The sequence below is a fragment of the Topomyia yanbarensis genome, chromosome 3, assembly GCF_030247195.1.
Source record: "Topomyia yanbarensis strain Yona2022 chromosome 3, ASM3024719v1, whole genome shotgun sequence".
In the NCBI taxonomy this organism is placed as follows: Eukaryota; Metazoa; Arthropoda; class Insecta; order Diptera; family Culicidae; genus Topomyia; species Topomyia yanbarensis.
The window spans coordinates 116,523,205-116,585,007 of record NC_080672.1 but is presented as its reverse complement, the minus strand read 5'-3'; the positions used below and the strand labels follow the sequence as shown (position 1 = coordinate 116,585,007).

Below are 61,803 nucleotides of genomic sequence, written 5' to 3'. Positions count from 1 at the left end.
GGTTCGAATTTGTAAAATGTAGAGCTTGCCTATTTTTCATCTCCGTCTGTTTTATACTGCTGTGATGTTTATGCATTCAAGACCGAAAATGTCCAATGCATAACATTTACAGCAGAAAAACGAGAGGCAGACAGAAAAATGATGTGAAATTTTCTATGAATCAAATTTCTAAGTGGCATACTATTGTAATTTTGATGTTCGGCGAATGAATTTCAATAGATTTCACATGATATTTATGTATGACAGATAATTTTTATGTGCTGCTACAAATTGCAAAAACTCATGTGTAAAATCAATAGATTCAATATAGCGATTTTTCTCGGTGTATTTTTTTGACTGTTACTGTTATGAAATGAAAGAGTTTGTATATGCCGCACAAAGAAATGAAAACTTATTTAAATTTAGTACACTCAAAAAAATTATCACTTACTTATCATATACAAAAACATATAAATACTTTCCACAATACTTTTAACGTAAATATTACATGTTTCACACCTAATAGATGTTATTTTCAATGAAATTAAAATCATCGTCAACTGCACCTATATGTTAAGTTAAATTCAGATGCTTTCCATCGGAACGTCACATACTTTGTAGATGAAATCCGTATTATTTTTATATGAGTTTCAGTCGATTTTTAGTTGCATTTCATATAGCATTCAAATGCTTTTCTTATGTGTTTAAGTAGAAGGGAGAATGTAGAATAAATTTTATTTATTTGAAATGCATATATTTACTTGAACTACTTATAATGGTATAACAATTTCGAAATAGAATCGCTGCATATTGTTTCCATCATCGATTCCAATTTTGTTGATGAAATCAGCGAAATTTTCTACAGTTTCCGTTCATTTCAATAAAACTGGCAGTTTATTTATTCACAGATTCTGACATGTAATTACGTTTTAATGGTATTGTTCTTAACCCATTATTGCCCAACCTACTATATATAGTAGGTGCTAAGAATAACTCCTATTACTCAATTAATAACGCAGAACAGGCATTATCAACGAGTTAATATTGTTCATATACTCTTGCAGAATATGTTTAGAGAAGTTAGAGTTGTTAAATCGATGTTTATGTTTTGTTTTTAATCAATTTTCCCTTAAGGGGTTACACATTTTTGTTAGGATGAAAAAAATCGAATTTTTGCAAATTAGATATTCTGAAACTACATACGCTGAGGAAAATTTTCTCAAAGTTTCATTAAGATCGGAATACTACAACTTGAGTTACAGCTATTCATAGACCGCTACCCATTGACCACTCGTAGGCGGTGCGTAGTGTTTGATACGCTCGACCGTTGACTCGCTGCACCGACAGTAAAACTCGATTATTTCGGAGTTGTATTTTGTTGAAAAGTTCATCCGCGGCGATCACGATATCTCAGGAACCGATTAACCGATCAATCTTAAATTTTCACTGGTTGTTCCTTATCATTTCAGCTGCTTTGAGTACAAAAATAATTTTACTGGAATGACCACATCATTTTTCTTCGATCAGAAAACACAATTTGTGATGCGCGTGAAAAATAAGTTGGGCAATAATGGGTTAATGTATATAATAGATTTATTTTTTATTTAAATACCTTCAGTAAATTATTGAAGAATCTCCGGCAGTAACTTGGATGTCTTGCGCTGGTAATACGCCATAATGAATCTGTTTACTTTTTTCACATCGTACATTCACATCATACTCACGTGCTTTACATATCACACTTGAAGTATGTGACAATCACATAGAATGTATGTATTGTATACTTGAGAGTCATTGGTACCTTATTTGAAAGTCATCATTGTAGGTATGAATCTAATATGGTTAGTAATTTTTAACATTTATTTGCTTTTTCACGTGAAATATATGTGATTTTTTGGCTCAGTGTACATGTCTAGACAATTTGTGTATTCTAATTAATGAAAATACACTAGCCAAGGATGACCAATGTTTTGCTGGCTAAGAGACATAAAAATGATTAGTCGCTATGAAACGACGATAGAGAATTTTTTTTTGCTTTTTTGTTGCTTTTTTCTTTTTGACCTGTCAACAGGTATATACCGGAATCAAAACAATGATGTTCCTACCACTGATGCCAGCGACAATCCTAATCTAGTGTTCTGTATCTACTGTCAAGAACGCATTCTGCTATAGTAATAGGGAAGGTCCGCTGTCATTTGACAGGTTGAGAAAAAGCAGAAAAACGTAAATAAAAACGCAACATATTTTGCAGTTTTTCATGAGCTTAAGGGGGGGGTAAGGGTTTTTAGCGTGAGAAAAAAACACTTTTTTAGCGATTTTTTTAGAACTTAGCGTGAAGCGAATTGATAAAATCTTTTGTACATGATAGTACATCATTTCAATAACATGCTGTAATTTTTCTACGCAAAAATATCTACAAACAACTCAGTGACAAAGCTTTTTGTACAACGTCTCTGGAAAATCATGATTTTTCACGAAAAAAATTGGCCTTTTTATGAGAAAACACCCCTTTAAATGAAAAATTATCTCAAAAACTCTTCGTAGGGGTTAAGTATTTTAAACATAGAATGTGTATGCAAAGTTTGAAAGAAATTGGTTAGGCAGTTTTTGAATGGCAGGTAACACCGCAAATCATGTTTTTTTCCAAAGACGTTGTAGAAAAAGCTTCGTCACCAAGTCGTTTGTCGATATTTTTGTATAGATGATTACAGCATGTTATTAAAATGATACACTCTAATGTACAAAAGTTTTGATAAATTTGCTTCACGCAAAGTTCTAAAAAAAATCGCTAGTGTTTTTTTCACGCTGAAACTCTTTTAAGTAGTCTTTGTCATGTTCAGTTCAATCTAAATTGATGCTTGAAATAGAAAATAGTCTGAATTCACTTGAGTAAAGCTGTCTGGAAAGCGCTATTCTGAAGAGTTTGTTGATGTAGATGGAGGGTAAATTCGCCGAATCTTTCTTTCTTTTTGTCTGACTTTCGCCATGTTACGTTTTAGATGTTTAATCTCAAATACGGATGGTAGTTGAAGCACAAAGGGGCAATTGAATTAAGCTTTAAATATGGTAAGAAGTGCGAAATTTATACCTCTAGTTGGTAACTGATCATGTCTTTATTAACACATGTAAAAAGAGTAAGATCAAATCGAACCGGTTCTAGTTGCAAGCCAAACTCTGGATTTGATTGATGTCGATGAAGCGCTGATGGAGAGGTAATGGATGTCATTGGAGATTGTCACGTCAGGAATAACCCACGGAAGCCACTTGGGACCATTGATGTTTCTGTTTTGCTTCAATGGTATGTATTTGGCCCTGAACATTCCTCGCCGGTCTTTCACAGATGATCGCAAAATATTTAGTTTCACCCAATTAATTGATGATTGCACATTTGCAGATTTCTTCAACAACAGCACGAAAATTTCGCTGATTGCGCTTTAGCAAGAACCATGTGTGTGTAAATTCGAATAAGTGCTCGGAGATCGAATTCTCACGAAAGCCATCCTGGTAAAGCTCTGTATGCTAGATCCTCAAAAAAAATTATGACTGCCGAAAAACCGTGGCGAATTTTGCCACTCTCTGTTCCAGTGAGAGGAGGAGACCGGAGCTTCCCTTTAGACTGTTCTGAGTTTTCACGCGCCTGATGTGGTCACCCTATAGCAATCTTAATCCGATACGCATCCACACAGATTACAGTTCCATTTCCAAATAAAACAACAGTTGAGATTAGATTATTAGACAACCGTGTTTTGGTTTTTTTTTCTCGATGTTTTCTATGATTAGGACATATGAGCCAAATATCAAAATTCACTGTTTGGGTAATTCTTTTATTAGCCGAATACAGTTCAGAGCAGTTAACGAAAGAGAAAAAATTTCTTTTATGTTTACTACCAGCAGTGGTCATTGGTACGTAACCGTTTGCCCGTAATTTCCCCTGAAAGTTCAACATAAATTTAGAAAATATTTCTGGACATTCTACTCGGCCTTAATGGGTTAACTACTTCTAAAGTACAAGCGGTACCACGCGTATTTTAATGCATGGTACCGTTCACTGTCTGAAAATATGGCGATTTTCATAGTTTCAATGAATTAACAATGGTTTATTTTGCTGAAATATATAAAAAAGGTATAATTGTTGTTTATTGCATTAAGTATTATTTATTTATTTATTTTTATAATGCTATCTTAATTCGTAATAATTATTAAGTATAAGTTCCAAAAATGACCAGTTATTACCAAAAAAATACTTATATAATAATATCCATTATTTTGCACAAAACATGAATTTCACATCAATATCCATAAATATGTATGAAAAAGTTCACTTTTCAGGTCAAATTAGTGATTTGCACAGAATTTTTCCAACTGTTGGTAATTAAAGAGTAAATAAAGAGTTGGGTGATTTCTCCATCAGAATGGCACCATTCATATGTTGGTTATTCAATATGGTCGTCAAATTTAACCTAAGGTAAATTCTCAATTTTAATATTATTTACCTTTGAATTGAGTAATTTCATGATTTTTCAATAAAATATACCAATAAATTACAAACAGTGATAATACAAAAAAATAGATGGAAACGATTAGGTTTGGGAGTATTAAGGCAATCATTGAGGATGTCTGATCTTCAAAATGAAAATTTATGATGCATATTGATGGACATTATGTAAAATTCATATTTTTACGTAAAATACTGTGTATTTTTATTTGAGTATTTATTTCGCAAAAATCCAAAAATGAATAAAAAATTATCATTATGAATAACTAAGCATGGGACAAGTTTAAATTAATAAAAGAATGGCGGGCACTGTCTAGGACATAACTGGAGTGTCGTGTCTAGCCCAGTGAAACCATAACGACTCCATCCGATAATCTGTCACATTTCGGTTAAAATAAAACAACCGATTCAAAAATAAAACATTTGCCGTTAACTGATCTCACAACTACTCAGCCATGATACGGGCACTATTGTTTGGCATAGAATAAATTTTTCGGGTGGGAGATACTTCATCCAATTGCCGCCGGTATCAGCACAGAGCTGAACATACTAAATACGAAGGCGATCGCATTCCAATCTCGACAAACATATGATTACGGCTTAAAAGCCAACTGTCAAAATTCTCTTTGAAAGGAAATCCTGGACAAACCGTTACTCACCAATCACAGATGTTGGTAGTAAACAAAAGAGAAAACTTTTCTCTTTCATTAACTCCTGTGAACTGTGTTTGTCCAATAACGGTTTGTCTGGAATTTCCTTTCAAAGAGAATTTTGACAGTTGGCTTTTAAGCCGTAATCATATGTTTGTCGAGTAATAAGCGATTTGTCACTCGGTGTTGATATGCAGTCCCCCACAGTAGTCCATCCGACGCGACGCGCTTGAACAGCACATTCGGGTGATTTCACGATTATTTAGTTCAAGATTTGTCGCTGCAAATCACAATCCAGCTTCCGTGTTTACAATGGCTTCTTACTTTGATTACGCTACTTTCTAATCATCTGAAATAAAAATAATGATTTCTGCTAGCAGCACGGGACGACACAAACCAATTCAAGCGCAACCCCACAGTTAGGCACAGCATACAAATATTTTGTTTTTTGCATATACAGTTTATTGAGGAGATGCTCCGATCGCTTCAAACAGCTCAATGCGAATGATAAGAGAAACAAACATGTAGCGAACTCATACCATATGTGTGAGATTGTTTGCAACATCATACAAACAAGGATCCCGTACAAGCCGTACGCCATGTAATAGTGTAAACTCTAGCATTATCAATGGCGTGAAGAACTCCACAGGATCGTTCAAAAGAATTATCTTAAAAAATGTACAAAAAAATTGTTCTATCAAAATTAGGTTAATTACGTGATTACTGTAATTTAAGAATGCTAAATGATCAGAATTTGGAATTAACTCATTCCCCGTGCGTGATGCCATATCGTTTTAGTTATTGGTGAAATCGGTTGACTATTTTGAAAATTTTAGCTTTAAAGATAAATAAAAGGTGCTCTAACACGTGTCAAAAATATGTATAACGTGTCATAATTGTGCATGGAATTTTTTTCATACATATAAAACATCACTTATAAGCTTTTGTTTATATATCCGGCACTGTTTGGTCTAGAAACAATTGGCGAGATGCATTTTGAAGGCAATTGGTCAAGGAAAGTTGAAAAAAAAAATTAGTTGAAGTGTTGTTAAATATACAAAATAACAACTAAAACTGTTTTATAGTAATGGCTTGCTTGAACATGTTCGAACAGGTTCTTGTACAGAATAAACAGAGCATAGATCAAGATTTTCGATGTATAATACATAATAATTCGTGCAACTTTCATGTCGTTATCATAAAAATGTTGAGAAAAAAACTACGCTTTTTCGTTTGTCTCTCGCGGGGAATAGGTTATTCGGTTGCTGTGTTGCTCGTTCGCTCAAATACAAATAAAGCATTAAATTATCAGCAGTAATTACTTCTAATGATCTGAAACAAGCCATAGTTAGCTACTACAGTAGATTTTATGTGCGCCTATGTTGATCAATACGGTCATATACCGAAGCGTCGAAATCAAAGGATGGCCATCGGTCATGGTCGTTAAAATGCAAAATATCAATGTGCAATAAGTAGGTAACCTGCTCAAGCATAAACTGTAACAAAGTAAACAGGTTAATGCGAAAGCTAGAGCAGTTTGTTTGGGGCTGAAACGAACAACACAACAAACCCCTCCTTAGCAGGCACTGCACGCGATTTTTTCCCGATGCACATGTGCCTCTTCAAACGATTTTGATTGTTTTTCTTTGTTATGTAAATTCTAACTTTAAACTTGAAAAGCAGCGCGATGACTATTGATGGTCTCCGAGATAATTATTCACATTTTGGGTATTCGTTTTTGATCCATTTGCATTGATCAGTTGAATAGATATAAGATATCTCGAAGAAACAACCATCAGATCTTTCAAATTATGTTATTGTGCCAGACACAGTGCAATAAACCATAAGTCTCATGTTCTACTAAATATTTGCTTTGTTTGATAGAAATATTAATCATTGTGAAAAAAATTCTACTAGTGTGAGTTTTTAGAAATCTTGGCCTTAGTTGGTTTATCAGAATTAAAAGTTCAGTGCTCTCACTGATGTCATATGTCGCTGACCTTATGACCAGTACCACACAATAGATCACAGAAGATTTGATTATCCTCCAGCGGATGCCTTGAAGGACAGAGATAGTACCAATGTAATTCAATCATCCCACTTACACGGTATCAAAGCCCGCTTTACGCATCCATTTGGCCTTTTTCTCAAATATGACATTCCAAACAAGGAAAAAGGGTAACTTAACCTTTCTGACCATTAAACTTACGTATTATTTTATGAGTTTGTTGCGGTTCCACGAAAGAGGTGGTCTCAATTTTTATTCCGATTGTTAACGTTGGGTTAGTACGGATTTTACCTTCAGAGGTTGATTGTGCACAAAATTAGTTCTATGTATGAATAAACCTTTCCACGTTTAACTACCACTGTCTGCGGTCTGCCATGTCGTGAGACGAATTGTAGGATTTCAACACACCATAGACTAACTGAGGTTCAATCATATCCTCATTCACAGTTACTCATAGGGGAATTATGGTTAAAACCGACACCTTAAGCTTAACACTTTTTCTAAGTTGCCACAAAACCAATAAAATTATAATTTTTATGCAGAATTCTTCTTCAGAAAATTCTTAACAAGACGTAATTTTTTCAGCGCTTCAAAAAATTAATTTCATTAAAAAATATTGGTTGTAAAACTTGGAAAACAAAGTTACTTTTTGTAAGCACTGCGGGTAAAACCGACACCCCATAGGGGTAAGATCGACACCCCCTTTAATTTATTTTCTCTCCACTTTATTAAAATCTTTATCTTTATTAAACATGAGATATATGCGTGATTAATAAAGTGTGAGTATGTATGATGCAAATATGTGCTTTTTATTGCTTCATCATATAGTGAGGGGAAGAAAGTTCGAAAGCGTAGTACTATAAATAAGAGTATTTTATGCTATAGGATTATTTATTGATATGAGTATTTCCAAATAACCCTTGCGCACATCATTGCAACCTCCAGTTTCATTTTATTTCATAAGAGAAGATTTTCAAGCGTTCTACGTTCTGCTAATTGGATTCATTCACTTATAAGTGACACACACAGACTTCTTAGTAAAACTATCTTTTTCAGATTTGATTTTTCGGACTCTGATCATCAACGATCTATTGGAGTATACATAATATCATTGTCTCATTGTGATAAAATTCGTCTATGACAAACCAAGAGAACACTATAAATTCGGTTTGATGACCTTTTTTCAGAAATAGCAAAAGCTTCGTTAGAATCAGATAAGCAAAAATTCCAATTTTTGATTTTTAAAGAGACTTACAAGAAATAAACACAATAAAAGTATTTCTGTGTGTTTCTGCTAACACTATAGTGTTCTAATAGGCTAATTGAAGTGTCACAAAGATCCCCAGTATTTTGAAATGAATCGCAACTATACACAACCATCTTAACAGGGTGTCGGTTTTACCCTAACCATAGGGTGTCGGTTTTACCCCAACAGTGCACATTTTTTTATAAAAGCAATTAAAAATATTGAATTTTTCAAACTCGTCTTCAATGCACCTAGTTGATCATAGGACAGGCCGATAATAATAGGTACTGAAAAATGGGGTGATTTGAAAAGCTTTCGTTCGGTTAAAACCTTAAAATCTACCAACGAAATTTTACATCCAGACGAGTATGAACGCTGCTGTCGAATGTTTTGTAAATTTTTATGACATTCGGCGCACTAACGTAAATCCAATTTTTCTTCAAACGCTCTAAATAAACGTACTAATAATATTGTATCATTATGAAATGAATAAAAATTTGATTTCTAGGAAAAGTTGTGGGGTGTCGGTTTTACCCACAGTGTCGGTTTTTCCCACAATTCCCCTATACGCTATGTGCCTATAGCAACGGGAATGAGGCTGGCGCCTGATTCGTTTTTGCAAGTGAGTGATTCATTGAATTAAATGGCTCACGCAGAAGCCTAACACATTAGACCAGTGGACAACAGTGTTCAGCATCATTAGTAGGTATCTATTTTGTTTGCTCTCCATTAGGGTGGCGGTTATTTTGTTGGAATGTTGTCCATCGTCGGTCTTCAAGGTTAAAACAAAATTCGTGTCAAAATGAATCATATTAACATGTGCTCTAAATCCATTGAGGTTTTATATGCGAGTTAATACATGTTTTTCAATGGTCGAAACATTTTGGAACCCGGTAAAGTTTGAGCACATGAGGCAGAGTTTCAAAAGTATATTTTCGGTTTCAAAAAAACTTTTTGAAAATAATGTTTATAAAATTTGGCTCAACATTTATTTTTTTGTGAAATCTTACACCATATGCATGAACTCAACCAAGTTTCGAATTTTTCCAGCGAATAAAATATTAGAAAAATACGTTTAGTTCTTCAATCGACTTGAAGCACGTGTTAATATGATACAATTTCATTCAAGTTTTGAACTGCACTGATTAATTTTATGACTGTCGATGGACAAAGTTTCAACATCAAAAAAGGAAGCACCACCCTACGCCCTGTAGAAGTGGATAGTAGACTACTCTTAGCATAACTAAATAGAAGGGAATAATTGTGCAAAATAGTTCATTAAGTTTTTCTCATATACTTGTAAAACTTATTCGTTCATATTTTTCATATGTTGAGTGTTTGTAAATTAACGTTTTCAGTTTTTTTACAACGTGACCGTAATCATTACCCTCGAGGATAGGAATTCCAATCAATTCCATGTGCAAATAGGTGCCAGCCATCTCCGAGGAAAATAATTGGCAAGTAACATTCACCTCCCGAGCTATAATTAAAAGGTTGAGCTTTATAAGAAAGGTTTCGTATACTCAAACCTCGACCAAAAAGGAAACTCAATTTTCGTAGGATCGTTGCGCCAGCCCGGTAATTGTCTTTTACGCTATGGATTGGCTGCGTAGTCCACGACAATAGAAACAAAAAAGGTGGGTGGGTAATGTCAGAGACATAACCGAAATTAAGTAGAGTACACTTAGGCTGTTAATTCAATTGATTCAATTTTGACTATCTTCTGCATAGTTCCATTAAAATTAGCTATATCGGTATTTCGGTTGAAAATTCCCATGAAAAGGAATTAGATTGGAATGAAAAATATTCAAACATCTGCACCATTCTTCAAGATTATAGAATGAATCTAGCAGAAGTTCAAGCCATGTGTTTTACTTACGATTAGGGACAATCCATAAACGACGTAACATTTTTGAGTGATTTTTAACACCCCCTTCCCCATCGTAGCATTTCATCACAAATCTTTAAATACCCCCCTGGTAATTACGTAGCTTGACGGTAATTCTCCCCCCCCCCCTTGTCACCGTAAAATTATTTAAAAATATAAAAACGATGTTAGTTATTCCCCTTTAAAAAAAAGCTACGTAGCATGACATGACCCCTTACCCTCCTGTCGTAACACATCATCTCATGTATGTATGTATGTGTGTATTACTACCACCTATTGTAGCAGGACCACCGCCCATAGCACTGAGCGGTCCTTTCAGTATAATTTGATCAAGCATTACCCACTGACCATAATCACAAGCCACTGTATGAAGGGCCAAAAAGGAGTTGGGTAGTAGGAAAGCAATTACGCTTACCTATACCATGGGGGCGTTTAAGAATCTCCTTATAATGACAAGCTCATATAAGTCAATCGCAATGCAAGCTGTTGTAGTGAAAGGTAGCTCCAATAGGTGGGGAGAAGAGTCCGCTCGATCTCTACGAAATGTTAACAACAGAGAGCTGGCTGCTCCACTCTCCCTGTCCAAATGGCTTCAAAAGGGTACTCTGATGGTCCCTCCCCAATTCATTTAACCGATATTTGAATGTATATATTTGATGTATTGTTTTATATAGGTTCCATATTATATTAGTATACTGCCATATAATCCCATCACCAAATAGTCGTGCAGCTTCATTACAAATAATTTACATGGTTATTAAAATACGCCTACGCACAAATATTTAATTATATTGCTATTTCCTTCGATTAGTCACCGTATCTCCACACTTGCTATAATATTCGTTGACATCCGATGCTGTAAATATGTATAACTTTAATAAACTAATCGTCACACATCATCACATAATACAAAACTCCCCCCTCCCCCATATAATGCTACGTCATTTATGGATGATCCCTTATGGAGTATTTTCATTAGGCATATAATGATCCCAAAATGTTTTCATTTAGCTGCATATTTTTAGAAATAGGCCAGTTTGAAGCGTAGCATGCACGAATAAAGGAACTAAGAATCAGGCCCCTCAATACCAGTTAAACGGCAGCGGACGAGCATTTGCTCGTTGAGTGTCAGCATTTGCTTCAAAAAGACTAAAGAGATTTTTGTAAACAAACTTGTTTCGCTCATTATTCCGCTGCGAGTAGAATTTAGCAATTTCAAATGTATTTTGCTTTGAAATTATAGCAAATTAAGAGAAATCAGCAAAACAAAAACTTGTTTACAAATCTCACTAGCCTTATTCAAAAGTTAATATGGAATTAATGGTTTGTCCAGAATTTCCTCTTAAAGTGAATTTTGACAGTATGCTTATTGGCCTTTCTCAAAAAACGCGTGAGGAATACACCATAAATATGGTTTTTTTATTTCGATTATAGAGGTTTTAACCTTTGGGCCATTCGCCTTTTTCGACGTTAAAAATTTCTTACTGCACTATGACTATGTGTATTTCTAAAATCTTTTTTTTTTATTTTCGATTATAGAGGTTTTAACCTTAAGATCATTCGCCTCTTCGGGCTAGAAAAATCTCTTATGAAAAATTTCTAACCCTATGTGCGGGGTCAGGAATCGAACCCAGGTGCGCTGCATACGAGGCAATCGATTTACCAACTACGCTACGCCCACCCCTTTTCTAAAATCTATCGATGTCAGGTTTTTGCGTCACTATTTTGAACGCCATTATTTATGGATGGATTTCCAAATGTTACCATCAAACGTCGTTGGCCAAACCATTCGAAATTACATAACTGAAATTATGTTTTATTGTTATATTGTCTTTGTATTTCAATATCATACTATTGAAAAAAAAAGAAAAATGAATAGACATCGGAAAAAGTGAAAACTTCCATACAATAGGGAGCACCTAGATGACTCAATGAAATACAGGGAGGTTATTTATAGAGATACCGCGTGTCCGTTTGTATCAGCCGTTGCTTGCTTTACGAACGAGCAACACCTGGACTATAAAGTGGCAGTGTTGTCGTGTAAAACTTTGCATGGACGAAATCATTCGCGTGTGAAAAACTTCAAACCGCATAACACAGTAAAGAGCACGCGATACACTTGGCACACAGCGAGGAAACGGGTGCGATAGGTTCCAGTCGTTTGCACACGATGATTTGCATAGTAGGTGGATATGATGGACTTGGATTGAGTTCAACGCTGCATGGTGCGACGTGTGTGTGTTGCTTGTGAATTTGCGTTGGGACTGGGACAAATTGATTTATTTTTATGCTTTTGTGCACGTTAGATTAACGAAACGCCAAATGTTTTAGGCGGTTTGTATGTACGCAGGGTAATGAGCCTATCTGCACACACGTTTTATATTTCGGATATACACGATTCATTTTTCATCATCAAGGCATCTGGCCTGTTTCTGTAGGTATGTCAAAAGCATGGAAAGACTCAATTGGATTTACATCTATTGCAATGCGGTGGTGAGTTGAAGACGTTGGCGGTGGCTTAAGTTAAGTTAGAGCAGTTTCAGTATTGATTTTTGTTTTAAAAAGGTTAAGGGAAGGTTCTCAATCAAAATTTTCAAAAATTTAATTTTTATCTTTGCATTTTTGGAAGGTAACGGGTCTGCAATAAAAAATGAGAATGATTTCAATACCTTTCTGTAATTGAATTAAAGAGCGTAATTTTTGTCTCTCCTAGAGAATTGCTCTCTGGACTCCCTAGAAATGGGTGGCATATTTCTTTTCGTTCGGGTGCTGTCAGTTCAACCGAAGATGGCGTCGAAACAGCAAGCACTCCACGAGCGTGTTGTACGGTTTTACGAAACGCGTGGTCATCGTGGAAAAAAGTTTACGGTAGGCCACTTTCAAGACGGAAATGTGGCCGTGAGTACAGTTTACCGGTTCTTGGCAACCCTGAGCGTGAGCGGAAAGCCGGTAGCGGCCGTCCGGCGAAGATAATGATGAAGAGGAAGAAAGAAGCGTTAAAAAAGCTGTTCGACAACAAGGGCAGAATGAGTTGCGTGGCGCCAGCCGAAAATATCACTGCTCCCATAACTTGATTCACCGAACCCTCAAGATAGAGGACATCATCTGTCGAATGAAGACTCGGTCCCCCGAGTACACGCAAGAGCAGATAGCGATCGTGAAAACGCAGTGCCGGTGAATGACCAAGAAATACCGCGGGACGTCGTTTGTGCTGGACGACGAAAGTTACTTTCCGCTCTCGAAGACCTACATTCCAGGAAATGACAGCTACTATTCCAGCAAGAAGTCGACCACATCCCCCGAAGTAAAATATAAGTTTAAATAAAAATTTGAAAAAAAAACTTATGCTGTACATCGCCATATCGGACAGAGGGATTTCAAAGCCGTGGTTCAAGCCGAGCGGTCTGGTCATCAATCAACAAGTGTATCAGGAGGAGTGTTTTGAAAAAATTCTTCTGCCGTTCTTAAAGGAGCATCATGCAGATGGGAAGTACGTTTTCTGGCCGGACAAGGCGTCTTCCCATTACGGCAAGAAGACGCTGGAGTATCTTGAACAGAAAAAGATACCCTACGTATCGAAAAAAGGAACCCGACCAACCTGCCCAGAGCCGTCCATTGAGGATTTTTTCAGCTCCCTCAGTAGGGCACAAAAATAATTGGCGGGCCAAGGATATGAAGCAGTTATCCACCAGAATCCGGAATTGTATCCGGAAGATGGACGTCAGTGCCGTCCAGCGCACTTGTGAGAGCATCGCGATTGAGTTGCGTCGTACGGCTGACCAGAGCCCCTTCTCTAATATCCATTGACGTCTCTTCGAAGAATAAACATTATGTTTTTAATAAAAAATACTAAATTCGTTGATTTTTTTGCTTTTAACTAAATACATGACTGACAAAATTATCATCCCGTTACTATATTGTGTTAAACGGGTTTTTCGATCCGCGCATCAAATAAATTTATGCAGGCCCTTTTTCAAAATAGCGTCCTGGCCGCCATGGCACGCTCTCGGTTAGAAACGCGCGCATCAGGTAGAAACCTTTTTATGGCATTATGCACATTCCCTGAATGCTTCGCGTTTTACTGTACATGTGTGCAGGTCATGAGAACGTATTTCACAGCTTGATCTGTAGAGGCATCGCAGAGTTACCAAACAACAACAGAAAACGGTGAAAACCGAAAAATTTGGGCAAAATAGTTAAAGTAACATTTAGTCCGCCATATTGGAATCGCAATGTTTAGTTTTTGGATTTTGATACATATCAACTAAAAATCGTGTCTATAAATACATAAAACCTGTTTTTCTAGATTTTGGCTGAAATATCATTTATTCTTTTAGTGGGAGTCTGTCATATCGGATCGGTATTTTGAATTTCGGAAAACTGACTTCAGATTTGTTATCAGCAATGCCCAAAACCCAGAATCCCATGTAATTCTTATAAAATAATGATTTTTTTATTTCGGTTATAGAGGTTTTAACCTTAAGGTCATTCGCCTCTTCAGGTTAGAAAAAATCTCGAATGAAAAATTTCTAACCCTATGTGCGGGGTCGGGATTCGAACCCAGGTGCGTTGCGTACAAGGCAATCGATTTACCAATACACTACGCCCACCCCACAAAATATTGATATTCTACCACGAATGATTCGTCAAAAATGTTCTCAAAACGCGTTTATCTTAAAACATGATTTTTCAAAATTGCATAGGAGAGACCGGGGCTGGTTGGTCGAGATTTGCTTTCGGGATTTCTGTACTCATTCTGGTTAGACTTTTTGATAAACATTTTGCGCTATCATGAAGATACAACCCTTGAGCACATATATGAATTTTCATTCATTGAAAAAAATCAGGGAAAAAGTTAATAACAATCAAACGCGGAGTGAAAAATCAACCATTCAACCCCAGGGCTGGGGTAGGTTTGCCGAGTTTGGTAAAATAAGTGAAACGCATCAAATGCATCAATGGAAAACGTTTATTAGTGAAAAATTACCATGTTGGCAGCACCCTCTCAGATTTTAATGAAACTTTCTGTACATGAGAACTTTGTCACAAAAAGTTACTTTGCATACTTTGTTTTTCCAAAAATGATCTAGATTGTCTTTTGAAAAGGGTCAAACTTTTCTTACAATTTTTTTTCCAAATGGCTATAGTCTAAAGATGACAAATCCTACAAAAAATGTTATAGGAGTGATTTTCACAAAATTAGTCAAATTTTTGAATGAAAAATTCTTCATCGACTTCTGCACTGCAAAAATCGATTTTAAAAATTGAAAGTCGATTTACAAAAAAAAACCATCTTTGATTTGGATGAAATTTTGTTCCAAGATAGGTAATTATTGTTCCCTACCTACCGTCAAACATTCAAGTTGGGAACTTTCAAGGAAAACAAGTTATTTGACAAATTTGGGCCGGGATTTTGCGCCGGATTTTTATCACGGAAAATTATCCGCCGTTATCTCTCCAAACTGTCAAAATTGTGCTCTCCAAACTGTCAAACTTCTGCTGCTTCTAAAAAATACCAGTCGTTTCAGAACAGCACAGATTTTTAAATGTAATAAAAACATCATTTTTCCCGTCGGAAACAATTCATGTTAAACTGTATCCGGCCAGATTTTTACTGTGGAGAATTTAAAGAACCCGCGACATTGTCCAGAATTGGGTTTACACTTCGGGAATGTTGATTTTCCCGCGTAGACTTTTTTCCGTCACGGAAAGTCGAAAATTCATCTCCAATTTCAAATGGCTGGGGAACAAAATCCCGTGATCAAATTCCCGAGGTGTACAGTAGCCTTAAACCATGAAAGACAACCGAGCCTAAGATCGGATAGCGGCTTGCTTATGTGTGCGTGTGAATATTGCGTTAAAATTCATATCGATTTGCAATTATATTCATCATCGTTCAGATGGAAGGAGCTCCGAAGGAGTCCAATGCGCTCGTCAACTCACCTGCAAGGGTATGTGTGTATGCACGAATCGTGGTAATTCGGGTTGAAGAAATATTTAGATGCGCGAGATTTATTGATGGCATCCAACGCTCAGATCGGGATAGCAAGACACCATACATTGCAATGTATGAGTGTGAGATTGTATTGAGATATACATATTGACAAGCGAAGAATTTTAGCTTCGTTCGGGATTCACTCGACTGCTTTCCGTGCGGATAGACGTGATAGTGGACAGCTCCCATCAACTATCTCTTAGATTAACCTAGAGCTACGAATTTTATTAGCAAACTGACTAGAATCTCCTCCAAAATCGAATAAATCCTCTACTAACGCGAATATGCGGATACACGATATGAGCGGCTCATTGTATCCGAATTATGTTCTGTGGAATCTTGTGCTACGAGACGATCTGGATGGCGTTCGAAAATCCATTAATGACAATAGATACGGTGCATCAATTTCTCCATTCACCAGTTTTCCAACGAACAATGCTTGTTGGAAGTAGGAAGTCGTTGCTACGCGTCTAGTCCACATAATCGACATCGATTAGGATACGAATGAAAATTCGAAGGATCACGCCATGGCAAGGTTTTCAACGATAAACTAATGAATCGATGCTGTATGCGTGCAACCCTCTAACGCTAAAAGTCTGATGTGGACACCAAACAATAGTGGTAGTTACGTTTGTCTTCACATCTCGCCCTGAGCAGAAGCAAAAATCGTCCCGCGCAAGTGAAACAGTCAATTCTACCTAAAAATCAATCGGTGCCTATCACACAAGCAGTCCATATAACAATAGCCTATACCTACTGTGCGATTTAGTGATGAGTGACGGTGCCCAGCAAAAAGCAACCCAGATATGGCCGAACTGTGTTGCTGTTGATTTTTCGAAATGCCCCGTAAGACCAGCCATTCGGGAAGTGGAACAGTTATTAAAAGTGCAGATGAAACTCAATCTGGCTGAAGTGAAAACCATACAAATGCATCATATCAAACAATGCGTGCTGATTTCGTTCAACAACATTAACCAAGCTGAGTCATTCGCCTCGCGAAACAACATGCAGCACACCGCCGAATGCGGCAATGTTAAATATAGCATTCCCGTATACATCGAGAACGGCGCTGTAGAAGTTCGTGTCCATGATTTGGCTACGCGTACCCCTGACGGCGCGATTAAAAAATGCTTGCAAAAATACGGAGAAGTAGACTCCGTTACACATGAGACTTGGAGGAATTTTTTCCCGGGCATCCCTAACGGTGTTCGTGTGGTGAGAATGCGTGTGACCAAGCCAATTCCCTCATACATAACCGTCACAGCGTTAGGAAGTGACGATGTTCTCATTCATCAAACATCACTAGTCACGTACCCAGGGCAAATTCCTACGTGCCAGTTCTGCACGAAGAAGCTGCACCTCGGAAAACCTTGCGTAGAAACTGTTAAGGAAAACTTAACCAATCCAACTGAAATCAGCCCAGAACCATCTTATGCTAAACCACTAACAGCTGCAAAACCAACATTTTCGGATCAAGCAACAACAACAACGAAACGAATGCCGAAAAATACGAACATACAATGACGACCGATAAGAGTAAGACACAAACTGGAACATCTGACCGCGAGCAGCAGGAAAGTAGTACGGATGAGGACATGGACATGAACGACAACGCAAAAGAAGACAAACGGATCGAACCTCAAATGGCAGTGGACAACACTGGCAATATTTCGCCCCCTAGAAAAAGGATCTCAACACGCAGCAGAAAGCTGCGTCTAAACGAGACAAAAAATTTAACATAGTTGTTTTTTTATTTATTGTAAAAAACGAACAATCGGCCTCGTTGAGCTACCGCATTTGGGCCTAAATAAATTTAATAATTATAAAAAAAAATAGTGGTAGTTTCCAATATAGGACGGACTAAATCGCAGTAATGTCCTTTCAGGCAATATGGATCGCTGAAATCCTTCGTAATCTTGGCGATGAATCCCAACTAACGAGTAGCTTTAGAAAGAACGGCTGAGCGATGTGCCTCAAATGATATCTTAGAATCCAATATATGACGCCTAGATTCTGAACTTGCTCGACTCTGGTCAGTGGAACACCGTCAATGCGGCAGTCATATACAATCGGTGCTGCAATACGATGGATTTTGCGGAAACTTACAATTACAACTAATTTGATGTTCTGACATCATAAAACGAACAAATCCAGTAGTGCTTGAAAACGTTCGCAGTCCTCGATCGAATGTACAACAAAAAAAACAGTGTTGTATCATTGAAAAACAGAATGAACAACATGGGACCGAGGTTACTACCTTGAGAAACTGCAGACACAGTGAAAAATGCAGTCGAAAGCAGGAGCCAACCTTTACACGCAATACTCGGCCAGTTAGATACGAGTTCAGCTAAGCAACCGATTGTACCGAAGCACTGAGGCACGATAGCTCAAAAGCTTTCGAGTCAGTGTAAATTGCGTCAATCTGGGATTTGTTTTCATGAAACTATGTGGATGGAATGAAATGTAATTACGAGTACTTTCCTGACTCATGGCGCTTACCATGATTTCAAATAACTTTGAAGTAGCAGACAGGTTAGTTATACCACGATAGTTCCTCACGTTTCGTCGATCTCCGTTTTTGAAGACAGGCAACATTATGGATTGTTTCCAAATGCCGGGGAATTTCACCTCGGCAAATGAACGGTTGAAAATACAGCACAGAGGTTCTGTTAAACCGGCAAAACAATAACGAAATATTACTACAGGAATACCATCAGGTCCAGGAGAGCACGAATTGTTCCTTTTTAATGCAGCCGACATGGTTGGTCTGGCGTTATTGTAAACGTTATTAGGTCAACCACACCAGCTGGGACATCCAAAGCGGCCGACGCAGCTTTCTGCATATAGGTGACATCAAGCGAAAAAACGGAAGCAAAATGATTCGCGAACAATTCACAAGACGTTGCAACAGGCGTAGATTCGGTATGGTCTAAATACACGGTAGACGGTACTGATTTAGATTTCAACTTGAAATTTATAAAACTCCAAAATTCTCTTGGGTTTCTTCTTAAAGTTGACTGGACGCGCAGAACAGAGTTTGGATTTTCTCGTTCTACTCTGGGCTCTTCGGTGCTTTCCGTGTATAAGCGGTGACGATTTGTATTTGTGCTCTTATCATATCCTCGTATGTAAATGCTATCTTTAAATTATAAGTATACGACCATGATCAGAAGGAATAAACCAACAGACTCTAATACGTTGAAATTTCGCTTCGTTCGGGATTCGTTTTTGCCTAAATTTTTCTCCACTAAGGAGAAATATAGCATAATGCACAATTAGGTTTCTCAGCAACTATTTAGTTTATGTGGCACCGTTACATTCTCATTTGTCTACCTCTGTATAAAAAGCCATGAAACATTTTAAGCTAGCTTCATCTCGATAATCTAAGCATCATCTACTAGTATATACTCCCCACAAAATTTGTTAGATTTTCAGCACAATAGTACAGATAATAATGCGGCATCACTACATAGATTTTTCCCAATCAAAAATTCCTCCCACAATAATTTTCGCGCGGTCGCAACTTTTTATTCGCTGTGGCGCTTAACTTAACGCAAGTCTAGAACGAAACGGAAAGTGTTTTGCTGATTAGCAACCAAAAGCAAATGCAGAGATTCCCACACTATCAGACAATGCCTTTCTTAAACGACAACAACGAACGGCCTCCCTAGCGCCAAGAACCGACCAGTCCAGATCGACATGCTCAACACGCGCGAAAACGATCGCTCGAGGCGTATCGCGTATGAAACCTATGGTCTATGCTGGCTCTATCATAACCCAACCATATTCTATTCGCGCCTTTTCCCTACTCGTTTTGTTTATTCGTGCGCGGGTGGTACAGAAGTGCATTGTCGATTCACGCTGATCGCTGGCGGAAGCTTGGCGCGAGTGCTCACGCTTTTGTTAGTATCTTTTAGCCCGTCGTCAGTTTCGGATAGCTTGCCAGATTTCTCCGTGTTGTCAACGCCTTACAACTTTAACAAATAGTGATTGTGCAGTAGACTATAAAGAACTTTTTTTAAAACTACCGGTTCAGTACGATTTAGAACGTGGAATTTATTCAGCTTCGTGCCTGAACGATTTGAAGTGTTATTACAAAATCAAAATCGTACAAATTGTGCAGTGACGTTTTTGCTTGTAAATTAGACTTTCGAATCTTATCGTAACGTATGCATAAATAGTTCACAAAAATCAATCGCCGGCCATTTCGTAACAGTGAAATATTGCAGTGTTATTCACATATCACAATAAGTAGTGTAATTGTCTTGCCTTTGAGTTTTTGTTGCTACTCCAAACATCAAACATATACTACGTGCTTTCGCACTTACACGTCTGACAAAACGGAACCCCAAAGGATAGCGTGTGTTTTTTCAGATATTTTATTTGCATTTTATTGAACGTGCCAGGAATTGCTGAGGCCAACCGCGTGGTTGTTATATCTGACATATATATGCAGTCAGTGGAAGTGACTAAATTAAAAAAAAAAATCAGTTACATGTCTGTGAATTCGTTTGCGGATAATTTTGGGATTTTTGAATAGTATTAACGCTTTACATGCCCAACTTTTTTCTGGTGCATACTTTAGGGTCGATAAACATAAAAAACTTATTTTGGTTAAAACACTTTCTCTGTGGTTAAAATAGTTGCTTTCTCGCAGTGTTGCAAGGAGTTAATTTTTCATCTTTCTATGCTCAATACAAATCTTCTAACCTATTCACAAAAGTCGAATTACATTCGTGATTCGCTGGTTGGTCTTTTTAATCTAGGCCGCTATTTAATTGAACCTCCGCTAGATGGTGTCTAGTGTCAAAATCTCCTGTAAAATTAACTTTCACAATCAATCTTACAATAATTAGAGATGTGAATAGATTCATTTACACTACTAACGTCTCCTTTCGAGAGATTCTGACATGTATCCGTCGGTCCAACTAGCGAAGCAAATTCGTTAGTTGGACAGAGGCCCAACCTGCGAATCACGACTTACATAGAAATTACATACAAAGTAATATAGAAAAAAACATTTTCATCATTATCTAAAACCATTGCTGGCTGCTCTGTTCCAACGGAATCCTGTCGAATAGCAATACGTTCAGTTTTCCAAATATATTTGTAACTGTCAGTGTTCAAAAGAAACGTAAATGTCCAAGTTTTAGTTTGCTATAAGTACTTGTCCCAACCAAGAGTTATTTTATTTGCATACTGTATGGTTGAGTAAATTTTGCAGGATTTACTGTGTTTAAAATTTGTATTGAAATTAGTATAGGAAACATTACTTTTTGTGTTTTCGCACGTTCTGATCGCTATTTCACTAAAATTGAGAAACCAAACCTATAAAAAGTACACGATGTGGTAAACAACTTTACCAAAACATTAACTAACTAGAATTTTTCATGCATATTTTAATACTAACATAAGACAGAAAGGTCAAATTAATTATTGAAATTGACTTAAGGGCCGTTCATATACCACGTGGACAAAAAACCTTCGTTTTTAATCCCCTCCTCCCCCTCCGTGGACAATTCCCGTACCCCTACTTCCCTCCCTACGATGTCCAAGTGGACTTTCTATTTTATTTATCTCCGAAAATGGTATAAAAATCGACACGAAATTGCTCATCGAAAAAAAAATTATGCAATAAAAGAAATAAAATCCTACTAACGTCGCTGGAGAAACCAATTTCGATTATACTGCGAAAATTACATAACGATCAAAAATTATTTCTTCGAGTTACCTTTCCGGACAGCTCAAAAAAGTGGTTTTGAGGAATAGCGGTTGAAGTTTTCAGTACACTTGAGGTATGCATAAGAGGCGTTGTGGAAGAATTGAAAATTTGAATATTTATATATTATTGTTTTAATATTCAATTTTTTGGTATATCATTTTTAACATCCTAAAGCACATTTAGGTCAAAAAATAAAAATTCGATTTTTTAAATTCTACAGTGGTGAGGAAAATCGCACAAACTTCAACCACAAAATACCATACACTACTTTATTCTCTTGTGAATTTTCCATGAAAATATCTCGTTTCTGAACAACATCATGATCTTTCGTATTTGCTTTTGGAAGATTCATCATAATAACATAAAATTGAAGTAACCTATTGCTTCTAGAATTGACTCGTAATTTCAAACATAATCTCTCAAATAAAATTAATAGTATTTGACCAAGTCACAGAAGATTTAATGAAATGATTCAGACAGATTTTTTTTATCGAATATTGTTTTGCACACTATGCTGTTCTAAGCACTTTGACTATATCAAAATTTTGCCCCCCTCAAATCGTCCACGTGGTATACGGATAGCCCCTTATTTTATCTTATTTCCTGAACGGCCCACTCAATTCGGTTCTATAGCAAAGTTGTTCAAAAGGAAATTGCCGTTTGGATGATAATAATTTTAGTTCGGTATGCTGTTACCACGTGGCGCTAGTGTACACAAGAATAAAATGCATTTTTAACTTTTCAATCAAATAATTCTGTTCTGACTATCTTGTAAGTTCGTTGCTTCAGATAAATTTATAACAAGATAATTGCCGTGCGGATAGTGATTACTTTAATTCGACACTCTATCACCATGGGGTGCTAGCGTTCATGTGAAATAATGAACTTTCGAACTACTTACACTACCCGTAATAAGTTTAGAATTGCTTCAATAAGTATTGCAACACCCATATTGAATATTGCAACAAGTCGAAAAGTTTAGCATCACCTAACTAGGAGAGGTTGAATTCATGGGGCTGTACCTCGAAATGCTGATTATCTACATATTTGCTCTCTTCGGGAGAGTTTTTCATTAAATCAAGAGGATTCGGCAGGGAAACATTTTAGTTTGGAATTATGTCACTGCATGGCACTAGTGTACATGTGAAGTCACTTCAACTTGTTTTATTTCATTACATTCTAACGACCTAGAAGGTACGTGTTTTCTGAAATTTCATTCAAATGGTAATGACCACGCACATCGACAATCAATTAATTTGGAGCTCTGTCACCACGTGGCGTTAGTGTATATATATATATATATATATATATATATATATATATATATATATATATATATATATATATATATATATATATATATATATATATATATATATATATATATATATATATATATATATATATATATATATATATATATATATATATATATATATATATATATATATATATATATATATATATATATATATATATATATATATATATATATATATATATATATATATATATATATATATATATATATATATATATATATATATATATATATATATATATATATATATATATATATATATATATATATATATATATATATATATATATATATATATATATATATATATAAAACACATTTTGAACATGTATTATCTGGTGATTTTGATATCCTAGAAGATTTGCGCCCTTGGCGAAGTTGTGTAGAAGGACATGATCTTTTTGATCCGGAACAATGCCATCACGTAGCGCTTGTGTACGTGGGTCATTCCACGTCAGATTTACAACCAAAATTTTAATTCCTTCCAAAAAGTTTCTTGAACTCTTTAGCTAAAAATAATTTACACGTATTTCAATAATAACCGGCCTATCACTGGGCGTGGAGTGTAAAATTGCCTTGTTTTAAGTTTATTATTGTAATATCTAGCAAAGTATTTTGATGTCCACTCCCAAATTTTTAACATGATTCTTAATATTTAAAGAAAATAACAAGTTAACAAATATGGTCCAACTTTAAAAAACTCAAGTTGTTTCAAATAATTGCAATTTTGATAAGTTATATAACAAATAAAAATTTTGTAATTTTTTTTTCGGTAAGCTCATTTGAAAACACAACTTTTTCTATTTAATTTTTTTTTTCAATATATCGAATCGTTTCCGAGTTATAAGTGATTGAAAAATGTTTAATGTTATAAACTTCAAAAGTCCAAAAACTAAAAAATATCATATCCAGCCAAAACAAAAAATACGTGTCAATTATTTTTAGCTAAAGAATGCAAGAAATTTTTTTGGAAAAAATTAAAATTTTGGTTGTAAATCTGACGTGGAATGACCCACGTACACAACCCGTTTGGAATCGTTTCAAAATGTATTGCAAACCCATATTGAATATTGCAACATCCCCGGAAAAGTTTAACCAAACGTTTAATCCAAACACCAAATTGACGTCAGTTAGGCTTAAATCCAAACAATTCACACAACATGTGTGAACGCCTAAAGCAACTGGCTGGTACAGAGTCTCGGTTAGCCAAGCACAGAGGCTCTAGGGCGCTGACGAGTATATGGAACTGAACTCTTGTGTATTGGCATTAGAACCAAACGCCTGTAAGTATGCAACCTTTTTTCCAAAGGAAAAAAAATTCCAGTAAGCTCACGATCCAGACGATATCCCCAACGTGGCACTGAAGTCTGCAATCCGGTCGTTTCCGGACATGTGCAGGATAGCTCTTCAGAAATGCCTTAACCCTTTCACGCCCAACTTTTTTCTCGTGCATGTAGGCTTTCAAAACTATTTTTCCTTGAAAACGGTAGGGTCAAGAAACACGAAAAGTCCTTTTTCATAAAGATAGGTGCTTCCCTCGCAGTGCTAGAAGCTGCTCAATTTTTATCTTCCAATGCACAATACAATTCTCCTATAATATTTACAATAGTCCAATTGAGTGGAAAATGTAGCCAAAGACAGTCAAAATTGATAAGATTTATCAATTTTCAATAATATTGCAACATAACGAAAAATTCATTTTTCGTCGTCAACGTAAACTGTTCCTGGCGGCACTGCTCCATCTGAATCCAATCAGACTAATTGCAAAAACTTTAGTTATAGAGCTGGTTCTTGAAACTATTAATACTCAAATGAAAAGCAATAGTCACATTTATCAGCCTTACTTGTTTTGGTGAGCAAATTTTGCCTTAATCAAAAGTTATAGCTGTTTAGAAACGTTGTTGTCCACAAACAACATGGGCATGAATGGGTTAAGGAAGGCTACTTCCAGGATAGATGGAAGATCCAGAAGCTGGTGGTGGTGCCAAAACCAGGAAAGCCACCAGGAGAACCAACATACTATTGGCCTATATGTCTGCTGGATACTCTTGGTAAACTTCTGGAAAGAGTCATCCTTAACAGGCTGACGAACTACGTTGAAAATGAGAAACGACTATCGCAAAGGCAGTTTGGATTTCAGAAAGGGATCTTGATGGTGGACACCATCCACATAGTCATCGCGAGCGCGGAGAAAGCATTGATGCAAAGGAAAAGGGGTGATCGCTACTATACCGTGATTACAATCGACGTGAAGAACGCGCTCATCAGTGCCAGCTGGATGGCTATCGCCGTAGCGCTGCACAGAATGCACGTCCCGGTCTACTTGTGCAAGATTCTGAAAAGTTACTTTCAGAACCGAGTACTGGTCTACGAGACGAACATGGGGCAGAGGTTGATTAGGGTCACGGCGCAAGTAGCTCAGGGATCCATACTCGGCCCAACGCTCTGGAATATAAAGTACAACGGAGTGAACACTTTAACTGCCCAGGGGAGTTGAGATCGTCGGCTTTGCAAATAACGATAACCGATGAGACCCATGAGAAGGTGGTGTTGGCGGCAGTGACAATTGGCATCGTGGAAACCTGAATGCCTGACGCCAAGTTGCAGCTGGGTCACCACAAAACGGATATAGTGCTGGTCAAGACCCGTAAAAAATCCAGCGCGTCGTGATTAGCGTCTGGGGACGATTGGTTAAATTACAACAGCCATGTCGACTATGTATGTTAGAAGGCTATGAGGACTAAGGGTGTACCCCATTAGACATAAATACGTTAGGCATACGGATGTTTGGCATACGCACGTTTGGCATACGTACGTTAGGCATAATGGACGTTAGGCATAAAGACGTTTGGCATAAAGACGTTTGGCATAATGGACGTTAGGCATAATATACGTTAGGCATAATGGACGTTTAGCATAATGTACGATTGGCATAATGGACGTTAGGCATAAATTATCATGTTGAAGTATCCCTTACGAGAATAACTTTTTGGTGGGGACAACCTCGGGTGGTAAGAGCGCAAATGTTAGAATTTTTTTGATATTGTAGAATTACTCTGGAAGCTGATAGAACTCGATCAACATTTTATTTTATTATAAATACATCAAAAAAGCTTAACTCAAATAAAAGATGCAAAACGAATGCAATCAACAACGTTTTTAAACTGCTAAAACTTTTTATTTATGCAAAATTCACTCAAAAAAACAAGTAAGACCTGTAACTAGTACTATTAGAACTTAGAACTAAAGTTATTGCTATTAATCTGATATAACTCTACTGGAGCAGTACTACCAAAGATATTTACAGTTAGCGTTGATGAATAAAATTTTGATGTATCTTCATTATTTTCCATTATAGTTGAAAACTGATAAAACGTATCAATTTGGACCATCTTCGACTATCTTTCCTAGCGTATAGAATATTGAAAGTTTTCTAAGAGAATTGTGTTGAGCACCGGTAGGTAAATATTGAGCAGCTTCCAGTGCTGCGAAAGAAGCATCTTTCAAAGCGGGTTTTTCGTGTTTCTTGAACTCTATGAACACTAGAAAAAGTTGGGCATGCAAGAGTTAACTTAAATTAGTTTTTCATGCATGCAAGATGAAATTGTCCAAGAAGAAATATAACCTTGAAGAACAGCTCATGAAAGAAAGAATGATGCATTTTATTATTCATGCCACGAATATACAAATATTGCTGGTTCTATTTTGATTGTCTCCCATATTCTTAAGCACAATGATTGTATTCTCAAGGCCATCAGAAATAGAACTACGGAAACTCTTTGATATGAGAGAAAGTTTAATCCTGTACTGTGACGAGTTACCGAAACGAAAAAGGTATCGTCACAAACGTTGAATCCGTAGCCTAATGTTGATCCTGTACATGACACTGCCTGTTTCCATAGGATCCAAAACATAATGTCTTGTTATTATTTTGTTTTTTTTTTTAAATATTTGGATGCAACTGTATTAGTAATAAATCTAAGAGGCTTGAAATGTGCTTGTACCAAAACGGTTCACTTAAATGAAGGGATATTTTCTTCGTCTCGTCTTCAGAAAAAAATAGATAAAAAACTACACTTGCAAGGGTTAAATATCTCGCTAAAGTTATGCGAAGGTATGGTATAGCAAAGCGTCATTTTTCCAATCTGACAAAAACAAGCGAAATCTCTATAATAAGGGAAGCCTTGCGATTATTTTTATATTTTTGTGAATTATCGTCCATTATGCCTAACGCACATTATGTCAATCGTCCATTATGCCTAACATATATTATGCCAATCGTCCATTATGCCTTACGTCCATTATGCCTAGCGTACTTATGCCTATCGTATGTATGCCTAACGTACTTATGCCTAACGTATTTATACCAAACGTCGCGCACCCGAGGACTAATAAGTCATTGGCATTGGAGGAGCAAGATGCAGCACGAGACGTCACCTGACGGGTGTCTTATACTGAGGCATGTCATGCTGGCCTGGGCTGCTGCGCGAAACCGGACAACGTTGATAAGCACGTATCGCCTAATGACTGTCCATGTCGCGAGTGAATGCAGAACAATATCGTCGGGGGCGATATACGTAATTGCTGAGATAATCCCCGTCTGCCTTACTCTAGCTGAGGACGTGTAGTGCTAACAGCGGAGGAATGCACAAAATGCAGGGAGCCTAAGAGATCAGAGTCGTTGGCAAGAGTGAGACAACGCGGAGAAAGGAAGGTGAATCCATCGACTCACCTCAAATGTGTCGGCTTGGTGAACTTCCATTATATGCAGTTTTTGTTCGGGCAAGGATGCTACCGGCAGCTAAACCGGAAGCCGGTTTGAACAAGAAGTTCGAAGAGGTATGTTTGGTGTGACAGTTGACAATATGGTCGGAGAGTTGTGCCACGACTAGAATATCTGATATGCTGGCAACAGAGTAGTTACGAGTATACTCTCCGAGCTGCAAAGAAAATGGCGAAGGAACCAACAAAGTAGCGCCATCGGCTAGAAAGCCACTGTGAAACCACCAATCGCGTCTCCGGAGAAATTCCGCCGCCGGGAAACTCCGCTAGTGTAGATTAGAGTCACGGCCGAGGATCAATTGAGTAGAGCACGACGTAGCATCGGGTTCGGGTCGTCAGGGCGCCTGCGAACTGGACGTCAGACTCGCCGGATCTACCACCGTTGAGAGCGAGTAGATGTCAACGAACAGCCAGCAGTACGTCGTTGGGGCACGATTGAACCGAAAGCTACGCTCCACCCGGAACCACTGAACAGACCTTAGCACCTACTGGCTGGCCCATTGAGAACTAAATCAAGTAGATCAGGACGATGCGGGGAGTTAAATGGCTCACGAAAACGACCATCTATATAGGGAGAGATCTGCCGCCAGGGGATTCACAGTAGGGTGCATTGGCCGCCGTGGACTATCCGAATATATCGTGACAAAAATGGGACCAAATTGGCTCACGGAACAGACATCGGTACCGAGAGAAATTCCACCGGCAGGGATTTTTCAGTCGGAATAGCGTGGGTTCACCGCCAAAGCTATCCGAGTAGTTCGCGATAAGGTTGGGAGCTGAATAACTCACGGAAAGCTGGTCCTTAAACACCCAAAACAACCCTTGGCTATGCCACTGGTCTTTAAGAAACATATTTCATGAAAATCTGTGATTTTGCAAAAAATTTCAGGGTTGCTTAACATGGTTTTACTCATTAGCAAATAGATGGTGATATCTTGATCCAAACAAGGTCTGTTATTCGAACAGTCCTTCAAATTATGTGTCCTCAAATATATGTTAATCGTGTCTTTCGGACGTGTAAAATTGAGAAATTTTACAGACGACTAGTTGGCGTAGGCCACCAGTAGAATTGTGTCGCTTAAGATGACCTTGAAAAAACAATCATAATTTTATTCAAACTAACGAAGCTTAGCTAATCTCAGCGTGTAAATGGCTCCCCAGCCTAAATTGATGCAGCCTAAAACGGCCGTTTAATTACGTGGGAATTTTACGCGTGCTCGCTTGCCGTTATGTTGGTTTGCGGGCCAACGAGTCATTCATTTGTTTTCAACTTTTCAATATACATATGTCGGTAGGTATTCTCTAGCCGGCTTATGGTAAAGGTTCGTTTATTGGAAGCAACGGTGCATTGTGCGATCAGCGGTTAGCGCCTACATCATTCAGTCCCCCTTAGCGCACGGGGTCTAGTCGCGTTCCATGTGAGGTGCGATTATGCTGTTGAGTGTTGTTTTTTATTTTCCCATCTATGAATGAAGTGAGACTCGCCAATACACCGCCTATACCTAGGAGGGCTCGAAGTTACGATTTTTCATTATGTGATTAAGACATTCATCGGGAGATAATTGAATGATGGGGCTTTCTGCCTGTATGTTTACATTAGTAAGATGCTTGTACTTCTCAAGTATTTTGACGAATTGATCTTGATTGATGGTACATGATATTAAACCGTGTCAAAACATACTTACTTGAGATGGAAACGTTGTTGTTGAATGATCGTCGCTCGATACCTTTTACGACAGACTCGTACCACTGCAAATAAGGCACCAGTATGAGTTCCTTAATGCGACCCAAGTGAGATATCACCCACGATGTACAACTTTCTTCTACTTATCATTGAATATTTATTGAAACACAGTTGGGCACCACACATGTTGCGCTGATTACGGTCATGGCGAGGCATACTAGCAGACTTGAATCGTCGAACAAAATATACAAAGAATCAATATTAATCATCTGTATAACCTATAGCAGGTATTATTATTGCAGTTTATTAAATTTCACTTGTATTGGCAATAATCTTTCATGATGGTGCAGGCAACGATATGCCGATTGCGCTTCTCGGGAATCGGAAAATAAACAAATTAGTCCGGTAAAATTGAAAATTATTACTACTAGAAAACAATTACTAAAACTGCCAAATATGCAGTTCATTCAATATAATAATAAATAATAATTCGTGCTTAACACAAATGGTAATTTGGCAAATATTTTCATTGATAAAAAACTATGCATTAATTTGATTTCCCCACATATCATCAACAGGTATTGCCAAAATTGCAACAAGTATCGGTGATAAATAAACTTGTTGGATTTTCGTTGCGAAACATGTCACTAGAATACTATAGAAGACAGAGTTGGGTCATGCAAGAATATTATCAGACAGTGGCCGTCAACAGGGATGCCATTATGCCAGATTTATCTAGCACAGCCAGAGTTTTTTGCAGCTACCAGACAAAATGACAAACCTCTTATTCTGCCAGATTTTTAAATTAAAGAAATTTAAATTTTGGAAACCGGGTTATATTTTCCCAAATTTAACGATAATCGAAAACTAAAACTATGTACTATGTAAAATGTTGATGACTTTGAGGTTGCAGCCAAGTGACAGTGCCAGACATTTCTTTGCAAATTCAGAAGCTAGCATACCATTATTCTAAGCTGAGCCACTGCCCAACTTGGTCAAGAGGAATTATCACAAGGGGTATTAATTTCCAGAATTGACTTAAATATTTTCTATTCATCATTTTCCTGGTGGGAAGGATTCGGGAAGTGACAAGGTAAGGGATAAGGAAAATAACTACATAGAAAATAGACAATACGCAAGTATTGTTCACTCTCAAGTGAATAAAAGAAACTTCCTGAATGGCGGATATATCAACACTCCTAGGCAATATTACGTAACAAAACGACAACACCTACGAAGAGATAATGTCGTTCAAATTCGAATTAAACCGATTTAGGTTTATAAACTTTCGTTGTGATTTTTTGGAAGCCACAGTTCAGTAAATTAACCTTTTTTCGCCAGAAATTCCAGAGATCGGTTGTCGATACTGCAGCAATACTGTTGAATTTTATCTCCCTCGACTTGGTTCTCAGAATCTTCCAGCAAACTCTAAAGGCTCTTTACTACACTGGGTTAGGAACAAAAACACATCCTTGATCTTCAGCTACTTGTATATAAGGAGAACCGAAAATCCGGACACGTAGTTACTGCAAGCCGGTTACATACATATGATCTTCCGTACTCGGATTCACGAAGATACACTAATAATACTCAGCACGCTGAATAGTAGCCATGTGATAATTGCGTATGCAATGTCCAGTCAGGGCCCTAACTGAAATATTGCAATTGTTCATGGAAAAATGCAACAAATTCTTTAATATTTTCGGACTCACTCCGACAGAAAAGCTTTTTGTTTGAATGCAAGTTTATCCAGCTTATCGACAGTGGTAGAACTGATTCTGGACCAACGAAGTCAGTCGCAACTAGCCAATTCGTCTACCCATTCATTTCTAGTAATATCGGAATGCCCGAGTCCAACTAAAATGTAGATAGCATTCAAATTGCTAAGTTCTTCGATTTGTGTTCGGCATGCGATTACTTCGATCTCAAATACGCCGAACTAAGTGCGTTCAGGGTAGCCTGACTATCAGATCAAAAATAAATTCTTTTACCGCAAATTCCCTGTTGAAGTGCCGATTGTACGCCACACAGTATCGAAGATTTCGGCTTGGAATAATGTACAGTATCTACCAAACGAATGAGATTGGTCTAATCTCATTTCACGACAATAGACACCACCATCGGCTCGGCTCTCCAACAAAGAACCGTCAGAATAACAAACTACGTATTCTTCAAGTTGTTGCTCCATCCATCCAGACAGCCATTCCTAGTGTGGAGGAATTCTCACAATGAAAGTTATAAAAGGAAAACTACATGTTAGTGTAAGGTCACTGGGTGCAAGTGTATACTCATTCCAAGTAAACATTTGGAACCGCTTCTTCTGTGGCTAGTTGCACGATCTATTTGGTTACAGTTCCGGAGCTCAGCAACCTTAAGAAACACATATAGTGGTTTTATGTTCAAGAGAGCCTCTAGCAGTAGGTGTTATCGAGAACGCAGAAGTCATCGCGATCAAGACCTTCTTCTGAAGATGATTTGACATTGATTGGATTGTCATGACTTCGCTCCCTTCTGCCACCACACAAGGCACCCGTGTGCCAGTATTGGTTTAACGATTGATATGTAGATCCACTGAATGTACTCGGGATTGAGACCCCAAGATTTGCCGAAGGCCCATCTACATTGGTCGAAAGCCATGCAAAAGCTTTTTAGATTCTGGTATCGATGTGAGCTGTCCAATTAAATTTTGAGTCAAGAATTACCCCAACGTACATTACTTGATCTGCGACAATAATTTCAGAGTCAAAGAACTGCAACTGTCGAGTTCCGGTTGTAACCCTTCATTGCGTGAAAAGCCTAATTGATGTTTTATTTGGATTAATTGAAAGTCCAACATGAAGACGCCATTGCTCAACACCATAAGGCTTGCTGCATCAAATCAAAACGTGTGTTTATACAAATACCGGTGATAATTATATGATAATCATCGGCGGAACCATATGTCGGAAATCCAAGCTCATTAACCTTCCTCAACAAGACATCGGCGACAAGGTTACATAAAAGTGGCGACACCACATCACCTTGAGGACATCCTCAGATACTTAGTTTCCTTATATCTACTTGTCTTAACGATGAGCACAGATGTCGGTTGCTAAGCATCGTGTGTATCCAGTACATAATATATGAAGATACTCCATGACCTCGTGCTGCTTCCAAAATGGATTTGTAAAACACTTTGTCAAAAGCAACTTCAATATCAAGAAAAGCTTCAAAGCTTGATTGCTTTTACAAAAAAGTTTTTTAAATGTTGTAGACAACATTGTGTAACAAGGTGATAGTAGAGTCCCCCGCTGACATGCATGTTGCATTGCATGCAGCTGGTGCTCGCCCATGCTAACATCCCGAATGTAGTGGTCGATTGAACGTTCCACTGATTTGAGAAAAGAAGAGGTTAAGCTGATCGATCTAAAGTACTTTGCTTCCTCATTAGTAACGCGGCCATCTTTCGGAATGAAATTTACAGCTATTTGTGTTTTTTTTTATTTTTTATTTCGACTAATGAGCAAGGATGACAGATCGGAAAACTATAAATGGCAGGGTTATTAGAAACTGGCTTAATATCTTAGGACCTAATCTTTCGTCTTCTGTTAGGAGGAGTCAAGTCTATCAACATGTCTCAAGGCAAAAACAAACTTGTACCAAGAGAACTGACCGGGCATGTCGTGGAGGTCCCAGTTCGTAGATTTGGTATTACGATGTGTGACGATATCTATCGAAACGTTTAAATGACCAAAAAAAATGTACATATGATCAGAAAACGACGTTTCCAGCTAGTTAGGTACGAGCCGGTTTTAAAATTGAAAATGAGTTAAATTAGACATACAGTGAAGACCCGTTTTTATCAGCCCCTTGGCGAATTTTAAGCTGATAAAACAGGGACAATGATAAAATCAGGACATATATTTTCTGTCTTTTTAATCAACCGAAGCTCTTAAAATATTCTTCTTAGGTCCTTAGACATAGCCTTGCAACCTTTTCTGATTATTTACTTTAACTTCTCCTTAAGGGGTCTGACAGTGCAAAATTTTAAAAAAATTTAAAGAAATATTTTTGCATTTTTCGGATCTCTGAGATTAGAAATATATGCCCAAGAAAGGATTTACTCGAATTCAACTTAGTTCGTCTGCTAGAGCCCATCAAACTTTTTTATTTATTAACAGATTGAGGCCGAAGTGGCCTGTGCCGTATACAAAAGATTCCTCCATTCCACTCGATCCATGGCCGCGCGTCGCCAGCCACGCAGTCTGCGAAGGGTCCGCAAATCGTCTTCCACCTGGTCGATCCATCGTGCTCGCTGCGCGCCACGTCTTCTTGTACCGGTCGGATTGCAATTGAGAACCGTTTTCACCGGGCTATTGTCCAACATTCTGGCTACGTGCCCGGCCCACCGTAGTCGTCCGATTTTCGCGGTATGACAGATGGGCGGCTCCCCCAACAGCTGATGCAACTCATGATTCATTCGCCGTCTCCGTGTGCCGTCTTCCATCTGCACTCCACCGTAGATGGTACGCAGCACTTTCCGTTCGAAGACACCAAGTGCGCGTTGGTCCTCTACGAGCATGGTCCAGGTCTCGTGCCCGTAGAGAACTACCGGTCTAATCAGCGTCCTGTAGATGGTCAACTTTGTGCGACGGCGAACTCTGTTCGACCGAAGTGACTTGCGGAGGCCAAAGTAAGCACGATTTCCTGCCACGATGCGTCTACGAATCTCTCTGCTGGTATCATTGTCGGCGGTCACCAGTGAGCCCAAGTACACGAACTCTTCAACCACCTCGATTTCGTCCCCACCGATGCAAACTCGAAGCGGGCGGTTCTCATTCTCTTCTCGTGAACCTCTTCCTATCATGTACTTTGTCTTCGACGTGTTGATGGCAAGTCTGACGCGCTTGGCTTCTCTTTTCAGTCTGATGTAGGCTTCCTCCATCTTCTCAAAGTTTCGTGCAATAATATCAACGTCATCGGCGTACCACTCGTGTCGATCCCTTCTCTTCTTATTACACCTTCCAGCGCGATGTTGAATAACAGACACGAGAGACCATCACCTTGCCGTAACCCTCTGCGTGATTCGAAGGGACTCGAGAGCGTCCCTGAGACACGTACTACGCACATCACCCGATCCATCGTCGCCTTCGCTAATCGCGTCAGTTTGTCCGGGAATCCGTACTCGTGCATAATCTGCCATAGTTGATCTCGATCGATAGTGTCGTATGCGGCTTTGAAGTCGATGAACAAATGATGTGTGGGCACATTGTACTCGCGGCATTTCTGCAGTACTTGACGAAGAGCGAACACCTGGTCCGTGGTAGATCGTTCGCTCATGAAACCAGCCTGGTACTGCCCCACGAACTCTCTTGCAATTGGTGATAGTCGACGGCATAGTATTTGGGAGAGTACCTTGTAGGCGGCGTTCAGCAGGGTGATTGCTCGGTAATTACAGCAATCCAGCTTGTCGCCCTTTTTGTAGGACACACGACACCTTCCATCCACTCCTCCGGTAAAATCTCCTCCTCCCAAATCTTGGTAATCACCCAGTGCAGTGCTTTAGCCAGTGGCTCGCCACCGTGTTTTAGTAGCTCGTTTGGTATATGGTCAACCCCAGCGGCTTTATTATTTTTGAGCCGGCTAATCTCCTCCTGGATTTCTTGGAGATCCGGAGCCGGTAGTGTAATGTCTTCCGCGCGTGCTCCCAGGTGCGTTACCGTGCCATCCTCGTCGTCTGCTGCATCGCCGTTCAGGTGTTCTTCGTAGTGCTGCCGCCACCTCTGGATCACCTCACACTGGTCCGTGAGAAGATTCCCGTTTGTATCTCTGCACATGTCGGCCTGTGGTACGTGGCCCCTGCGCGAGCGGTTCAACTTCTCGTAGAATTTCCGTGTGTCTTTAGCGCGGTACAGCTGCTCCATCGCTTCGCGATCTCGGTCTTCCTGCTGGCGCTTTTTGGTCCGGAAAACCGAGTTCTGCCTGTTCCGTGCCTGTTTATATCGCGCCTCGTTCGCCCTCGTGCGGTGTTGCAGCATTCTCGCCCATGCTGCATTCTTCTCTTCGACTAACTGCTCGCATTCGCCGTCGTACCAGTCGCTTCTTCGGTCCGGGCCCACCGTACCTAGTGCAGTGGCTGCGGTGCTACCTATGGCGGATCGGATATCTCTCCAGCCATCTTCAAGGGCAACTGCGCCTAGCTGCTCTTCCGTTGGTAGTGCCACTTCCAACTGCTGCGCGTATTCTTGAGCCACTCTGCCATCTTGTAGCCGCTCGATGTTTAGCCGCGGCGTTCGGCTTCGACGAGAGCTATGCACTGTCGAAAGTTTTGAGCGCAAGCATACTGCAACCAGGTGGTGGTCCGAATCTATATTCGCACTGCGATAAGTGTGGACGTTTGTGATGTCCGAGAAGAATCTACCGTCGATTAGAACGTGGTCGATTTGATTTTTTGTTACTTGGTCCGGTGATCTCCAGGTGACTTTGTGGATATCTTTGCGAGGGAAGAAGGTGCTTCGGATTACCATTCCACGGGAGGCTGCGAAGTTCACACATCGTTACCCGTTGTCATTTGATACGGAATGCAGGCTGTTAGGCCCGATCACCGGTCTGTACATTGCCTCCTCCTACCTGTGCGTTCATGTCGCCGATGACAATTTTCACGTCTCGCAGAGGGCAACCGTCGTATGTCTGCTCCAGCTGCATGTAGAACGCTTCTTTCTCGTCGTCGGGTCTCCCTTCGTGTGGGCAGTGCACGTTGATGATGCTGTAATTGAAGAAAAGGCCTTTGACCCTCAACTTGCACATCCTTGCGTTGATCGGCTGCCACCCGATCACACGTTGGCGCATCTTGCCCAGCACTATGAAGCCGGTTCCCAGCTCGTTGGTTGTACCACAGCTCTGGTAGAAGGTAGCCGCTCGATGCCCGCTTTTCCACACCTTCTGTCTCGTCCAGCAAAGTTCCTGCAGCGCCACGATATCGAAGTTGCGGGGGTGTAGCTCGTCGTAGATTATCCTGTCACATCCTGCGAAGCCGAGCGATCTGCAGTTCCATGTTCCGAGTTTCCAATCGCGATCCTTTATTCGTCGCCTGGGTCGTTGCCGATAGTTCTGGGTCGTATTCTATTCTGTATTGTTCGTTATGTAGGTTTTTTAAGGGGCGGCTTATAGGGCCTACGCCAACCACCTGTCTCGCCGGTGGGCCATCGTGCCAGGACTGCTTAAGGTCCCACCTGGGCACCAGGACAGGTTTACACCTTCCGAAGAAGGGTAACCCCCCCCCTTCCCTGCCAGCATACGACCAAAGTTCCCACCGGGGTTGGTTACCCGATCTTCACTAAGGTTACTCGTATCCCAGTCGACGCCACGAGGAGGCCAGGGCTAGGAGTTACTGGGCAGGAAGCTAAGGACCGCAAGTGGGGTCTATTTTATGCCTTCAGGTACGAGAGGCTTACGCACTGCCCAGTCATTGTCGACCCATCAAACTACCAACTATCAATTTTCATATAAAGCTGATAAAATCGGGGGTAGATAAAATCGGGGGCTGATCAAATCGGGTACTGATAAAATCGGGTCTCCACTGTATAACTAATTTGGAAAGGAACACATTTTAAAAATATGAAGTTTCTGAAAAAATATAATATTTCGTGAATTTAAAGATACCTAAAAACTTTATTACCACAAGTTTATACACCTAACTTTACTACAAAATTCATCCACACAAATCTATGCTCAATTATGTAGATGCACAGAGCTATAACGTTTTTGAAACTATGATTTATTCGATGAAAAATATAAATATTTTTCAAATATATCGATTACAAATTGAAAAAGTATATCCTATTTTCAACTCCATTATAGAAAAACTAAACTGAATTACATTTCAAGTTAAATCATAGTTAGTGATTTTCAAAATTTCAAGCTGTTTTTTTTTCAGACCAATTTTCACCCTACTTCCCGTCGAAGTAGAAATCTAATATTTGTACGAAGTCCATCTTCCATAAGCATAAACAAACGTTGAAATTTTCATCAAAATCGCAGAACACAACCAGCGACAAAATTTTGTAAAATTGTATCTTAACCATAATATTATGGCCAGGGACTTTAAAATATTGTGTTCCTTTTGATGTAAAACTCGGCTGAACAAGCTGAGAAATTTTGAACGACGCATAGTTTTACATATTCATGAATGTAAACTCCAGTGAATTGTGACGCTGCTTTTATGTGCATCTTGTGAGACGTAAGCATTTTTAAAGGTGTCGATAAAAGCACTTTTTTTTTCGCGAGCATTCCTTCTCGAGATTTTATTTCATCTGGCGCCAACGATGAAGAACGGTGTCATGCTATTTCGTCACTGTTGTGCTGTCTTATGGTAAGCGTCATTTAGCCAATTTCGTATAAAACGATTTTCAAAGTTTGAGATTGAATATCTTGGATATATATCTTATAAATGGTATAAACAGTTTAGAGAAAACAATTGATGCTTCTATCTATTCTGTTTTAATCCCTCCAGTATTACGGAAGTTGGTTTGGCTATATTGAGATTTTCTGTTAAAAATGTAAATAAAACTTGTACTCACACGTGTCATCAGCGTGAATTGATGAGAAAATATGTATTCGGCTTACTTTTGTCTAGAAACAATCAGTGAGATGCATTTTAAAAGAAGTTAGTCGAGAAATCTAGAAAAAATAGGAATTTAGAAAAAAAATTAATTTACAGTGTTGCCAAACATGCAATATTTCCAGTTTAAAAGTAAAAACTGTATTTTATCATATTACTATTATTTTTATTTTGAAAATGATTATGTCATTGTGTTTCTCAGACATTTTTACATAGAAAAACATCTGAAACCTCAATATAACTTTATTCAGTCCCAAGATACAGTGATTTGAAGGAAACAACTTACATCTTATTATCACGTTTCTCGCTATATCTCAGTAACCAAGGAGAACTTCAAAGTTCAGAAAACACCATTTTGTAGAAATTTTCAGACAAGCAATATCGAATATCTCACTAAGTTTACCTTTAGTTAGGCGTTTAACATAAGATAGCACAACAGCGACGATTTGTAAATGCCCACGAGCTAACGGCCTTTCTATACTTCTAGCTTCTTTCGCAAAATTGGTTACAGAGTTCGAATGAAAATAAAATGAACTGGAAAGACGAACTTTTTCAGAAAAATAGTTAATAACAAAAATCTCTGATTTGTGTTGGATTATTTGACGAAAAAACTCCGGTTTCAAAAAAACGGCTCAGTTCAGTTATACAAAAGATTATGTGAACCGATCGAAAAGATGCGGAAAAGTTGCGCTTTTTTTAGTTTGTTTTTAAAAGGAACATTTAATGACAAGGATTTGAGTTTGGTGATTCATACAAGCAGACACCTTTTTGAACTTCTAATTCTTGCCGGTGGCTTACGGTACTCGGTGTGTGTGATTACGGCGGAACTGAGTTGCATACGACTAGTATGGGAGGTTAATCTTTTGCCTTGGTGGATTAGCGTTGAGTCTGCGCTAGTGTTTAGTGACATCGTCGATCGGAGAAATTACCACTAGAAAAGTTTCACGATATTGAAAATCGAATTCCTTCATGTGTAGCAAAAGTGTTGATTGTGGAAGAATAGTGAAGAAAATAACATGATAATGTGTGTGCACTACTAAATTCCGTTTGGTGTAAATACCACTACAACTACAAGGCATATGTGTTGTCATGGGAATGGCATTGTGTGTCGTGCTATGGCATCGTTCATGTATTCGGGTGAGAAATTTCCAATAGGATTTTTATATAATGCCAAATATATCTCGACAAACATATGATTGCGGGCCGACTGTCGGAATTCACTTTGAATGGGGATTCCGGACGAGCCGCTGCTCGCTAATCGCAGATATTAAAAGTAAACAAAAGAGAAAAGTTTTCTCTTTCATAAACTGATGGGAACTGTATTCAAGCAGTAATATGCTTGTTTCGTTTTTGGATCGGAGTCGCTCTGGGTTCGCTCGGAGCTGTCATTTTTATATGGATTTTGTAAATATTAGAACAGACCTAGAGCGACTCCGGTCTGGAAACGGGATCGGTAATGGTTTCTCCGGGGCTCCCCTTCGGGGGGAGTTTTGGCGGATGGCTTTTACGTAGTTTGTCGAGATATGATTTAATTAGTTCAGTGCGGGTAGGACAGGTTTCAACAAAATCTAATGCGTCAAGGCCCCGTCACGCGCACAACCTCGATGGAATATACACTGGAGTTCAATTTGTTCTGATTGAGATAATTATTATGGGCATAATTTCGATGCTTATTATTAACGTTTTTGTTGATATTGGATTACATCATAGGGGCAATGCGAGTAACAACTACACTATGCATAATCATCATTTTCTAAAAAATTTCAGCCAATATTACTATGTTCTCCACGTAGCAAGCTTCTCTTAAATATTTCTCAACAAATCATGCTTTGTTAGTTCGGAGTTGGAAGATGGTTCGGAGTTGTTTGTTGGAAGATAGTTCGGAGGACTTCTATAGTTTTTTTTTATACATGCATACAAGTTTTTAAAGCATCATTTTAAAAGTACCAAACACTGGTCAGTAGCGGAGTGGCACGACACGGCCGGTCTCTTTATGCTCACATTTAATTGGCAAATTGGTTTCTTGTCGTTCTTCTTGTCTCTAGTTTTGTTTCTATTTCTAGTGGTAGGCTGAGAAATAAAACACGCGTGTGTCGTCGGTTGTGTGTCCGACATACAGGGTCGCTCGGTTCAGACACATCGGTTATACTTATTTTATACCTCGCAGGATGCACTCCGGTTAGCATAACGACGCGTGCGATTATTGTTATATTAGCTATATTACGAAGACTTTAACTACATGGTTCCTACCATAAAAAAAACTCATGAGTCAGAAAAAATAGTCGCTTTTCGTTGTATTCTACAGTTCTTTGAATGTCGTGTATAGAAACAAGGTGAAAGCTCACGTTCCGTTATACAATTAATAGCTCTTCAGGATCGGTCATAGATCGAGGACCCATATTCTGTACAGCGCTGCAGCGATGGCTTCTCATCTGGCGCTGTTAAACGCGTATGGGTATATATGTATATGTGCAAATATATGTGTGTTTGCAAATATATGTGTGTGAATGTGTGCATGAGTGCGTATGTATGCATGTATACATGCGTCTTTTCATATGTATGTTTACAGGCATGCACACATGTGTGTATATATGTGCATACACTGGATATTTGAAAGTAGATCGCGATCGGTGGTCCGACGAAACTTTGCCTTAGAGGTTGGAGGTAGGTTCAGCCCGCGGTGGCTATGACTCGATATGAGGATAGACTAAGTTGTGGTTTTATTTGAAAGTGCACATTAAAAATACTCTTGACTTGTGTTCCTACTACCCAATTCTCAAACGAATATTTATAGCAGACTAGCTCGCGCTTTTAGCAATACTCCTACGGCCGGCTGTTTGGAGTTCAAATTGCTGTAGTTTAGGGAAAAACTAAATCACTCTTGATGGCCGGCTATCCAGAGTTTAAATACAAGAAAAATCATAACTAAATATCTTTTTGCTCTGAGTATACGTGTACTCGGAGATTAACCATCCCACCGCATAAAACATATTCATTTTGTGGTCGCATTGCCTGCTTGTGGCGAATCCTAGACCTGTACCTGTCCTTCAATCCAACTCCGTAATATCTATGGAAGCGTCGCTGAGTCGGGGGCCTTCCTTAAGTAGGTATTACATCAACATTTCCTACCCTATCCTAAGTATCGGTGAAGATGGTCGTGGCCGGCAATAACGATTCTCATGCTATTGGTTCACTGAACTCATAAGAGGTAAAGTTCATTCCCGATCATTTATCTCACAAGCAAGATGAGTTGAGCTACCTATAGGCAACATGATAATCGTTAGTATGCAATCTACGAATAGCACCGTGCTTCGCAACGCAACGCAACGCAAAAGGAACATTTAATGACAAAATAATCTTTGTCGATAGATGGTGAATATATTTAAAAGAGAATTCGTTTGTGTTTTAATTATGTTAGAGGGGCTCATCTTATCGAGTGTCACTGAAACAAACCATAAGATACCTCAGTGATCGAAGATACCCCGGTATGCAGGAAAACAGTGGCGTTGAACTAGAAGCTATTGCAGGTATTTTGATTTTTTCTTTTTTAGCTCAAAATACTCTTCTAGGCATTTTTACGAAATTATCATGCTTCAATTCAAAAAATTTGGTAAAATTATCTAATCAATCAGATTTGGAAATTTAACCCTTTAATACTCAACTTTTTTCTACTGCATGTATAGATAATTTTCTATTTTTCCTTTAAAATTAAACATACCTCTCGCGTTTCATCTTCGTTAACTTTGGAATGTGTTAACGAATCTTTATTAACTTTTTTCCACATAATAGATGAAACCTTTCAACCAAAACGTTGTAGTTAATGTTGCGCTACAACAACTAGAGCCGTAATAGTAATTTTAAAAAGGTGTGCAAATTCTACATGGAATAAATGTTTTTAATCGTTTTGAATCTGACTGTTTCCAATTCTTTGACAAATTTGTAATACTTAATAAATACCAAACACTTGTTATTAAATAATTCACGTCTGAAGTTAATATGCTTGTGACATATGGTATGACTAACCTATAAGATTTATTCGAAGAAACCAGCTGGAGACCGCCAATTTTCCGGAAACAAAAACAAGTCAACAACATCAATCAATTTGCATGCATCCACGAATCTAAACGTTCACCTCCAGGTGCAATTTTATGATAGCATAGTCTAATGATATTAAATCTTGCAAGTATGAAGGCGTATATGTATCCCATTACGTTGACCAATAATTTGCCTCCGTAGATTGAATATATATAGCACATGGAGAACGCTCTTTAACTATCGTTTTTCCAGCTACACTCAGTCAGTCATGCAGGGGTATAGTTCTACTTGTTCCTCGCGGCACTTCGTGGTGTCGAACTTGAAACGTGGGCTGCATTCGAGCAAAAATGATTATGTTGACGGAGTTAGTCCAACGGAGCGATAAAAGTTCCATTTAATCTGTAGTGTAATTGTCGAGTGGTGTCGGTGGCGGCGGCGGTTTATTGTGAACTATTATGCTCGATCGAAAAATAAAAATCATAATCTCATACCGTATTGTATGCAGCCAAACATCGAACCTGACTGAAAAATCAACCCAAATGAGTTTATTGGTTTAAGCTGGCTACCCAAGAACTTCCACAATGCGTCTAACACTATGTAGTTACAAGGTAAGTACTCGAAAAAATAGTCTAATAGAAAATAATGTTTAAAAAGATAAAAGTAGAAAATTATAAATTGCGAAAACCAAAATCAAATTGTAATGACCGGGTCCATATCTCTCCACGCACGGGTGTTTTTTCTGAGGTGTGCTGTACTTGAGTGGCATTATATTCTGTACTTGAGTGGCATTATATTTCTGGGCCTCCATAACGCTTCACCCCCAACCCATTGCAATGGATTAAGAATAAAACATGATGGTGGCCACATATTCTTGGCCCAAAACGATAGATGTTCCTGCAATCATTTCTGAGTGCGATTCGGTGCGAGGTGTAGCTCGGAGCACCACCTTAGCGAAAGACTACTATACTATTTAAATTCCTCTTAGAGCGTTTGAGTTGGTGCTCCCGGATCCGGTGAAATATTACATGTGTTTTTCTGTGCCCTCGAGAAGGAGAAAGATTGTTAGTAGCAAAAGGTGTTCGAAATTGGCTGGTTATGTTTAATATAATGGTAGGAATGTCTATTACATATTCAGTACAATTTGCACATACTTACAGTGCATTGCAATGGATCAACAGCCACAAACTTGAGATGTTATGTGTCAACGCTGAAACACTTGACACCAGCGGCGGATCAAGGAGGGTTCGGGGGTCTGGACCTCGCCAAAAATATTCATCTTGTTAAGAAATTTTAAATTAGTTTCAATTTTAAAGTAGTTTCAAACTAAAAATCGTGACGGACGGGGTAACCCCTCACCGCATATCCCTAACTAAACCCCTGTTAAAATACAACAATTAGCCGGGATAAGGTTGTAGATGTTCAGAGTGATTACATAACCTTTCAATATGAGGAAGACTAATATGTGAATTTGCTGTGTGGCCGCACTCATCAACCCGTAACTCCGGCACCGGAAGTTGGAATTTGATGAAATTCAATAGCAGCCTATGGGAACTTTGTACTTTTCATTTGAGACTAAGTTTGATAAAATCGGTTCAGCTATCTCCGAACAACCAATGTGCATTTGTTGGTCACATACACACATACACACGCACACACATGCGCAAACAAAAACATTTGCCGAATTCGACGAACTGAGTCGTATGGCATATGACACTCGGCCCTCCTGGCCGGAATTAGGTAGTTGATGTTCAGGGTGATTACATAACCTTTCCATATGAGAAATTCAAAAATGAAAGTTTAAAACAAACTGGGGTCGATTGTTTTCGCAACGAGAATATGAAATAATTTAAAACGGCCCAAAATAAGCATTAACTGTACTGAACAACTTACTTAGTATGACACACGCGCGCGTACTCCATTGTTATCCTAACTATCAGAAAGGTAAGCAAGCAGCGACGCGCAAAAATACTATTACTAAGCATTGCGTTAATCCAACCCGAGATACATGCAGATTCTCCATGACCGCTGGTTGCTTCCAGAATAGACTGGAAGGACGCATTATCAAAAGCACCCTTACTAGATAACTTTCCCAAAGCATGTCAAATATCCAAGTTAAACTCATCCGGATTCCCTTCCGAACAGCTTTGCAGATGGGTTTAACTGGAATACGCTGTTGCCATGTAACACAGAAATCTATCTTTCTGTTTTAAGGCTCAACTTACCTTTTTGAGCATGTGTTGGAATTGAACGCTTGGTAGTATGCGTAGGAAAAATGTGTTCTGCTTTGCCACCAGATTATCCATATAAAACATTTTCAAAACTCTAAAAGAAGAAAATCAAACGATTTATTAGATCATCACGATTCAAATCATGCAAAATAGCTGCTGGAAAAACTATTGGCTTAGTTGAATGGTGCTTTTGAAAAAGTGGCACATTCGAAGCCCAGCAAACCTATACCGAACTATCATCAACCGAAAGTCTCAACAAATCCCCAGCCAACAAAATTCCAGCAAAATAATGTCGGTGGGTAGAGTGAACGTTCCACTGCGTAATGCAGCATACTGGGGAGTTCGCCCGGATCTTCCGGGCTCCGTTCGCCATTGAGAATGTTTTAAACCCTCTCAACAAAATTAACCGTAGCACGGGTCGCATGACACCATAGAATTGGGGTTCCCTGTTCGGTGGGGTTTTACCACCGGAACAGGTGGTTCGTAGTGTAATTCTGAAACAACCTCTACCGACACTACGCGGCTTATCTAGGATGCTCGAAGAAAGAAACTGACATTGAAGGATTTGCTGGTTACTGACTTTTGCTAGGACGTTTGAACGAATCTCCGTAATATCATAATGAACACCATTCCAACTGATCTTAATTCTTTAAAAAAACATGGTTCACTTGCTCTCCCTCAGTCTGAATCAATCGATACCAGGCATTGTATTTATCGCTCATATGAGTAAATGCGCCCGGATAGTTTGCTACTGCGACAATAAAAACTCACATTTTCACACGAAAAGTTATATTTGTATATTTGTATATATGTAACACCAACAGGCCCGATGGCCCCAATGGTGGATTCCTTATACTAATTTTACATTGCATGAAAATATAACGAATACCACTGTATCTAATTAAATAATTATATAAATCAAACGGAAACACAAAAGCACAAACTAACAAAAATTAAAAACAGGTTTTAATTATATAGTAACAATAATCTTAAATGGTTCTATGAATCGGCTGCCACGGTGCTATCCTTAGATCCTTGAACTCTCGACATTTGATTCCATCCGGCCAGCTTGAAGGCCTCAATGCAGCAGCTCGATGTTGCAAATTTATTTCAACTCTAAATGAAACAAAATCCAAACAAGCTGTATTCTTCCAAAACGGTACTAATCGTTTAATAGAGATCACATTGTTCATCTGTAATGATTCACACGCCATCTCGGATACTTCATTATCCGTAACATCTGATGCAATGTGGGACTGTGCCTAAGTTCAGCAGATGAATGGCAACTGAAAGCCGTTGACGATAACGGATTTTCATCTACGGTATCCTTTTGCTCACCAGCACGAGAGGGCTTGGCATATGATTCAACCGAGACAACCAGTGTATCGATCTTTTCATTCAGTTTGTTGACTTCTGATTTCAAACATTCAATTGCCTGTTTAGTGTCTTTTTCCACTGTGCTCAATTTGTTAGATTTCATAGTTTCCATTTGGGCTTTACATGAGTTACACAACCAGTACATGTTTGAGTGGAAGCACGCCATTCTCTCTTCCAACGATATTTTTACACAAAGAATATGAAATCGTATTCCATTGTTGCAGAAACCTTGGCAAGTTATAACTCTGTTCTCAAAAACGTCGCTACTGGCGATTTCGATTTGACAACATCCACAATTCCGCTCCATTACTACTTAGATGATCAGACAGTATTGAGACGAAAGTAACGCTGTGTTTGTATGGGATAAGCAGGAACAATAACAAGTTATTGGCACTCACACAACTTCTCCGGATAAATACAACGTGTTATTTCTCCGGATAAATGAAACAGCCGGAGAATGAGTAAATGAGTTTATCACGGTATCCTTCTTGCGTTCGCTGTCGTTATTCCAAAACACGAAAAAACAAGTCTATCATACTTCTTTGCCACTTTTCTTTGCAATTAAGTATATTTTTTGAAGTTTTAATTGATTTCCACGAAATTAAAATTTTATCACCTTCTCCGGTGAGAAGGAAAAAGTCAAATAAATTTTATCCGGAAAATCATTCTCACGCTATTTGTGGAGACGGAGAATTTTGCGACTCATCTTATCTCGGAAAAGTTGGGCATCGGATAAGCTACTTCTCGCATGAGTGAGAGAGAATTACAATACCGATTCGATACTAATTGTCATAATAAACCGCTGCTCTTATTTGGTCAAGTAAGTGAAGCCTCAAAACAGAGACCTCTAGGCACATTATGTATTGTACAGTCAACACTAGAACTGGTATAAGTTCTAAGGCATTTGCCCAAGAATTCCAAGAATCCGATGAGAATAAAAAATCCTCGAAAGCCTTTTTCCCTAGGTGTTGGGGTCAATATGACCCAAAATGAACTTTCAAAATGCGCTAACTTTTTTAGTTTTGCACCTAGCAGTTTGGAATTTCTTGACTTTTCCTCTTTCATGGAGCGCAACGATTTTCAATTGAGTTCAAAATTGTCGGTCATTCCTGAAGGGCTGTACAAAAAAAAGTTACGAATAAGGTGTTAGCGGGTCATATTGACCCCGATTTCGAACTTAGTTTTAAGGCACATTTTCAGCCAAATCTACATGAACTTGTACCCAAATTGTTTGTTGAAGTTTCAATTTTCAGTTTCTGGTAAATATTACTGTTTTTGACCAGGTTGGCCAGTGGGAATCGGTGCCGAATGGGGTCATGTTTGGCATAAAAAGATATATGCAGAACCGTCATCATAAATCACCGGTTTATTGACAGAATACTGATAATAAGTGCAAATAAAACAAAAATGAGAATGTATATATTAAATTTGTACATGGTACGACCGATCTGGGATGTTCCGGATTACAATTCCGATGCCGATTCCGGCAGTATAATAGTATTTCATATACTATTGAACAAGCGACAAAGTGATCAATCATTGAAACTGATCCCAAAGTTTTGTAATATTCTTGAAAACTTATATAAAATCCCATCTAAAATGTTAGTGATACTCTGATTCAAATACTTACTCTGGATTATACGTGAAAATTATTCGGAATATCCGGAACATCCGTAAAACTGGCTAATTTATGAATCTAGAATTCTGAAGTTTTTTCGAAAACATTTGTTCACATTGCATTGGCATAAATTCGTAGTTCCGAGTGCAAAATTGACTATTGTTCACATAGTGACCTTCCAGAAGATCCGGAACATTTGCTGAACTGGTCCATTCATAAAATTGGTCTTAGAACCTTAGGTATTAGGTGTTTTGTTTTTAGTGTTTCTCGAATTATCATTTGAATGAGTTCGTATTTATGACCTACACATGTTCTTCACGAACCTTGTCCTAGAGGTCTGAGGTATTTTCGAAAACTTATAAGGGTACACTGAAACCTCCATTTACGAACACTTTTTTACGTAACTGTTTTTACGAACTAAATTCGAAATAACGAACGTACAGTGCAGTATGAAGTCATAAACAGTTTGATTTATTTTTAGCTAACAATTACTAATAAAAGTTGGGTACTTTCGGAATGGGGTTAACGAGTATATAACGGAAATCGATGTCGTATGTCATTATGAAATCCAAGATGGCGGCTTCCGGTATAGATGAATTCTCTATAACCTCAGCAATATGGGTATTTTCGGAACGGGCATGACGAGTAGATGGTGGAAATGGATGTTTGGAACCATTTTGAAATCCAATATGGCGACTTCCGGTTGAGCAATATTCTTATTAATCCTTACAATATGTTCCAAACATCCATTTTCATCATGTACTCGTCAAGCCCGTTCCCATATTGCTGAGGTTATAGAGAATTCATCTATACCGGAAGCCGCCATCTTGGATTTCAAAATGACATACGACATCGATTTCCGTTATATACTCGTTAACCCCATTCCGAAAGTACCCAACTTTTATTAGTAATTGTTAGCTAAAAATAAATCAAACTGTTTACTTCTTCATACTGCACTGTACGTACACAAACTTTTTTTACGAACCTGGTTCACAAAAAAAGATTTCTTTATTTCGAATTTAGTTCGTAAAAACAGTTACGTAAAAAAAGTAAAAAAGTCAAGTAAATGGAGGTTTCAGTGTACCCTTATATGTTTTCGAAAATACCTCAGACATCTAGGACAAGGTTCGTGAAGAACATGTGTAGGTCATAAATACGAACTCATTCAAATGATAATTCGAGAAACACTAAAAACAAAACACCTAATACCTAAGGTTCTAAGACCAATTTTATGAATGGACCAGTTCAGCAAATGTTCCGGATCTTCTGGAAGGTCACTATGTGAACAATAGTCAATTTTGCACTCGGAACTACGAATTTATGCCAATGCAATGTGAACAAATGTTTTCGAAAAAACTTCACAATTCTAGATTCATAAATTAGCCAGTTTTACGGATGTTCCGGATCTTCCGAATAATTTTCACGTATAATCCAGAGTAAGTATTTGAATCAGAGTATCACTATTATTTTAGATGGGATTTTATATAAGTTTTCAAGAATATTACAAAACTTTAGGATCAGTTTCAATGATTGATCACTTTGTCGCTTGTTCAATAGTATATGAAATACTATTATACTGCCGGAATCGGCATCGGAATTGTAATCCGGAACATCCCAGATCGGTCGTACCATGTACAAATTTAATATATACATTCTCATTTTTGTTTTATTTGCACTTATTATCAGTATTCTGTCAATAAACCGGTGATTTATGATGACGGTTCTGCATACATCTTTTTATGCCAAACATGACCCCATTCGGCACCGATTCCCACTGGCCAACCTGATCAAAAACAGTAATATTCACCAGAAACTGAAAATTGAAACTTCAACAAACAATTTGGGTACAAGTTCATGTAGATTTGGCTGAAAATGTGCCTTAAAACTAAGTTCGAAATCGGGGTCAATATGACCCGCTAACACCTTATTCGTAACAAAAAGTTAACACCTAGGGAAGGTTAAGAAAACTAAACTTGGTAGAAGATTTAGCTTTAAATAATGCCCCCATCAGCAAAACAATCTAGATTGAAATGAACGATCTTTATCGCCCCAATCATCCATCAGTAACGAACTTTTACAACGCAGTACAAAACTCTTTTCAGATAATCGTTTAACTATCAATCGATTAATTGCAAAACTCGTGCACCACTCTTCTCTGGTTTAATAAAATGCTCTCTTACTCCAAAAGAAAGCAGGTTCTCACAACCTTACTGGCTAACTTTCCCAAAGCATGTACAGCATCGAAGTTAAACCCATCCGGATTCCGTACCGAACAACTTTTCGGATGAGCTTAACTGGGATACGCTGTTGCTTTGTCTAGCAAAAATTAATGGAATTGATCAATGATCTTTAACCCTTTCATGCCCAACTTTTTTCTAGTGCAGTTTCAAAACCATTTTTTCTTGAAAACAGTGGGATCAAGAAACACGAAAAGTATTTTTTCATGAAGATAGGTGTTTCCCTCGCAGGGCTAGAAGCTGCTAAATTTTTACTTTTCAATGCTCAATACAATTCTCCTAGAATATTTACAATAGTCCAATTGCGTGGAAAACGTAGACAAAGACAATATAAATTGATGAGTTTTATCATATATTGCAACATGACGAAGATATATGAAAAAATCATTTTCCGTCGTCAACGTAAACTATCCCTGGCAGCACTGCTCATCGGAATCCAATCAGACTAATTGCAATAATCTCAGTTCTAGAGCTGATCCTTGTAACTGTTAATACTCAAATGAAAGGCAATAGTCTCATTTATTAGCCTTACTTGTGTTTGTGAGCCAATATTGTCTCAATCAAAAGTTATAACTGTTTGAAAACGTTGTTGTCCACAAACAACATGGGCATGAAGGGGTTAAGGGCTTACATACCCTTTAAAAAATCAAGAATTTTGTTTTTCTTGAAGTACAAGTCCTTGAGAATATTTTCCCAAATTACTCTAAATATCTGAGAAGTTACAGCGCATCGAAGCGCACCTCGTTTACGTAGAGCAGTGATAACTTGAAACTACTCGATTATCTGAAAGGAGTTTTTTTGTGACAAAAATAGCTTTTCCGTGATCACGATTCTCGAAAAACTACTCATCCGATCTTATTCATTTTTTTCAACTGATCGCAATTATTTTTTCTCGTAGTTAAAAAGAAAACAAAAACATTTCTATAATCTAAATTCGCTGGCAACTGAGCTGAAAAAGACTCAATAGCACGTGTTAACCACATCTTTAATGGGCATTGTAGTATTGATACATTGCGAAAAGCATGTCCTGATTACCTTAGTAACGTAATAAAGCCGAGAGACAATTTCACAAAATACGAAAACACAAGACCCTTGTGAAGGCAAGCTAAAATACCAACACTAAAAGGCAAGACGGGCCAATAAAATTTTATAGCCTCTTACAGTAAAAGCTTGAAAACTCCAAAACATATTGATCAATTTTATTCAAAAATACAAACTTTTCGAGTGCTTGAATGATTTCTCTCTTAGAATTTATTGGACAATGTAGAATAAACTGCGAAAAAACAACATATAAGCGAAAAATAATGGGCTAGTAGGGTAGACGAGCCCTTATTCATCTCATTAGTCGGGATGTCACACTCTTTCGCAGATAACTCGGCTTTCAGTGATTGTAATGCTCTTAAATCAGTATCAACATCTTTGCTTCGTTCCTAATAAGTAGTACAATAAAAAATCTCGCCTGGAAAATGTAAAATACTCCCGTTTGAGCGAAGCGAAAAGTCGAGTACAACGCACCCTTATTCGTCCTACCATTTGAGCCAATGCGCTGAATAGAGAGAGCAGATACTGCTCTAACTAATGTGTTCAAATGGGTAGGATGAATAGAGGTGCTAAGATGAATTAGGGCACAGTAACCCTAGATTGTTTCAGAATATTTATAGTGATTCAAAATTAAAGCTCACGCTTGTAGTTACTTGCTGTGCTATATACTAATAAAATCAAATTCTCATAAAAATACGAATCCCCGATTAATGCTTATCCTTGGGAGTAGCTATAATAAGCATTGGGTGAAGCCAAAAGCTAAAATATGTAAATAAATAATTACCACTTTTCGAATGTTTCGAGCAATATCTTGTTTTACCACAAGCTAGAAATGGAGAATTTGTCGTTGGAAAACGATTTGCCAAGAAAAAAATCAATATTTTTTTTTTGTTTTTTTTTATCCCTTTATGGGCAGCTAGGGCCGAGGGTGGTGGCTAGCGGGTTTCATACATCCTTGACCTGACGGACAAAGCTATGGTGCCTTGAACACAGGCAACGCAGATCCAAGGCCATCATTGAAATGATAAGTTCTGCGTTTGAGATGTACTTCCCCCGGTTGCCAGACCAATACCTGTAATTATTACTTGTTGCTTTGTATGTATGAATCTAATGTTCAGTCCTGGGTGGTGTATGCGTGGAAGGTGTGGTTTTTAGCGTTCGAGTCCAGGAGTGTTAGTCTGGGTTAGCGGGGGCGTTTACTAATTGTGTAATAGTGTGATCGCCAAAGGCTCGAGCATTTGAATGCTAGCGTGTCTCTAACTTTGCGTGCATAGATTCGATTTTAGATTCGTGTGGCCATTCGCATATTCACGTGTATTCTTGAGCGATCGCGCGCGGACCGTGAATATGATAATTAATTTTTAGTGTATGGTAGAGGAACGTGTTGTCTGGCGAATATGAGCATCATTCTTGATTGGTCCAACTGAAGGCATGAGTCGAGAGTAGAGAATTCCGAACGTAGCCGGTCTATGATCGCGCGAGTGGTGGGTTAATGCTTGCGACCGCGGTTGTAAAGTTATATGTGCTGAAAAGTTCACTTAAGTAAGGGGGGTGTTTTAATGTTGGCGAAATTGCGAGCGTAGGTGTGTGTGGATGATTGAAATTGTAATGTAAGTACGCGTTTTGACCAGGTTTGTGTTATCGCGAAAGTTAGGGGCGTTTGTGCGTTTTGGATGTGAGTGTATATGAGAGAATATGCAATTGATTGTGTTAGTGAGTATGAGTATGAACCTAACTTAAGATATAGTAATAAAAGGAAAAATAACATGCCGAATGTTTCTTTTTAGGTCACTAACCGTGCATTGCAGAGTGCCCAAAAACTCTGAACTAGGCCTCGTCGAGTCCAGTCTGTCCGTCTCGTCCTGTCGTGTCTGGGGTTTCCAGGTTACATGCATTCACCAGATGAGACTAGCTTATGTCAGTTTTCTTGTGCACTGGTTTCGTGGAATCGAGGCGATCATCGAAATGATAGATCCTACGAGTGAATGCACTTGGCCCAGTCACCTGTCAATCATTTGTGTATTTGTTTGTGTTGAGATATATGTGGAGCCTGTAAATAATATTTTAATACGAATATTATTGTATTTGTTAAAATAAGAAACGTGTACTACTTGCAGTTTGTTGATCGTTCCTACTTATCTTATTCCATCGAGTATGAGAATACATCTCCATTGTTCTAAAACCTGGCGACGTCTGATGGCAGAGAAGAATCATTGTTGGCAGCAATGTTGCTCTTCTTGGATGTATGAGCTCGAAAAGGTCATCACAATAATATAACGCATGAGACCGAAAATAAATAAAAATAAAATAAAAAGAATTAGTATTGTTATTGAGTATTAATAATGTGCCGATTTTTTTCGAGAGTTGTCTTACTGGAGCTGTAGAGCCAATTGATTCAATTAAGGTATGGACCTAGACTTCTGGAATCGAGGATAGAGACTTCAGGACGTGAACGACTCATGAATGCGCGAGAGCGGGGGACTGTAGGTTCACGCTTAAGACTGCATTTGAGTGATTCCAAGTGCTGAGACGTTCATATTATCACCGAGATGTTATAATGTCTGGAAGAGCGCGAGTATAGGTTGCGTGGATGGTCGCGAAGGGCTCAAGCATTTTTATATTTGTTTGTCACGTGTATGTGACTTTGTGTGTATACATTCGATTTTTATGTAGTTTAGTGAATATGAGCATTATATTTTTGATTGGTCCACCTGACGGCATTGGACTTATGCTATTAGGGCCTAGAATAGGGGATTCCGGACGAAACCGATGCATGATCGCGCGAAGGTTCACTCTCGAGACCGGGATTGTTAATTTAAAAGTGCTAAACCATTCACTTAATCACCGGGGTGTTATACTTTTTACGAGATCGTGAGTGTGGTCGTGCGTGGATGATCGCGAAGGACTCGAGCGTTTGTATGTGGATGTTTTTGTCGCGTGTGCTAGTATGTAACGACACATTATTTTTGTAAGCGTGTGGCCATTCGCATGTTCGCGTATTCTTCAATGACCGCGCGTGGACGTCTTATCTAGTTTTTATTTCTATTGGTCCAACTAAAGGCATGAATTTGGGCTGCTAGGATCAAGGGCGGAGACTTCCGGACGTGACCGATTCATGATTACGCGAGCTTAGGTTCTTAGGTTCCAACGTTCACCTAATCAATCGGGATGTTTGAATATTGGCGAGAACGCGGGCGTTCGTATTTGTGACCAGGTTTGTGTTATCGTGTAGGCCACGTTTGTACGTTTGGAATGAGAGATTGATAGTGTATATGAGAGAATAAGAAATTTGCTTGCAGAGAGAATTGGGCCCTAAACCCACATTGTATATTATTTGACCATGGCAGTGGATAATAAAGGTCGCCAAGTTAAGTACTAAAATTGATCACAATGTAGCTTAACTAAAAAGAAAATATTCGTATCCCAAGTTTCTGTGATATAATCACTGTAATACTGCTTTGGTGGAAAAGCCCCCGGACCACATCAAGGTACAGTATCATGCCGAGGGATTTGCCAAGAAAAAAATCAATATTATGGCAATTTACAATGTTGACAGTTGTCGCTCAGGAGTAAAAGAACTACCGAACAAAATTTTGCTTTTCAAAACGCATGTTTCAAACTTCTGTACTGCCCATCATCATATATTTGTTTCTATGGCATTTTCTATCTTTATGGGACTGATTTGCGATCATAGGCAGTGTAACTTTGTCAAATCTGAATACTCTGAAGTTGAAAAGAATTTTTAAGTTTTTATGCAAAAATGTATGAAATATCGGCAATGGAAACAATAAATTCAGTAAAAAATGTCAGTATCATATCATCAAAAATGTCATAAAATCTTCAGATGTATAGCTAAAGATGAAAGGATTAACATTACAGAATACTGTAAATTGATCGAACTTTGTGGAAAAATGATACTGTAATATAATGTTAAGTGCTGCATCTCTTTCTCGCACATGCTTCATTTTCAAAAATTCTTCTAATCTTCGAAGTAACCTCCAATCATCATGCAACTTTCAGCAAAGTTGTTAGTTATTAAAAAAGCTACACCACATGAAGTTTTGAGGTATGCAGAGAAACTGTGGGAATTTCTAATGAATTTTGATTTCTTTTTCCCATTTTACACATATTTCACCATTTTAATCGAAGATAAATTCGTCAAAGCTTAGGAAATATTTGTAAAAACTGAAATGAATTCATCAGAATCGCTTTTTGGATGCAAACATACGTGCCACGAATATTATTTACATCACCAGTATGCACAGTTGATGTCGAGATACCTAGCGGGCCTGCAAGGCCCCCTTGCTTTTTTCTGTATGTAAAAAGATAAAAATAGGGCTAAATATAAATGCCCGCGCGGGGATCTCATTTTTTTCTTTTAGTAAACTTAAAGGAATTTGCTTGTACTTAGCGGTTGATCAATGCATTTTCGTTATTCACAGAGCAACCGACAGGCCGCATCTCAGTGCATAGTTGTCATCATTTTGCCAATTATAAGCATCTTTGCGATCGAAGCACCCGAACCATCTTCTCTTCTGCGGCCTCGGGACATCAATCCGCATCCGTACGAAAACGTTTACGATGGAATCAGCATTTACGATAAAAACGTGATCATCAACGGTGACAAGTTCATGCAAAATTTGGTGAAGTAAGACCTGCTATTTACTGTTTAACCAATAAGCTTGAGAAGAATCCGATTGAGTCTAAATCTGTTTTCATTTTACATTTCTATTTCCAGTCAAGGTCCCGTCCAATTCCCACGACTGATAAATAGTGCTGCGATGAACGCTTTGACTCATCCGTATGAAAAATTTGCTTTGAAAGAACGTCTAGCGAAAACGGAGCGCTTCTCTGGGGCAGATAACTTGATCGTTAAACCAGCATACACGGCACTTGCAAAGCATGCTGCGCGAGTTTTAAACCACCAAGTGGTAGACGCTTACGAGGACAATGAAATTGATAATTACAATGTAATTGTTTTCTATATAATGCTCTACAACTAACACTTTAATCATATTCGAATGGTTTTGTTTTTCTAGGAAGCGACGAACCTGAAAAAACATTATATTTTCTCGTACGCCGTGAAGGATGCAGCATCTGGGGATGACTTTTCCCACACTCAGCAACAACAAGTCGATGGAGCGGTCAAAGGAAGATATAAGGTGCAACTACCCGACGGTCGGATGCAAATTGTAAAATATATAGCTGATAACAATGGATACCGAGCGGATGTGACTTACGAAAATGAACCGAATCCTAATGCACTGCACCATGAGCCGACAGCTCCGGAAATCGTTCAAGTACCGGTAACAGCCGTTCCTGTAGTATCTCCACTCGCATCAGCGCAGCCCATTTATAATTACTATAAGGAACTACAGCAGCGCCAGCAGTATGTACAGCAATCAGCACCTATCCGACGGCATCAGCCTCAACGAACCATTTACTACCCACAATCCACCCCATCGCAGATTCCGGCTCCATACTATCCATCCCGTCTTCGCGTCAACGATGTAAAAATTCACAGCTATAACACAGCACCACACGCCAACAATCTAATTCAATCAACAATAGCTCCTGTCGCCCGAAGATATGTGAAATATCAACCATCCGCGAATCTTGCCTACGTTTCCACGACCCCCAATCCTGCACAAATACAATCGAACACACTAGCACGATCCGGTTTTGTTCCGGTGGTGGTAACGACTGCGGATCCCTCTGCCGTACCATATTATCGCGATATCAACATCGCCCCACCTAGCGTACCACCGACATACCGTAGAACTAGAATATTTGACAATAGAGGAGCAGTTCCACAACCAATTTATACACAGGTCAACTCCGTTCAGAATAATGAAACACCGCTAGATTACGATTATGTACAGATTCCGAATAGCAATCACGTGTACAAACGAAATAATGACAAGGATAGCCACGTGAGCACCGATGCTACGGAATCTCGGGACCAAAAAAAAAATTAAAGCATGACATGGTTCATGATTAGTTACTGTCCTGTTACCGAATAGCAAAATTTAGTCGTACTGGAATTAAGTATTCATTGCATGGAATTAAGTATTGCATTGCGTCTGTTGTAAATAGAGTTTCTACCTTGATGTATTCGTATATAATATACCTAAAAATTATAAAAAATAAAATCGTATGCTTTTTATGGAATGTACCGTACCATTCCACCTAAAGCCCAAATGCTCTTTGCTGTATCAAGTATGTAGTCATTTCCAGTTAACACGTTCTATCGCGCGAAGATTCCTCAGATTCTTACATTGAAGTAAAAAAAGGGATTTAAAAAATCACATTATTTATTACTATTGACAAGCACATTCATGTTATGTGAATCCTTCATTTATTTGATATACAATGTTTATTGAAGCCCAAATGCGGTAGCCTAACGAGGCATTTTTTTTTCTTTTTACATTTCTTACAAAGGAAATGTATGGGATTCACTCAAATTTTTAAAACTTTCCAAGACCCGGAGGGCCGAGTCTCATATAAAAATCGACTCAACTCGACAAATTGGGACAATGTTCGTATGTTTGTGTGTGTCTGTATGTATGTGCAGTAATGTCATGTAATTATCTCAGCAACGGCTGACCCGGTCTTTACAAAACTAGTTTCAAATGAAAGGACTGCAGTCCAATTTGCCACTATTTTTATTTTTAGATATGTTATTTTCTGAGATTTGGGTGATTTTGTCAAAACACAAGTTTTAGGTAAATAGCATTTGGACAAAGCAATTAAGTCGCACAGAGTGCATATAAATAGAATACCTTTCGAACAATCCATAGATCGTCCAAATCTGTTCATGAACGGCGCAGATATTAAATATTTTATATTTTTATACTTCACTTACCAATTTTCAATAACTAAAAATGAGATAGCTAAAAAAGAATATCGCTTTACTAGTGTTAAACCGATTTTGAGTATTGGGATATGAAAAAACATCTACGTTATACAAAGAATTCAATACCGTGAATTAACTCAATAATGAATGAGCTATTTCTCAAAAAATAATATGTAAGTTCACTTCAAAGACAAAACAAAGTGTAAATTCACTTCACAGTGCAACTTTGTCCATAGTTGATGTTTTTACCCGTTAGATTAAGCATGGCGTTCAGTCATGATGCAGATGGGGTGGCATATGAACACACAGACCACCAATTTATTCACCTAGTAGTGAGATCATAGATTTCTCATAGAATTCATATTCATTATATGCTCGTGGCATCTCCGACAGGAACTGTATTTTGAAATCACAAACTTCTAACGATAATTTGATTTCTTTTACAAGATGTAAGTTATACTGGTCACGGTGCAAAAGTTACCAGTTGCAGTATTTATAATAGGGGAATAAAAATATAACATAATATGCAAAAATAATGTCACGGCTATAGCTATCATTTACCATCTCTCACATCTCACACCCTTTCTTACTATACTTTTTTTCTATTCAATATTATTCATGTTAACGTCCTCACCGACAATGGTTCTTATTTCGTTTTACTCGTGCTCGAATCGCGGGCATTCGAGGACCACGTGCTCAGGCGTTTCCTCTGCATCATTGCACGCGATTCAGAACGGCGAACTCGCGTGGCCGAACCATTCAGATACTTTAAGAAACAGCGATGACCAGACAAGAATTGCGTCGTGTAGAAGTTCACCTCACCGTGCGCTCTGTTCACCCATACCGACAAGCATGGATTTAGTCGATGGGTCCATGTACCGTTTACAGCGTTATCCCACTGATGTTACCACTTGCTTAAGGTGTCAGCTCGGGCTCGTTTACGGACTCCTCTCATGCCTCGATCCATATAACACTCGCTATCTTCTTCGAGTCGAGGGTCATCTTCCGCACTCCGTCGGACATAGCATTCCAAAGAGTTGGTACATAGCATTCCAAAGAGAGAGCCGAGTATGGAACCCTGTTGAACCCGCGCTGTTACGGTTACACTTCTTTTTCCGGCGTCAGTTTCGTAGATCAGTTGCCGGTTCTGGAGGTAGCTCCTCAGAATCCTATAGTCAATTCACATGTATGAATACCTGTATGAGTTTGTCGTAGATGGGGAGAGAATACCTCCTGGAGTTGTCTAGTGCGTTTAAAGAATTTCAAAAGTGGTACGCAAAATCTCTACCAGGCCCTCACATATAAGATAGCACCTAGAATAGTCTCCTCGGGACCTATTCTAACAGTCACGTCACTTAGTTACTAGATCAAAATTTTCTTCTAGTCACTAGGTGACGTGACTGTGAGAATAGGGCCCCAGTTCTAAATTCCTCGACTCACTAGGCAAAGCGGTCTTCGCGTGATTTTTAAGCAGGTGTAATTTTAGCACTACACATGCCGAAAAAAGCAGGACAAACGAGGCACAAAAACACTATGCATTTCACTCGCAAAAATTGTACAGCGCCTTGTATGATCTGATCTAATAACAAAATTCTATTTAGAACATTTTTTTTATTTTCTTGATTATTAATGATCCTTAGAATTAATCTTTGACAGTAGTTTGAGGTGCTAAAATATCTTTTCAGGCCTTATTGAACTTCATATCTTTCGGAGTTGTAATTCGTAACTTTGAGCTTTTTGCTGACTCATCGTGACGGTTGTGACCGGCCTGCCAAACTTTTACTTTACACATATACATTCTTCACCTTTAGGATGTTCACTTGATTCTTCATGATCTTACTATGTGAAATAGAACTATTCTTCTGCAGTTTCTAGTGACAAACTATTTTTCTCTTTTGGACTGAGGTTGTCCTACAGCATGTGCAAATCCTTTCTTTCCATTTCCAGTACCCGAGCTTAACAATCACAGTTGAGGTTGAAAGATCACGAGTCACCTGCTAAATTGTCGCCACTTGTACATATAAATATGTTACATAATTCGCAATGGAATAATACTTATGTCGCTAAGCTAGAATAGAAAAAAAAATTGTTAGCTTTTTGTAACGTTTTCATTAAATGCCAAATACGGTATATCTGTTGAATTTTAACTATGCACAATAGTTTCCCTATTACTTATTAAAAACTAAAAAATTAATCAAATCAAACTCACCTATCCATTACTTAACTTCTAATCAGGTTAAATCCACACGACGCACGGCATATATCATTCTTTCTATTCTTCGTCTTTCTTTTTGAACAAGTACTCATTAGCCATAGTGTATGCCAACCCTAACGTCAGGGCACCTACTACTGTACCCTGGGCCGCAACACGAAGCTGCATTAGAAACACCGACGTGGACATAGCGCCTCGAGTTTTGTACTTATACGCACCGATCCCACAAACAAGTGCCAAACCGGCCAACCCGATTGGCATGAAAGGTGATTCACGCGCCTTGCGAGCTAGCTTGTCGCCACTGCCTTCTTCGATATGGGGAGAGTTAACCATTGTGCCCGACTGAAATACACTATTCAACATTTTAGGACAATATACTGTTCGCTACGACGATGAAACTGCGAATGAGAAAATTGGCATTCGGCCGGAAATTATGAATTTCATCATTTTTGGTTCCCCCACCAATTGCTTCTTTCGATGTGACGTTGTCTAGTTCAAGCTTGAAGGTCAAAATTACTACCAAAAGCTTCGACATTCGCCTTGAAATTACGTCACGTAGCTCCAATAGCAAATAGCACTTTGAGGTCCAAAATCACTTACCTGATAAACTGCACGTTTCTATGGATGCTGTGATCCACTTCGATCTTCGATGCAAAGTGTGTATGAGAAGAGTATGTGCGGAAAAAGTGATGCAATTTCTACCACCTTGCAATACTATTGTGTTGGAATTGCCTACAGAGAGAAAATCAAAAAGATCGCTTCTTCACAACAGACTAGCGGACGGTCCTGGGTAAAGTACGATTCACATGATGCATCAGCTTCTGTCAGCGAGAGAGAACGTCAAAGTCACGTCGCCCTTTCAGTTAGGAACAATTCTTGAGCGTTTTTTCAAAACGTCATATCTGCAATGAGTTACTCTCTTTGTTTACTTTCTCTTTCGATTTTTACGGCGTCACTATAACACTTTTCACTTATTTTACAGTACAGATCGAAAGACGGTGGTTTTAACTAGCATATTATGCAAAGAGTTAAGGGATAAATGTTAAAGTGACCGAATTATTAACAGAAGAGAAAGTAAACAAAGAGAGTAACTCATTGCAGATATGACGTTTTGAAAAAACGCTCAAGAATTGAGTGCAAATTTTGAATGCACATCTCGTTCCGTTCAATACTTAGCGTACCATTGATATTGACTGTGAATGAATAACTCCATTTAGTAGCATGTAACTAATATTGACGTTCCGTTGATATATAGTAGCGGCGACAGATCGTGTAAATGGTACACAACGCGTGCTATTTGAGTGGCGTACCCAGAGTGCCGAGTACCCGACCACCCAGACCGATACACTCTCTCCACACCAGCGATGCCAGAAGTAAAGACTGGCTTCATTTTGCGGACATTAAATTTTGGAATGTGATGACATTGAACACAGGCAACTGATATCCCTATCTCTAGACACAGAGTTTGAAAAAAGACATGATTTTTCCACCGATCGATGGGGGATGGGGCTCAGGTTGACAACGTCAAAACTGTTTTAGATGTCAATAGTATAGCAGTGTAGCAGTAAACTACTCGTTCGTATTTAGAACGAATTTCGTTTATTTGTTACAAAATTCTTATGTTGACTACGATCATCCTATGACATTTTTTGCATTCTGAAAACATTTTTTTTTCGAAAATCTGCCTGATTGCTGACAGAATATTATGATTCAATATCAACCGATACTGAATCATAAACTTTTCTACGGCTTATGTACGTACATGCCACATGACACAAATACTACATCACAAGCTGGTGGAAAATAATAAACAAAGACGGCAAAAGCAAA

General features: G+C 38.5%; 2 protein-coding genes across 4 annotated transcripts; one reads left to right on the top strand and one right to left on the bottom strand.

Annotated features, from left to right (window-relative positions):
- Positions 1 to 20,273: 20,273 nt before the first annotated feature.
- On the top strand, positions 20,274 to 57,096 carry LOC131692881 (uncharacterized). The gene is made up of 5 exons (XM_058980229.1): positions 20,274 to 20,398; positions 42,910 to 43,012; positions 55,348 to 55,553; positions 55,644 to 55,875; positions 55,945 to 57,096. Exons 2-5 carry the CDS (start codon positions 42,986 to 42,988, stop codon positions 56,881 to 56,883), a joined length of 1,404 nt encoding a protein of 467 aa, XP_058836212.1. The 5' UTR covers positions 20,274 to 20,398; positions 42,910 to 42,985; the 3' UTR covers positions 56,884 to 57,096.
- A 2,240-nt stretch (positions 57,097 to 59,336) lies between these two features.
- On the bottom strand, positions 59,337 to 60,791 carry LOC131692882 (HIG1 domain family member 1A, mitochondrial). 3 transcript variants are annotated; one of them, XM_058980231.1, is made up of 3 exons: positions 60,574 to 60,791; positions 59,971 to 60,371; positions 59,337 to 59,829 (listed from the first exon to the last, which is right to left on the bottom strand). In XM_058980231.1, exon 2 carries the CDS (start codon positions 60,334 to 60,336, stop codon positions 60,034 to 60,036), a length of 303 nt encoding a protein of 100 aa, XP_058836214.1. In that variant the 5' UTR covers positions 60,337 to 60,371; positions 60,574 to 60,791; the 3' UTR covers positions 59,337 to 59,829; positions 59,971 to 60,033. The 3 variants fall into 3 exon arrangements, with proteins under 3 accessions (XP_058836214.1, XP_058836216.1, XP_058836215.1); XM_058980233.1 differs by having other exon boundaries at positions 59,971 to 60,325; XM_058980232.1 differs by having other exon boundaries at positions 59,971 to 60,315; positions 60,574 to 60,789.
- Positions 60,792 to 61,803: the final 1,012 nt, after the last annotated feature.

Coding starts and splice junctions, on each gene's coding strand:
- LOC131692881 (XM_058980229.1), top strand. CDS start 42,986: ATGCGTCTAACACTATGTAGTTACAAG. Junction 55,554..55,643: donor TTCATGCAAAATTTGGTGAA/GTAAGACCTGCT, acceptor TTCTATTTCCAG/TCAAGGTCCCGTCCAATTCC. Junction 55,876..55,944: donor ATGAAATTGATAATTACAAT/GTAATTGTTTTC, acceptor TTGTTTTTCTAG/GAAGCGACGAACCTGAAAAA.
- LOC131692882 (XM_058980231.1), bottom strand. CDS start 60,336: ATGTTGAATAGTGTATTTCAGTCGGGCACAATGGTTAACTCTCCCCAT.